Source organism: Corapipo altera, unplaced genomic scaffold (genome assembly GCF_003945725.1).
Source record: "Corapipo altera isolate COAL_440 unplaced genomic scaffold, ASM394572v1 1, whole genome shotgun sequence".
Classification (NCBI taxonomy): Eukaryota; Metazoa; Chordata; class Aves; order Passeriformes; family Pipridae; genus Corapipo; species Corapipo altera.
The window spans coordinates 8,112,688-8,184,776 of NW_020884873.1; the positions used below are offsets into that span (position 1 = coordinate 8,112,688).

The 72,089-nt window shown below is 39.4% G+C and overlaps 1 protein-coding gene across 1 annotated transcript; it reads right to left on the reverse strand.

The window, feature by feature from the left end:
- Positions 1 to 3,931: 3,931 nt before the first annotated feature.
- On the reverse strand, positions 3,932 to 44,063 carry PKP2 (plakophilin 2). Its single transcript, XM_027667315.1, has 13 exons — positions 43,807 to 44,063; positions 36,746 to 36,858; positions 33,641 to 34,335; positions 27,681 to 27,819; positions 24,632 to 24,839; positions 19,259 to 19,436; positions 11,922 to 12,039; positions 10,273 to 10,434; positions 9,234 to 9,407; positions 8,512 to 8,665; positions 6,572 to 6,761; positions 5,576 to 5,663; positions 3,932 to 4,071 (listed from the first exon to the last, which is right to left on the reverse strand). The coding sequence occupies exons 1-13, from the start codon at positions 44,018 to 44,020 to the stop codon at positions 4,003 to 4,005; spliced, it is 2,502 nt and encodes an 833-aa protein (XP_027523116.1). The 5' UTR covers positions 44,021 to 44,063; the 3' UTR covers positions 3,932 to 4,002.
- Positions 44,064 to 72,089: the final 28,026 nt, after the last annotated feature.

The window sequence follows — 72,089 nt, forward strand, 5'->3', positions numbered from 1 at the left end:
CCCTGCTGGGTTTTCAGTGGGCAGAGGTTGTGCAACATCTAAAACAATATGCCAGGTGTAACTCACATGGCTGTACAACATCTGATTCTTCAGGACTTGTCCTGGGTGCACGGTGATGTTGAGCTCAAACACAGCATTTCCTTCAGTTGATTTCTGCCGCTGTTTTCAGACCTTTGTATCGTATCAGATGATGCCTTAAGGTCATGTTATCTTCCCTTATGGGATGGGTCTGGAGTATGAGTCAGGAATGTAAACTGAGATGTTAATCAGTAGCAATTAAAGCAAAAGAATGGAAGAGCAGCTGCTGGAGTTGAAATAACTTAGGAAACATCAGTATCAACACTTTGCATGGCTTGTGCATGACTCACTGTGTGACTGTGCTCATCAGGCTGTCTCATGAACCCTCCCCCAGGAGAGCTGTGAAGTGATTCTGCCAGGCTTTTTGCTCCTGAAACCTAAAGGTGGGAAAAGGTTAATGCTTCTGGCAATGCTTCTGGAACCTAAGGGCTAACCCTGGTAAAAAGCAAACAGGTAGCCTGCCTACCATCAGCTGTAATGGATTGCCTTCTGAGGATGAGCTTCCAGGCTAAGCAGTGGCCAGTGAAAGAGTTGGGGTTCTTGTATGGCTTATGATGGTGCCACTTCATCTCACCTGCAGTTTTCTCTGGGCCCAGAAGTGAAGATAGAACCTTTCTTACAAGATAGTATGTTCCTACTCAAAAAGAAAACCTCACAAAAAGAGCCAAGTAACCTAAACCCTGTGTTCATGTATAATATAATGCAATATTTTACATAGTTTAATTCTATTTAGGAAGGGAGAGAGAAGAAAAAGCACTAATATTTAGATGCAATGACAGTAGGAAAAAAGGTAGGAGGATGAAATGAGGAAAGGGATGACTATTTGTCTGGTAATGAATTAATGTCTATATTCTTTAGTATCTACTACTGAATTATCCATCCTGTTTAAGGATTTCTACTAAACCATTTCAGTGAAAGATGGTTGTATTGGGTTGTTGTTAAGACACAAGACAAGAAGACCTGGGATCAGTTCCTTGTTCAGCCAAAGACACTCTGGGCACTGCTCAGTATATTTAAATTCAAGGTTTCTCAGGAAAAGAGAAAGTGGGAATGTTCTATTTCCCAAGTCCGAGACTATGGTGAGAATGATTCTAACTATTTTTGAGATCTTCAGTGGCCCATGATGAAGTTTACTGGCAAATACCAATTAAAGAGAGGTGAAAACAGAAGATGCTGGGTGGTTTGACAGGTCAGCAACACTGGACAAAGAAAGCCATAACATATCTTGTAAGTAAATACAAATTATTTGCGGGAGCACTCTGATGCCAACGGGAGCATTACACAGCTTGTCTTCAGCGATGCTGTCTTGCTGGTAGAAAAGTCCAAGTCTCTGAACACAGATTTAATTTAAAAATGAATTTGCCCTTTTAAAGGAAGGGCTAAGGCTTGAAAATATATTTTCTGCATCCCAGCAAGTAGGTTCACTAATAACAAAAAAACCAAAGACAGATTTTTTGCATTAGAGAGAGCACTTTATTATTTCTCTGACTAACATGCTTTGTTTTCTTTGGAGACCTGCTGAAATGTTTTTGATTGCATACAAGTAGGAGATCAGTTGTAATAAGGCGTGTCTCTGTTTCTTATGTTGTTGCCCGGTCTGAGATACTTTGTAACTTTGGAACTTGCTTTGATTTTAAAGGGACACTATCATAGAATCAGAGAATCATTTAGATTGAAAAAGACCTTTAAAATTACTGAATCAATAGAAACAACCCAAAAAGTTTGCATTCCTTTCATAAGGACATCTTATTGGGAAATAGTCGTACTAAACAGGGTATTTAAAAGAACCTGGCATTGTTTGTTTTGTTTCTTTTAAATACCTTGAGAGTTTCACAGAACTAAACCAGTGCTTGAGTAATTCTAAAAGCAGCTTTCCTGATCTTTAGACTGCAATTCTTCATTCCCATGCTACTCTGTATTCAGGTTTACTCTTTGTATATTAATTTTGCCTACCACTTCTTTTTGGGCAGCAAAAGTAGACTTGTCCAGGTTTCCTGGTGTTTATTCAGTTGTGGCACATGCAGTGTTACTTGGGTTAACAAGTTAGAAGAAAAACTTAGATTTTAATTGCCTGTTTTCTATCATATTTTAAAAAGTTATAAAAACAATTTCCTCAACATGAGGTGCTGTAAGTTCCCTTCCCCTGTGTTGTTTTTGGACCTGTAGTATTTTGAATATGACCTTTTACAAAAACCCAATATTATTTTTAAAACCTCCTTCTGGAATGCATTTGATTTGAGTTATTCAAAGCAAATGTGGAGGACTAACAGACCTATGAAAATGATCTGTGATGGGAAAACAGGGTTGTTTGCTTACCTCCCCAGGGCACATTCAGTTCTGCGTGCACGTGTGGGACTTTCTGGGAATCCTCTGAGAACAATGTGCATCTACCAGCAGAATTTAGCTCCCTGATATCCAGAAAAATGTTTGGACACAATGCAATGTCACAGAGTATTGTCTTAGTTTCTGGTAGGAGCTAGACCTTTAGCCAGGAGTGTTGAAATGAAGAGGCCTGATGGCCTCCTCTGCATCAAAGGATTGCACATCTCCTTCTGGATAAGAACAGCTGTAATAGCTCCTATGCCAGCAGTTCAGAATGAGGGCACAGGACAGGCTCTGTTCAAGCAGCAAGGCTTAAAAATACGTAAAAAAAATCTATATTGCCATAAAGGTAGTTCACCTCCCCTGATTTCAGAAGAGGAACGCCAGATAATGTCAGCTGATAACCCAATCCCCATCCTATTATATATTTATATATTAATTTCCTGTTGGTTTAATAGACAATTGAACTACTGGGGTTTTTTTGAGAAAAATCTGACATTGAAATCGCAAATGAGGGGTTTTTTTAGTGCTTTTTTAGAGTATCATATCATGGTAACAGTTTTTAGGTGCTTAGGATTTTTTTTTTCCTCCTGTTGCCTATTCCCACATGTGCAGACATAGTCCTAGTTATCACATTGCATGTAAGTGCTGTAGGGAGAATGATTATTTCATGTAAGAGAATATGAAGCAGGATCAGCATTCCTTAAGCAGCACAGAGCCTAACCTCTTGTGTGTGTGTGTATTACTTCAAAAACAAAGGCAAGATTCCACTCCCTTTACTATATACAATCAAAAGAATTTTTTTGATATTGCAATTTTTTTTAAAATAATCACTGAATCACCCGCAAATAACTTCCCCACCAACTAGTAAAGAATGATGGGCCCAAATTAAGCCTAAAGTTTCTGAAACACAGTGTCTTAAACCTAGTGGTTCTAGTCAAAACCCTTTCTGGACAAAATTGCAAGAGCCACGTGAGGGAGGATGAGAGGAGAAATTGATGATAAGATATATGTAACATCAGTTTTGTTGCTGATGAAATCTCAAATGAAAGGGGCTTAAGAACTAGTGTACCCATGAATACAAGCAATACAAAAATAATAATTTTAACTTCATTGGTGCTCTTATAAAGGAGGCAGCGAAACAGCTTCTTGTGCATACTCATGGAGTCTGGAGATTCTTATGTAGCTTGTGGGAAAAATTAGAGGGTGAAAGACTACTAAGTCCTGAGCAGTGCACTTGATGCTTATCCACTGTAGAAAACTATTTGTATAAAACAGTCTGAAAAGAATTTGCTGACAATCAGCATTTCAAACTTCTCTGCATAGATCAAAGGCAGTCATCTGGAGCTCTGACTAGTGGTAAACCTGGATGAAACTTCACCTCAGACATCCTGAAGAATCCATCTTTGGTTATTCTTATATTGATATATACAGTGACAACAAGGTGATTAGGACTAAAAACCAAAAAGCTACTCTCCGGTCACTCAAGTCTTTATATAAAATCACAATATCTTTTTTTCTGAGATACTTCCTGGTTCACAATGGCAACACCAACCATGTGAAGATGTATGATCTCGATTGTCTTCAGTGGTATGTTCTGATTCAATCTCTCAGCGAGTTATAGGCTTTTGTGGTCCGGGTGTTGACGAAATCTGCCTTCTTAAAGTCAGCCTTTGGAATGAAAGAAACAGAATAATCCATTATCTTCAGTGCTGATTCTGCAAGGAAAGGGTGGGTTCAGCTGTCTAAAAGCTAGATATGGAGCCATGGTAGGGGTCTAGGCAGAGTCCTCTACAGTCACAGAGACAGTCACATTTCCATTTAGTCTAAGACAAGTGAGATGAATAATTGGAGTTGCTTAACTCTCTCCACTGACTGTACCAGGAGCCTGTTCTTCTAGCTCAGCTCTACAGACTCTGAGCTCCTAGATGACTAATGCCAGCTGAGATTAACATTATCAGAACAAACAGTACAGGGCAATGCCAAAATTACTCAGGACTTTATCCATCCCATCGGATCAAGTAATTTCTGTTGATTATTAGCCTGACTTGTCAAAAATATCTAGGCATTAGGTGGTCTGCAGTTTTCAGTGCCATACCTGGTGTCTCTAGGGGACCTGATTTGCACAGGAAAACAAGTAATCTGAGTTTTGAAACTCAGATCTGACAAATGTGTCTTATAAACTACCAGTGACTTCAGAAAATTCATACCATATTGCTGTACAGTAAAGTCAGGAATGTAGTTGTAAAAAACCAGGGACAACAAAATGTAGTTAAGAATTTATATGGGTACAGTACCCTCATTCTTGAGCACAGATTTCTGGCTTGTGGGGAAGTAAACTGCTGAGTGTGATGCAACACTGTTAAAGTATACTATGTAAAGTAACTTTCTTAGAGCAAATTTCAACAGAAAATCTACAAAAAGAAACAGCCAACTAATAAATGTTGAAGGCTACCTTGAGAACATGGAATAGTTTTAGGTTACAGGGAATTTTAGGTGACAATTATGAACAGCAAACAAACAAGGATTGAAAACAGTTTGAAATGCAGGGTGAAGGTAGGTAGGTTGAATTCAACTCAGCTGTGTACTGAAAAAGTGGTCACAGAGCTTCAGGGGAAAGAAAAAAAAAAAAGGAAACTGGTTTGTTGCCTGACTCATGCTGGTCATTTCTTGTTTGATTTTGACTATGGCAGTAAATATTTGCCAACACCTTTCCCAGGCCGTAGCTTTTTGCCTACACGTGGGCCATCAGATCACACAAATAAGGAGAATAAAACTGCTCTGGTTTCAAAGCAGGAAGCTGCCTTGCCCTGCCTTTGCTTTTACTGGCACTTTATACCCTCTGTGCCAGGTTGGTCCAGCCAGTGGTGGATGATCACCTACTATGCATCACTTCTCACCATCTGACACTTCTGACAGGCAGCAGCAACAGTTTTCATAAACTTTGGCAGTGGATTTAAAACCACAGAGGTAGAGAACATGAATGCAGATGAGCAAAAATTAAGGCCATGCGTTACTTAGGCAGCATAAGGAATAGGAAAACCAAATTCAGAGACCACTTGAAATCCTATTGATTCTCAAATGTGTGGAATTGCTAAGGGCCCCAGAGGACAAATGAGAGAGTTCTAGGTCCAAAAGGACAGATTATGTGTTGTTGTTCTAACCCGGATCTTACCTTTTTGTAAGCGTTGTGGAGATCAGTATGTGACCACAGGGAGTAGAGGAGGACTGAAGCAGCCCTACTAGCTTTGCTGAACATGTTACTGCAATTTTGCAAAAAGAATGATAAAACATATTTCAATTTCCATGTCATAATCACAGTGCACGTACAGATGTCAGCAAATGTAACCTCGTAGCATTTGTCCTGTCTCTTTGCTCCTAAATGCTGTTTTCCTATTCTTTAGGCATAGTAGCATGTTTCATGCCATCCTGATTACTGAAACAAATGAAAGTACTTTGTAGGCTACATTTTTTAGAAGCTATCACACTATTAATTTTCAGTTGGGAAAATACACTCAGCATAACAAGCATTTGAAAGAATCTTTCCAGTAGGTAAAATGTCTGGTTAGTTAAACAGGATTTAAACTACTTGGGGCCTCATGAAGCCTCCTTTATTGAGATTAATTTCCTCTTTCATTTTGTAAAGAGAGAGGAAGGCAAACAGCATCATTATTCATATTCTTAAAGCATTAATTATCTTTTGAGAAAATATTGATTGCATATGATTACATATTAAAGAATGATTAAATTTTGAATCTATTCTCTAAAATGCTACCTTATAAATTATTTTTAAGTACAAGTCTATAAGTTTTATAAAATGTATCCATGCACTCCACTAAAGATTATCAGGACGGGAAAGACAGAAGACTTTTTGGGTACAGATAAGATCTGATGGCCAGTCACTATATGTACCAGAACATAGATAATGTTGTGCAGTTATCTTCTGAGGAGTTACTTAAAATTCTGGAACACGGTCAATTTAGCTGAGGATGGAACAGTTGCAAGAGATCTTTCTGTATTTCCCAACGTGTGCAATTCTATTCACATCGCTTGTTTAAGCTGTCCTGTACCTTGAGATGAAGTGGTTTTTCTCCCCAAGAGGCAGAGAGGTTGCAGCTTCTTTCTTGCCCAGGAAAAGAAGGAAGAGGGTAAGACTTCTCGACCACCTTACCTGTCATTCATGCTGATGGCAATAATCTTTGGCAGCCCATCAGCACTCAGGAGAAGCCGTGCATTGTGTGAGCTGCTCTGCGTCAGATTGTACAAGGTGTAGCAGACGGACGCTGTGGTTTCACAGGCAGTGTCAGACCCTGGGACAGACTCGGGAAGTACTGAGACCAAATCAGGCAAAACTTCTCTAGCTACAGGTTGGAAGAGAGAGAAGCAATTCCATCACCAACAGGTGCAGGTTTATGTAGGGGTCCTAACTTTTTCCCGCCATTCTCACCTAGCAGGGTGTTGTGTGCTCCCTCAAAAGTGATGGTTTTGTACCTGCATTACATCCCCACAATTTGGGGTAGGCTGCATCCACACTAACTCAGACACTATGCAATTTGCCTCATACACAATACATTAACACCTCGTGTGCTGTAGTGAGGTCACCAGGCATGTGCCAGCAGCAGGCTGCCCCTTCCCAGGGAATCCTCTGTGTCCCAGAGGTAATCAGGGGTATAGTGATGCACAGCAAACTGAGAAAGGGTGACTGCAGCACAACTTTCTGAACCAGTGTGTAAGCTGTTTATTTAAGAATAACATCATATTCTGAAGTCCATCCCTACTAAAGAAACACCTCATCATTTTGACCAGAGTGTTCATTCCTTCAGGTGGGTGACAGGGTTCCTGCATCAGGCAAAGCAATTATGTCAGACATGATAGTCCATTTTTTTCTCCATTAGTAAAACAAGAAAGGCAATTTTCAGAAAGCTTGATCAATTTAGACACATATCTAGAAAACAGTATGGCTTTCCAAATGTGCTTTGAACAAAGTTTTTTTAGGAATTTGGCCTGAATGCACATATGTTTTCAGTCAATCACAAAGAATACATTTTCATGGAGAAAAGGTTTGCCTGAAATTCCCCCAGTTCTCTCTACTATAGGTGAAGTAAGAAAACGACTGTGACTGTGCAAGATGAAGCTTCTGTCTCCAAAGCTTTGTGCTATTCTATCTTTCCCACACTCTTTCATAAATTATTTTTTCTGATGAAATCGCAGCTTCTCGTCAGTTTAATTTCTATTCTGTCTGGGAGATTCACTACTTGTAATTTTTAACACCATATGGATTATCCCTTTGAAATCAGCTCAACAACATGTTATAATGTTTTCATTAATAGGGAATGTTCTCTAAGGATTAAACAGTGCCCAGGAGACTGTTCTGCAGAATTCTGGAGGTTAATCTGCCCCATGAACCATCTGTATGCCTGTAATTTCTCCTTTTCCTTTGGTGAGAGCACAGAAGAGGACAACAAATTATGTGAATTCATTTTGTCCTATCAGTAGGAAAAAATTTCAAATACACATTAAATTGAAATGAGAATACTCAGAATAGAAACGGCTTCTATTTAGAAACAAGATCCTTTAAAAAGACTGAATTATTTTTTCTATAGCATTTTCTATCTTCCATTCTGAAAAACATTTTGCAGAAAAACTGTGTGAGCTGCAAGCTTCCAAAGTTTTGTGTCTAAATAGAAGGAAATATGACCTTTGCTAGAAGAATTAGAGATGCACTGTGATTTCTAGCAAAGCATTACATAGCTGTGGCAGCACAGAAGCTGGCACTCACCTTCCTTTACCCTATTTTAAGCAGAAGAAAAACTCCCTTTCCAAATCTGCATAGATTTTACTTCCATTATGTATTTTTAAAAATAGCACCAATGGAAGTACCTGATGAGGAATACACAATATAGAGAAAACTTGAGGTTAAAGTCCTCCTTAGGCAAAACTCTTTATTTTAAACCCTGCAAAATGACTTCAAGTATCTGGTGTAAAGATCTACTCAACTCACATGGATCAGGGGTTTTTTTTGGCATTTCTTTTTTTTTTTTTTTTAAGGAAGGAAACTTGAAGGTAAAGAGAGCAGAGAGCGCCCAAGAGACAATGCCGGTCTTTGCTCACCTATATCGTTCTGCAGAGAGGTGTTGCGAGACAAGTTCCTGAGCAGTGACACTGCTGTCTTCTTTACTGCAGGGTGACTTACATGCAGCATAGTTCGGATGCTTGGAAGGCCATTTGCCTTTTGAACAACAGTCCGGGCCACCGCAAACGGCATCTGTTAAAGGGCACGTGGCAACACTGTGTCATTACCGTGAATGTACGGCCTCATAAAAACCCCCACACAGAGGGTTCTCTACATCACGTTAAGCACGTTTAAAATAGTTTAAATTCAGAGCTACATATGAGCTGCAATGGAAAAGGAAAGTTTTGAGCCCTCTTTCTCCCACGTGCTCTTTGGCCAGTTCCTCAGAGTCATTATCTTCTTCACAAAAGTGATCTGCTGCTGTGTCAGAGCCTTCCGCTCCCCACGGGAGTACGTTCCACAAAATGACTTTTTTGGTGCTTTTAACATCTGCTCATCCCTCCCATTGTGCAATGAATTAGCAAATTTCACACATGGAGATGTGCACAGAGTGAGAAGAAGCAGGGCCCGTGTTTGCCAAGCAAGAAAACACTACAAAGCTGGTTGTGACTTTCCCTTCAATGTTCTTCAATTTCCTTGAAGATGTCATTGAGGCAGCGTTATTTGAGCTCAGGGCAGTGGGCATGTTGCACTGCAGCCCTGAACACTATGTTTTCACATTTAAGAACTAAATGATCAGAAAAATATAATGCTGACTTACTGGTCCGGTGCCAGCTGTGAGGTTCTGAAGAGCTCCCAGGGATGCTTCCTGGGTGTAGTTTCTGGTGCTCTTCGCTATTAAGGAGAGATATATCCTAATCAGCGTAGAATGCCAGAGCGATTCAACACCTTTGGGATTGCTCTTTTCCTCAGGTAGAGGGGTGTCCTGGTGCTTCTAAACATGTAAAAAGATCAAGCCTTTAGAAACAGCAACCTTATGTGACTTAATGCATCGCAAGCTAAACTAGCCATTTTGTAACTCTCTATGACCAGATTGTTTGCAGATTGTCAAGCTGTGAGCTCATATAATAATGTGTAAAATTTCAGTATTTAATCATATTGGCCACTCAATCCAAAAGAAAAAGGAGATAGGTATGGGGGAAGCTGTTTCTCATCTGTCGGCAACTGATGTTAGGGGCTGAGATCAAGGAGAAACAGAAATGGACAGCTAGTTGTACTGTGGATGGAGCAGGAGAAGGCACAACACACTCCAACAAAACCAAGGGATGGGGAAGGGTTATCAATCTTTTTTATGTTGCTTTTGCCATCCCCTAGCACTGTTTTCCCTCCAACTATTCCCAGTTGTCAGAATATTAGTGATCTGTACCACATGGCATTGAAAAGAAGAAGCCCTGAGATAGCCCAAACCCCAGCAAGTCATGGAAGTGGCAAGTCATTCTGTGCTGGTTTCACTGGTGAAAAAACCATCACAACACCCACTCACTGGGAGGGCACTTGCACAGTTGCTGTACATGGCACAGATACGACTTAGATCCATCCGAGGGGATGAAACCAAGTGGCAGTATTCCCCAGCTAATGGAACAGTGTTTTTTATATGTCTGTCACCAGCAGCAGCCAGAAGAGATAATTGGTGTCAATTATCAATATCAATGGTATCAATAAATTTGCATTTTTGGGGCAAGTAAGTGTAATACTATTGGACACATCAATAACAGACTGTTAGGTAGATTACAGTCTTATTCTCCAGAGGTTACTACAACTGATTAACCAAATGAGATGTAACTAAACATGCACTTTACCTCTTTTACTTTTCTGCTCCGTGTTCCAAAACAGCCTGGTGTTTTATCATTGCTAGAAATATTTCTTCTTTGCATATATATGCTCTGGGCATAGCTCTCAGGGAGCTCTATCTCTAGCTGGTAGGAAAGATTGTGAAGAATGCACACACAGTTTTCTGTGGCCTAAAATAACAAAAGAACAGAAACTGAAAGATTTGGCATGCATTGAAGGGACATGTATAGACATGGGAAGAGCTTTCATTTTTGGATCTTCAACAATTAACTGCAGAGCTTCTAATGCCTTATGGAAGAGCTGGGCTTCATGCCAGTGATCCACAAGACTGCATTTACGCTGATAAATTAAACATGCCCTGGGATGTTCCTGAGCACTGAGGCCAGCTGGCACACAGGGCTTGCATTCAGAGTGGGGTGCATGCCTGCTGGAAATGGTCCTGGGACATTATAATTCCTGAATTGTGCCTGAGAAGTGTTTGGGCGAGTGCTATTTGACACAGACCAGAAGTGTGCCAAGAAATGTTTAAGAGCTTAAGAGTAAAGATGATCATGTACAAACCCTGCTGTAGCATCAGCAAAAGGAAAGCTTTGTATCTTTCCCAAGGAGGAAGTTTTTTTTCTGTGGTAGAATGCCTTTTTAAATAAGATGTTCCTTTCTGAACACAGCTAAGGTCAGGTATACAATTTCTGAGTGATGAGTCTATGGCAAATGGCTTTATTACCAGCTCCTCCTTTTTTGAAGGTAAAAAAGGAATAAGTGGTTTTAAGACAGAATGCAACAAGGAGCTATTGGCACAAATGTAATGTGCTGGATTCTCCCTGAAGCTAATGGCACTGAATACAAGGAGATGCTCAAGCAACTAATCCTAGAATAGAGCTGTAAATGTGCAGTAATTACCACTACATGGCACAAGTTACAGCAGGCACACTAGAAGTGCCTCACAGGCTTCAGATAACTTTGTCATAAGGGAAGGTTGGTCTTCTTACCCAACTTTACCCAGCTAAAAGACAAGCATCTAGTCTAGGCTGTGTTCAGGGTTCACCTGCAGTCAGTGGTGGGAGGAAGAGAATGAGATAAACTGGCGTCTGGAGGTGCCAGTGTCCCTGTAGTTACTGGCTTAGGTGGCAAGTATAACTTCTAAAAAACACTTAGGAAAATTAATTCCATTCTAAATGATGCAAGCTCCTTAATTACACTGCCACCCAAAGGGATTTAGGTTCTTCATTTCCTAAGGGGTATTTAGCATTAAATATACAGGTGAGTAACCAGATTAATTTTTTAAGCTTCTAGCGAGCTAGCTCCCTGAGGCAACTGAAAAGGTAACATCTGACTCTTCTGTGTCTTAGTATCTCTGACAGCTGTGACTTTATCTCACTTTTTAAAAAAAACATAGAATTTTCTACCTTTCTCTCTGGTGATTCCAAAAATGCTTTCCCAGTGCTAAAGTACTATTCTTTTAGATAGCAGGATAAAAATACTTCAAAAAGCTTCTTACTGGACTTTCGCCTTTGGTAGCAATTTTAAAAGCCCTGGAAACAAGTTTGGCAGTTACATCACAACAGTTTCTGAACACTGATTTCTAAACAACAACAACAACAACAAATAATCACTTAGCAATTTCCCCCAGGAAAACACTTTTCATCTCGAAGAGTACCTTGTCATTAGGCTCATGGTCTGCAATAGCTCCTTGGATATAATACACAAGAGAATCAATCAAGCCATTACATTCTCTCATCTTTTTCCTTCCTTCTGGGCCGGCAGAGCTCATGTTTCTGTGCAGGAAGGAATATGTTGGGGAGAAGAGATTTAGTCAAAGATATTTTTTTGAGCTACTCTGACAAACTTTTCCAGCTAAATCTTAAAATCACTGAAGTTAAGGTTGACTGCTTCCTTTCTTCAGGGCTGTAAGACAATCTGAGCCTCTTCTAAATAAAACTTTCACTTCAGCATACTCCCAGACAAAAGAAAACACTCCAGGAAAACAAACCATGTGTTTGGATAGATAAGATCTGACTCCAATTTTCATCTCAAAGTTGAATTAAATATTTTTAAACAAACCCGAACAAAAAAACCTGGACTTTTTTTCATTATTCCATTTTAAGTTATATTTTTAATATTTAGGATGGTGCCTATGTCAAAATAACAGAGGAACAATAGCTGTAAAAATTTCCATGCACACAAATGTCCTTTAGCAATTTACCTACACCAAACCAGTTCTTGATCCAAGATAACTCATCAACAGGTACTTGTTCTGAGAGTTTTAGCAACATCTCTACATTAACATGTGAAGAAAACCGATGTCACTTACAGGGCTACATTCACATGGCAGTTCAGGTGCATATGGAAATGCTCCAGGGGGAAATGCTATTGGGTAGGAGGGGATTTGAATGCAGCCAGACTGGTAGGCTGGAGCAGCAGCCTGGCCCCACTGCTGGGCAAGAGGCTTCGGGGATGAATGGTGCCAGAGCAACAGTGGGAGACAGGGAAGAGAAGAAAGCTGTACTGTGCTCAGCTGATTCCCAGCTTCCCAGAGAAGCTGCTGGCATCTAAGCAGGTAAAAGCTGAAGCCAGCAGAAGCTGCTCAGTCCGAGAGGAAAATGCCAGATGTCTTCTGCAGATGCCTCGTGCTGTGCTACTGCAGTAGCTCAGACACTGTTCTGCAGGTTTTCTGCCTCCTCCACACCCAAAAGAAGTCACTGTTTGCCTGGCTTTCAAGTAACAGCTTCTGTGCTTTGTGGTAACCCAAGTGCACCTTGGAAATGAATTACAAAAGTGATTTAAAAACTCTTCAAAAACCAAACACACGCTTGCTGCTTGAAGCTTGGCTCTAAATAAGATACTGATTTCCAGGGAAGTAACAACACATTCTGTTGTTACATTCTGTGTAATTACTTTCACAACTCAACAAGGTCTGAATTATGGAATGCTGGAATTATAAACCTAGGCCTCATTATTTTGGACTCCTGCAGCTCCGCTGGCCAAAAGACTGCACATTCCAGCTTCTTTGTTTGAAACAGCATTAAATATAACCCAACCTTAGCATCCATCAAAACTGGAGAGGGACATGTTTCCCTAGATAGTTTCAGGTTGCTTATTTTGCATGCTTACTTTACCCACCAGAAATCATAGTGTTTATACTTCTAGTAATGACAAAGCCAGTAAGGTACAGCTTTAAACTTTCCTGTGGCTTATGACTGCAAAATGAATGTAGCGTTTTATACATTGTCATTTCACTTCTACTGTTTTTTCCCCCCTGGAAAGTACATGCTCAGATTAAATACTAGTGCACTGTAATTATAATTTAACTTTAGGTCATAATGTTAACAATGTCTCTATCTATGAGTTAGTTTATTCACTCATGAAATTATGTATCACAGAATCAATATTCAGATTCCTCAATATGGTCTACTATAGAAATCACTTTGGAATTTAATTTTACCTATATATGTCACATTTGAGGCATGTCACCCATTCATATGTTTATGGCTATGCTGACAGAAATGTACATGTTATAGCCCTTCTAGCACATAGCAAAAATAGTTCCTGAGGCACACAGACTAAAAATACTGCTAAAGATAAGTGTGGAATTTCCCTCACCAAAGACACTTCAGCTGATGCAGTATTTAGTTTTGTCCCAGTACATCATTCTAAACCCCCCTGAACTTTTTACAACTGATCATGCTGAATGCTTGTGTAAGGAGTGGCTATGCCCTGGACTTACTATCTTAGCATGAATATAGTGAAGGAAACAGCTTTTACAGCTCAGGAGGTGGAGAAGAATCTGAACTGAGGGCACTGTCCTGTTCCACAAAGGAAATTAATTACCAGACTGTTTCATTAAGAAGTTGATGCTCAGTTTTTCATCCAGCAGTAGATATCAGTGCATCTCTGTGTGCATGTCTGTACACACATGGCCACTCCATTCTCCACCTTTCCCTGTTTCCTTATCACCACAACGTGGGCCAGGAAGGGAAGAGTTCCTGCTCTCCCACTCACCCAAACACAGCTGTAACCACCTTACTCTAAATAGGGTCAGAGAAGAGCATTTCATCCAAAACCTCAGTTGATAGCTTCAGTTTGTTTGCTAATTGAAGCTTGAGAAATTCCAGGAAATAAAAATATTATTAGAAAAAAAATTTTTTTTTTAAACAATGGTGACATTTTACTTAGAAAATTTCAAAACTGACTTGGCTTCCCAAGATTCGAGGTTCCTGACAACTGGAACAGCTCCTTCTGAGCTCGAGAGCTGGACTTTATTACAGTGGAATTGCTGGAGGCCCTGAAATACTCAGTGCTTGGGCAATTGCCATAGTTGGGCTGGAAGGTTGGAAACCTTCGAGTCTGCCGTGCAAGTTTGTTTTATTTGCATTTTATCAAAAGTGCTCTGATATAAACAGATCCATGAAGCAAGGAACAGCTGGAGTAAAAATCAAGAGTCTTCTCATAGAAAAGCTCTTCTGCTACCCAATTTGTGATATTTCAACCCTGCTTTGGTATTCAAGGGCGGGGACAATTCAGCATGAGGAGAATACAGCCTTAGGGAGATTGGTGCTTGCAGGGATGGTCTCTTTAAATGACTCAGAACTTACACTTTGGCATCACCTAACTATCAAAAATCTCTGACTTCTGGCATGCTCAAATGTGGTAATCCTGGTGACATGCTCAAACTACACCACGTGCTTATGTGGATGCATTTTGTCTACCTATGTGCCTCATTTATCTCATCTTACATTTGCTGCTTCTGTTCTCTCTTGCACTCGCACATGGTGCAACTATATCTGTAATCAAAACAGCTGTTTGCCCATGTTCTTGTGGCATTTGGGGAGGATCAGCTAATTCCCTACTGGGAAATGTAATTTTGATCCAGAGATGTGAGGTAAATACAAAGAAATGTGACAGTAAAATCAAGCATGACTTTGAAAGAAACAGAATGATGGTAATATATGTTCAATTAGCTTGCAAATGGCACCAAATGAAAGGGATACTCCCTTTAAGCCAACACTGAGTCATACACCGACTGTTGGAAAAGGTTTTTGAACTGCTGTGAATGATCCACATAACTGATAAGAAGAGGGATTTTGCTCCCAGGACTCATTCAATTACCAGACAACGATTTCCTGGAGTAGTTTGGGAAATTCTATTCTCTGCATGCCTTACACAGTTCAAAAATCCATCAAGGAGGGAAAGGTATCTAGGATCTACTCAGTAACCAGAGGCGCCAAGCTGCAAGATGCTTGCTGGAAATAACAAAATTCCTTTCAGGAATTGGGGGAGCAGATAAACTGAAGAGGAGGCAAGAGAAGATAAGAATGGATGGAAATAAACTTCAAGGAGTAGCAATGCTATGCAAGAGGCCTTGGTTCAAAGACTTGTTATCATCAGTCATTTGTTTTACGTTCTCTCTTAGAAGCTTCCATTACAAGTTTGAGCTGCCATCACACTTTTCAACACACAGTGAGAGCTTTGGCTTCCCTTCTCTCTGGAGCAAATGGAAGAAGATGTTTATGCAGCCTCTTGGTTTAAAGTGTAACGATACTACTTCCTCCAAATACAGCTTTACACTGTCCTTGTGGGTCACTGTGTAATTCAAAACAAAAGCTGAAACAAGAGCTGGGATAGACAAAGCGTCAAAAATAATAATGAAAAAGGAAGCATTACTTTTATTTAACTGGTTGGGGAACCAGTAACAGAGAGGACAGCTGACTTTTCTGGAGATAGTTGTCTAGAAAGTTTTGAAGAATTAGAATACAAAGGGGCACCAGATGCTTCAGTTCCAGAGCAATTAAACAGGAGGGCTCTGCAATGAAGTACAGCAGTTGTGACTCCGAGCTCTAACACTGAAATGAAATGTTTTGCAGGAAGAAATGTGATGACTAAACATAAATTCGGGGAAGTTCAGCATTGCAGAACTTTTTGGTACAGGTATTTCAAGATAAAAATGGAACAAGATCATGTCTGTAATACTCCAGTAGACAGTTTTTTTGTTGTTGTTTTTTTTAACTGTTCAGCTTATTGTCAGGCAACCAGTGAAGTCTGTTCATTTGGTTTACTCTGCCTGTTCAGGGCAGAGTGCTTTTTATCATATTTCACAACTGAACGATACTATTTCTTATTCTAACTGCTAGTGTGGAATTCTGTGGCGTACGCAGCTTCTTTTTACTATGTTAAGTTTTGTGACCTGCGATTTCTGTGAAGCTTTGCTTCTGACATGGTTTTAAGACAAAACACAGACCAAGAGAAAGGGATTAACAAATCCTTCTAACGTCAGACTTCCTTATCAGTGACTGCAAACACTGATACAGGCAGCCAAGATTCAGGACTCCACAATACTTCTGGCAATAACCGGTTAGCAGGACAGGGATTGGTCTGCTCATTCACTCATTCCAGTGTTTGAAAGTATCTGCAATATCATCTGCTAGAGTGGATTCACTTCTCCTCCCGAACTTTTGTCAAGGAGGATGAAGAGAGCTGTGATTTATGAGTTGGTAGCTGTGTGGCACAGTGCACATGCCCACACCAGATGCCAGTGTTAGATTTGGACTGTGGGTGTCCCTTTCAGTCCATAGGTGTATGCAAATTTTTGAAAATAAGTTTTGGCGTTCTCCTATAGCTAAGTACTGTACTATGCATAATGTATTGCACTTCAAAGTACTATTTTTAACCTGTAATAGAAGCTGCAGGCTATAGACTTTATCAGCATGCACAACAAACATGTTAGTATTACAAAAGGGAAGACTAATTACAGATTTATATTCTGGCAAATAAATATGCTCTTCAAACATCTTCATTAGCAACATCATTCCCTCAGTGCACAGTTTTATTACTTTGTGTATGCTCTTTTTTTAGTTTTCAGCATTTATTCATGCAGACATTAATTTTTAATTAATACATAAGGAAGGAATACTTCTAGTGACCTAATCTGGGAGGGGCATCCATTTCCAATAAAGAGATGCAAACTGATTAATCTTAAAAATCTCAGCTATTTGGCCTGTACAAATATGATAAGCCTCATTAAAAACTCTTCTGTGCCAGAAACTAATTCTGTGCTGCAATCCTGCAGATCTCCTTTACCTGGGAATTTTTGAGCCCTTCTTGTTCTAATTATAATTTTCAGTGTTGAAGCTCTTAAAAATGAGGACTAGAATATGGACATCATATCTATAAGATGGGTAATTCATCTTTGAGCACCTAGATAAGGGCAGTTTAACAGAGTTTTCATTAAACCTGCAGAGCTCACTGCAGCTCTGGAGCAGCCCCAAGCACCGACTTTTCTGTACAGAGTAAGGTAAGCCCAGAATCTAATTTAAAAGAACTCAGCTACTGTTATGCCTTATTTGTCACATAACAACTTGTATCAAGCTGCTGAAACAATCTCAGACAAAGCAATACAGAGCTAAACCTGAGAATGATCCTTTGTCCACATCGGCTGGCTCATAAGGAAGAGACAGTTCCAGAGTCCAAACGCAGGACAGGAGCAGCCAGACTGTTTCTGTGTAAATGCATCCTGGGCTAAGCAATATGAAAAAAGACAACCTCTTCATTTCCTAAACACCACCAATGTTAGCTAGAGAGATTTTATTATGGGTGGTTAACGTTTCTTTTTATTTGCTTTTGAGCCATTGTAGTAAATAAAAGTTAATTATTACTTAGAGATGAACTTAATTAGTAGTTAGTGGGCTGACAGGAGTTCCTACAGGAAAAGGTGCCTTATTGTTGAATATTTTGTATAGCTAACAATTCATCTGTCTTCTGAAACCATGAGTCACGTACAGAACTGTTTACACAGTAAAAATTAATGTCATATATATACAACTACTATGCTATAGGACACGTTAGCATAGCAGGAATGTGTGAGGCAAAACTGGGCAGCTTCCCAAGCCTCTAAATTTCAAACTTAATTCCTTGTACTATACTAGAAGGTGTGTAAAACTCAGGCCATGCCTTTGCACTTGTACTTTACTCCTCTAAGCAGCTCAAACTGCCCTTTCATGCATTTTTGAAATGTGTAAACAAAAGACATGCATCTCTGATGCTCATGAGTGTACTTAACGTGCAATGACTTTGAACTCACAAACACAAAGAGCCCCAGTTCCATAGGCTGTTATTTTTAATGATGTTTTTATTGAACATGTGTTTTTTATCCTTCAGCCATTTAGGGGTGTGTTCACTGAGGCCTTTGGTGTTTCTCTGTAGTAACTGCTACTGTGTTCATAAGCCTATTAGCTGATTGCAGTAGTAAATATACAGCTTTAAATCTATTCATCCACTCCATGGCTGCAACTTGCTTGAACTTGTGCAAAAGGTTGGACAGGGTTTACCATGGTTTAACGAATGGCTTTTCCTTAATTTAAATAACTTTCTAGTCAGTTTAAGTATAGATTATGATATGTCAAAGTAAGCATCTTTGGCAGCAGCTGAAAACTGAAGACTTTTATGTGCTTCTAGGTACCATGTCTCTTTTCCAAGTCATCTGTTTAGATGAGAAGGGATCACGGCTTGAGAGGAACTCTGTGCATTTATCCAAAGGGTCCTTGGAGATGCTAATGAATGTAACTATTAGTCATGGTTTATATGCAGAGCAGAATAAAAGACTGACTTGGCCACTGCTGAGCATGTTCTGCTCACTACTCAAAGGAGTGCTCCCATGCCTGGTAGCATTTAGCAGGTATTGCAGCAGGTGAGCAGAACATACTCAGCAGAAATGTCAGAAAATAGTGGTCCCATTAATACCCAATATTGCTGTAGATGAGGATAAATTTCTCAGTCCCTCGAAAGAAAATTTCAGATACACAGGCACTTCAATTGTCCCACCAAAGATCTACGATATCAGAACTAATAATTCAAATATGTTAGTCTTTTGGTAGTCCGAATGGCACCTACAGGGCTATACAACAGTAAAGTGCATCAAAATTAAAAACAAGAAAAAAAATAAGTGTGCAGGCCTGTTTTATCATCACTATTGCTTTGGGTAGTTGTAGATTGAGTGCTCACCTCAAGCATCCTGTGGCATTGTAGAAGATATCAGGGTCAGGTAAAACACTTGATTTTGGGTAATCTCGATCTGGCCAGCCTGAGTAAGGGATGAGGACAGCTTCGGTCAACGTCTGCAGGGCTTCTCTAATCAACAGGTGCTTCAGCTGGTCATTAGAGGACAAATTCCACAACAAACCTGTAATATCCAAAATAAAATCAGAGAGGCAAAAAGACTCCACTGCAGTTTGAAAGACTTAATCTCAAAGTCCTTGAAGTTAAAGAGTGAAGAATGACACTTGATATCCCGAAGAGGAGCAGAATGAGTTGATAAGTGTTCACCAGGCCTGATCTGAGGACAGGGAAATGGGGCAAAAAAGGGGGCACAGTTATCCATGTGACTGAAGTAAAATCGCTGCACAGTCAGTCTGATGCCCAACCATCAAGTGCAGTTTCCCATGGCTCTGCATTGCTCATCTGCAGCAAATCATCTTTTCCATTACCAAAGCAGCACAAGCTAAACAGAGATAACAACACCAGCATCAGTGATCATCCTCCACAGTTCCAGGGAGGAACTTGTCCATTCTGGATGCCTGGTAGAACCAGTTGCACTTCCAAGTACCAAGTAAAGACCAATGAGTGGGAGAATAAACTCGCATGCAAAAGGGATTGCAATGGGAAATACAGAGATTGAGTTCATAGGTTGCTGGAAATCTGCTGGAAGACAGGAGATGCCCATTACCAAGTTTCTCCAACACTTGACAGCAAAATTTCTCACCAGTTGGCCGTTACTGTCCAGACATTAGTCACTAAGCAAATCATTAAGTAATGCTACAAACCTTGTCTATTCACAATCTCCAAAACAAATCTTAAATATGATCTTGCATAACTTACTAGGTTTGCTTACGTTCTATTCCAACAGATGACAATTCTTTTTAAAGTACTCTTCCCCTGGAAAACAACACGTATTTCTGCTTTTCACTACAAAGACATTCATTGTTTCCTCAGCCTGCTGCTCTAAGTTTCACAGACCTCCTTCTCCTCACACTCGGGTAGAGTATTAGTGAATGTTCCTTTCATCAATTCACAACAAAAAATGCTTCTTTTATATCTCCTTACATTTTGAATTTGATTTCAGGTATTGTGAGAAATAATAAAACCAAAACAAAAGCCAGCCAAAAGCAGCCCATTCCTTCTTTTGGGATCAGCTCTTCAACCTCTGAATTAAATGATAAAAGGAAGAATGCATTTTCCTGAAGGAAAATAAGGCTTATGGGAAATCAGACAAGCAGTCCAAAGAGCATTGGTGAGAGAAGCAGGTTAAAGATAGAATGGCAAAAATGCAAGGAACGGTACAAGGACAGAATATAATTTCAAAAAGAACAAATTCATTTTCAACTACAGATGGATACCTAGAATAGAATTGTTGGAACAGAATTTGAGATGTTGCTTACACTGTATATTTTCCAACAAAAATCCTACCTTTACCCACAGGCACTGTATCACTGGGCTGAGAAGGATTCTCTCAGTGGCATTCTGGGTGTGGATGAATTTGTTCACATTAGAAAATGTCTTTAGGAGTGGGCTCTTTCCTTGCACCTATGCTTCATGTACTCATAGGAGTATAGTTTTCCCTTAGATGGTTATTTAGAAAAATGGGTGGGGTCTGCTTTTAAATTTATATTTCTTTTAATGACAGTTCTGCTTGTGCTGTAATATTCCCTGCAGGAAAAATTTCCTTTCATTTCTTGTATTTATGCTTCATGATAACAAGATCAAGAGGTTAGCTACTCCCTGGAGGCTCATCTGGCTTACCTTCAAAAGCTAATATTTTTTTTTTCCATGCCATAGCCATTTTACTTTCTGTTCCTCAGTATGCTCTCCAAATACTATAAAATTCAATTCCTGTCTTGGCTCTTGTGCTGTCGTCAAGTGACATCCTCTCCTACTACTTACGAGTAACACCATTCCTTTCCTAAGTGACTTCTAAGTAGCTTGTCAAAAAGTCAAGAAGTCAAAAAAAGGACAAAGCCTACGTTTCCTTTACTTTACTTGTATCAAAAGTAGCTTGTCAAAAAGCCAAAAAGTCAAAAAAGAGACAAAGCCTATGTTTCCTTTACTTTACTTGTATCAATGATTTCATGAAGTCAATTCAGTCAGTGTGATCTTGAGGAGGACTCATTCACCCTATGAAGAGGCCATATAAGCACAGAAATTGCAGAGAAACCAGGCAGCTATTTTCTGCACAGGGGCCTTAATTAAACTGGTCCACAGCAGCTTTCAAACCACTTTCATAGGCACAAAGCCACTTTGGTGGGGGTTGTGGTTTGGTGCTTTTTGTGTGTTCTCCTGGGATGCACAGAGTGTGAGGCAGCACACAGCACTTGCTGTAATCAGCATTTATCTCCATACACTTTGATTGCTTTCAGTCTTTTCATAGGACAATTCAAGGCACACTGCCTGACTATGCTCAGTCTGTATTCCTCAGGTCTTGAAGAAAATACAGGCCATCAAAGTATTCTTTGAGAACATATGATGTAATATGGCTTAATGTTAGGCAAGTGCTTGTCTGTATTAACACTGCCAGTACTAATAAGCCAACGATCTTAAAAATAAGCTTTTAAGGCTGATATTTACTTATGTCATGTTATTTTCTGAGATATACAGTATGAGAAAACTTCTGTGTCTCTGAGTTTTAACTTCCTTCTCTCCAACAACTTCCTTATCTTCATATACTTTTGTCAGGTGGAGTGTTTTGGTACCATGCTTGCTACACAGCAACAGAAACAAAAAGCTTCCCTCTGCTGAGCTTAGATATCTTTAATAAAGAGTATTGCATGCTTTCAATCCTTGGCCAGGAGTCTTTCACCACAGCTCAATGAGGGATTATCAGGCACCAAGCTGATTTTACTCATCTTTTATGGGGAAAGACATTCAGCTAAAAATCATATCACACATTTGGAAGTCCCTAATTTACAGTCAAAGTAGGCAAGTAATATGTACGATGTGAAAAGACAAATGGACTTATGCTGACTGGGTGGAAGGCCAAATTTTCCACATTAATCTTTTCCCAGAAGTGTTACAATCCTGCAGAGAGATTGCATGCATAGCTGTGATATTCCACTAGTCCTGCAGGAAGCCAAAGGCAATGCAAGACGAGAAACAAAGCTTGTAGGTGAGCCATCAGTCAGACAGGAAAACTGTTGTTCAGCAGAATTTAACTATTTTGTTAGAAAGGCAGTCAAAGGTTTGCATTATCCTTGGAAGAGCCTTATGTTGCAGCCCTTCTCAGGCTATGCAGGAAATCTGACAGGACAGTAATTCCAGTGATTCCTAGATATCACTGTACATGCCAAGATCATCTGGAAGCAATGACCCAAGTTAGCATACTTTTAACACTGACTCTCGATCTCCTGTCTGCAGCTCACTCCTTGCCTGTCCAGGAAAGAAGGTGGCCAGAAGAATATTCTCATAGAAATTCATTCATCCAGACTGCCCTTTGCCCTGTAGGCTCCTTGCAGCTTATTAAGGAGATGAAGAATTGTTCAAGTGATGGCAAAAAGTATGCCCTAATGCCATTTTCACAAAGGGACTCAGTGTACTTCCTCCTAACTGCACATTTGGTCTTGAACAAAGCAAGAAATACTTCTCTCTTGGTGTATTTTTAAAGCCATCCTTTGCAAGAGAGAGGCACAAAAGCATATCACAATATTTTGCTTTACACAAGCTAGCTCATCTTGCTTGATATTGCTTAAATATTTTGTTGGTGTCTTCTTTGTTTTGTAAGTAAATATTCATGTTCAACAACAGGGGGAATTGCAGAATGAAGATGAGCCTTCATCCAATTCCACATTGAAGGGGAAGAAAGTACCATTCTCAGTATCCATGTGATCTATCCTGCATAGTCAACAGTTTTGTCAGAAATGATGAAATTGCTAGCAAGGAAAGAGCATTGGCTTTCTGGCCACTGTACCACCATTTTCACTGCTTACCTCACAGATCTGTAACAGCACAGAGAGATAACACACTATACAGTAAGTTACTAAGTGACCCCGTTGTGCAACTGATGAGTGTGAAAACCTTTAAAACATTTTAATGTTGCAGAGCTGTAGAACTGAGCCAAAAGAACCAACAATACAAAGCTTTGTTCTCCAGCTTAGGGAGCAGAGTATTTAAAATACTTAGAAGAATGCAGAATTACAGAAGGTCTCGACATGTCCTTGCTTCAAGGCAGGGCTGCTTGACACCTTCTGTATCTTTTCAAGCACAGTTCTCTTAATAGCTTTTGTTCTTGGTATCTTTAAAGTTCACTTGAAATAAACGTCCATTCATTTATTCATAATGTTTTCCATTTATAAAATATAAGCCTGCTCTTCCTTTGCATGCCAACAAGAATGAATGTGGGTCACAAGCAGATGAATTCCAACAGACACATTATGGCTACACAGGACTACAGGGATGAAGTGGTTGGCACTTCTTAAAGGGCTGCTGCAAAGCCAACAAGGCAGCAACCATAGGTTTCTTTTTGAGTAATGCTGGACTTTTCCTCCCACCATCCCTTCTGCTACACTGAAGTACAACAAGAAGTGTAATATGGGGTTTCTGATCCAAAGGGCTTTTCCTTCAAATTTGCAATGAGCCCTACTAATTAACAGTTCTTCCTCAAGGTCATTGGAAATAAAAGCATGAGAGCATGAGCCCTGCAAAAACAGAATCCAGAACGTCAGTCACTCCACTGATGATGCTGTGTGATCTTTGCAGTCAAATGGCTGCCTGGGAGGAATTCTCTCCCCTGTACACGAAAAAGAAACATGCTGTTGCTGTGGCAGAGCTTTCTGCTTGTCACAGATCCAAGAAGACAGACACGTGTGCAAACCACTGCAAGTGGGAGAGCTCAGAGCAGAAATTTGGGGCAGTAGAGTTTGTGGTGAACACAACAACCACTTTCTATCCATGGCACCTGACAGTTCTGGGTGACTGTCTTCAACAAGGAACACCCAGTAGGTGCTGTCAGCATAGAGTCAAATAACAAAGGCTGAGCTGCTGTGTAAATAGCAGCAGCATTAATTACAGTCCCAGGCTCCTTAAGGGACCCTCACTTTCTTTTCTGGAATATCTGGGACTTTAAGCTTCCCGCAAACAGACTCATATAATTTCTAAAGGAGCTTTAAGAGGGGAAGTTGCAGTTCCTCATCTCTTCTCATTGACTGAAAGACTGGCCTTGAGTAAGGACCTTGGAATTTTACCCTAAGTAAATTGCTTAGAATAGGTGACAATGTTCTTGTATTTAGTCACTAAGCACGGGCCTAAGTAAACAATCATGTGCCTCTCCCGGAAAGCTTGTGCATTACTTAAAGCACTTCATGCTTGACTGCACAGAAAACACTACCCTACCTGTGATTTGCTTCTTAGTCTCTACATCCCTGGTGTGTCGGAGTAGGCGGAGCAAGAGTGGGATCCCTTTCTGCTCTGACACTTCCAGTTTGTTGTCATTGTCCTCAAACACCAAGTTTCTCAGAGCACCACATGCTGCCCGCTGAATATCCTCATTCTGAACCTCCAGAAGCTGTAAAAGTTTGGGGATACCACCAAGTGAGAAAACCTGTGAAGGAAACAAAACACAGCAGAGAATAGTTAGATCCTGCAGAAAACAAACTCCACTCTCCCCCTACCCCAGCAAATATTTAAATAGTCGTAGGGACTTCTTTCATTTGCTCCTATTTGAAAGACTTGAAGCACAAATCATTAATCATTTGCACATGACTGCTAACTTCTGGTCTTTTATATGACTAATAGTTAAAATTAACTAAGGCAGGCATCATATTTTGATAATGTAAGAGAATGAAACTAAATCTTTTCCAGCTTTGCTGCAGATTTGTACTCTCTGACAAGACATTTAATCTCTCTGTATTTTAGCTTCCATGTTGGTGAAATGGGTACTTGAGATTTCATTCTGAACATGCCAAATTTGGTGTTTTTCCTCTTAGCAGACAGCCTGATGAAAAGACAGTATTTCTTCTCTATTAACTTCTTGCACTTAACAAATAAGTGACAGTGTATCAAATAAGAACACATTATACTTAGTACTTCTTATCTGTGGCATACTGAGAAAAAATACTAAATGGTAAAATCTAAACATTGTAAGTTAGCTATCTACTGAACCACCCTCATTTAACAAAGACTACTTTTCAGTGTCTAATTCTTTAGAAAATGAGGTTTTGATCATAAATGAAGACTTTAGAAGATCTTATTTTACCGTAGCTGTATGGAAAAATAAGTTTCCAAGTTCTACATGTAGTGGCAAATGAGGAATCCCAGTGATGTGCCATAAGCAAGCCTTGGCTCATTTAAGAACATGTTTAGTATGAAAAGTACCTTACATTCATGTACAATTGAGAAAGGCTTCCTCCAGCATCTCAAAATGCCATATGGTTTTGTGGACAAACTCACCCTTGTGTATAATCAACAGCATGTGAAAGACTAAGAAATCTGATACAACTGTTTTGAGCAGTCCAGAGTTTAATGATAAAAAGAACTGAATGCAACTGGCAGGTGTTGGCAACACAAAGAAATGGAACGTAACAAAGTCTTTTGCCCTTCATGTAGCAAACTACTCAGCCTGCCAGCCTTTCCTCTGATTCAGCTGTACAAAAGGCACAGTTTCTTGCTACTGCACTGCTGACCTGATTTCCTCTGCAATCATTCCATAATCATCTCAGTGCTAACAGAATGAAACACAGAAATACATATCTTGAGGGAAATGGAGCACAGAGGCACATCAACCCATTTTATTACAGTAGATCAGCCCTTTTGACACTGACACTGTAGTTGGTTGGGGTTTTTTAAACATTTATGCAGACTTTCTGTGGGTAATTTTAATGCATTTATAGCTCTTGGTGCTATTTTGACCTAATTTGCAAAGGATAATTTACAAAACCTATTGACTGGTCCTTCTAAATTTTCATTGGTAGACAGAATTCACCAAAATACTGTAAGAACACCAGTTCACAAGAAAAAGAAAAGCCACTAGACCCACAAACTATCAACTATCAGGGAACAAAGCATTGCAAGACAAAGGCTGAAAGGCTAAAAAGGGGACACAAAACAATGCCAATGTGAACAAGCCTGACAGGCACCAAACAGAAAAGCTCAGCTAGAATATGTGGGATAGACAGGAAAACAGGAGAAGGCTTTAAGCTGACTGCTCCAATTAGAACACTTTTACTCATGCACTTGTTTTCCTGGGAAGTTGCCTGAGAGAGGTCTGTATAATAAACCACCTTCAAACATTAAATTCTGAAGCTCGGTCCTCAGTCTGAAGTTAAGGATGCTACTTGTACGGGTGTTTTCTTCCAAAACAGTCTTTGACACACCATAAAGCAAGTTAAAAGGACTGAGTGATGTTTGGCTGTCACCAAACTGGACCGAATGTATATGAATATGGAGCTAAGGCTGAGGTGACATATGAATGATACTGAGCATATTACACCAAAGCAGGTGTAACACTGTTTTTCAATAGTTGAAATAAACTATCACCTTGCACATTCATGTAGAGAACTGAGAGACATATTTGTGTCCAATAGTGAAAGAAAAGGAAGAAGAGAATATTTTTAATATGTGCTTTCAAAGAACTTGTAAGCGACCTTACAAGTGTCTTGTAAGGGACTTAAAAAATTTGGTTAATCTAAACAATGCAGTCCCAGAGAGCCCTTAACGTTTTGGCTAATCCATGCACTGTATTAACACATGTGTGCACTCCTAGCAAATCCTAAAGATTGGATAAGTTTGTACTCTACTCCCAGAGTTTTCTTTTCTGGGATGTTTTTGTACTAATGGTATAAGTGTGCCAGTCAAAAATGAGAGACAAGAGCAATTACAATGACAAAAAGTTCAGAGTTTATTTATAAAGGTTGAAAGAACTATGTTTTTTTGGCCTGAAAAAGAGCAAATTAAGTGGGTTTTTCACTTAGCAGCCTCAACATTTATGAAAAACCACCCAGACAGGACAGAAACCAATCAAATCAGCTTGAAAAAGGGAGATTTAAGTTATGCTTTTAAAGTTATATCAGGAATAACTGGCAAAGGTAGTAAAGCTCTTTGACTGCCTACAGCAGCTTGTGGAATCCTAATCAATGGGTTGATCTGGAGGTTGGTCCTAAACATCTGTAATTACTGATGGTTTGAGTGAATTTTTAGCCTACATTTCTATGTCTCCTATCACAAAATGCTAAAGCCCAAATTTTTGCAAGCATAGACCCAGTCCCGTTCCATGGATTTAAAAGGATCTGCAGCATAAAGCATCAGTGTATTTTAGGGAAAATAACATTAGTATCCTATAAGGTTTCTTGGGTGCCTTTTTTCTCTTCATGCTGACATAGTGCCATACAGTACAGAAAGCTATTTTCTCTATCTGACTGTAACTGGCATAAAAATAATTACTTACTTTTCTTCTGGCATCTGCTTTCTGGAAGCACTCGTGCTGTATGAAAGTTACTGCAGCAAGAATCCTAGGTGTGGACTGTGTATTTTCACTCTTCAGTATGTTCACTGCACGCTCCAGTGTCATCTCCACTTCTGGGCTCCTTAAAAGTATAGACAGAGGAAATAGGGTGAAGTAAGAGTGCAGAAAAATTATCTTTGTTGTAATACAAGGATTTTTGTATTTTTCAAGTAACTTTAGATTGTCTTAGAACTTTTTTTTCCTTTTCAGTAGCAGAAAGTATTAAAAAAGCTGGGGAAGAGAAAATCATAAATGAAATTGTGGCAACAATGAGAAGTTCTGGAGAAAGTAAGTCATGTTTCAAATTATAAAAAACAAATGGAAACATTAGTGGATGTTTTTATCAGTGTTTCCATTAGTTTCCATCCTCTCATCACTGGATGAAGGACAGGATGTGGAAGGAAAGATGAAGGAAGCGGATGAAGATCCAAAGAAGGCTATAACCAAAGTAGAGCGAAGATCATGAAGATACCTTGATGTTTTCCTCAGTAATGTGATGATTGCTTTTTTACATTTGTTTTCATGCATTCTATCCATTTCTTAGTTCCCAGAATACATATATGCAGGACTGCATTTTTCAAACTATAGAAGTTGTTCTAGTTTGAAATAGATGGGCAAAGCCTTTTTTTCAGAATAAAAATAGCACTCATTAAACTGAGTATGTACATTGACTGTGGGAGGATTGAAAATAAGCATGGCTATTTTCCTCTCGACTTCCAGCATGTTTGCTTAAATGATGATTGTGTTAGACAACCATATAAAAAAATGGAAAGGGAGGTCACCAGACACATTTTTTCCCAACTAAATGGAACATAAAACAATTCATGGCACATTCAGGTGCATTACCCATGGGGCAGGTGGTTATGCTCCCCAGACTTTTATTTACTTTTTGTTTCAAGTATGTTTCACCTAGAGAAAAAAAAAAGGGGGAGGGAGAAGGGGAAGTGGACAAGAATATGAGCATTTTTTTTTTAAACCAGATAGTTTTGTAATACCAGATCCTCTGCTGCCCAGACAGGGACAAGAGGGCAGTCTGTGAACTCCAGTGAAGCAAGCAGTCATTGGCAATAACTCCCTACTTCAGAGCTACCAGAATGAGAATGATTTACTTGATAATCATCCCAGTAAATGAACCCAAAGTTAGAAATATTAACACAATTACCATTTATGTTAAAATAGGAACCTGGGAAATAAATTGGCTTAAATTGAAATTTTAATTTTTTTTTTCAATTAACTAAGTAGAAATATTAAATAATAAACAATGTTCAGGAAAGTGAAATACCACATGTTTTGATACTGAGAAGAGAATCAGTCCTAAAGAGTGTGCTTGTGGACTGCACCAGGTGTCACCCAGTTCTTCAGTTCTGAGACTGGCTCCATAATGGACCTGCAGGGTCCTGGGCCTGGAATTCCAGACTTGCCCAGAATAGGCTGCAGGAGAGCAAGGCAGACAAACCAGGCAGAAATCAGGCAGATTTCTCACAGGGAATGTTGCTATAAATGCACTGAAATACAACTGTTTTCCCCAAAATATTTATGATGTACTCATGAGCTCTGAGACAAAAACAGATTTTGCTGGAATTTTTCTTGCAGCTACACTGTAATTCGACATCTGCTGCTTGGTTTTGCCAAGGCAAAACCAATTAGTATGGCTGTAAGGACAGCAAAGAAATGGAGAATTTTGATTCATTGCACCTGTTGCAAATGAAATTATACACCCATACCCTGAGGTTTCTACCTGCCTTTATATTTCTCTTTGGTATAAATATGTTATTTCTTGTCTTCTCCTCTGAGTTAGTGTTTTGAGCAAATACACTGTATCTGTAAGTGCTGAGGATGCTTGTGCAAGAGAAAGATGAAATGAAGGGGACAGCATGTTGAGGATGTCAATGGAGAGGTTAAATCAAAGAGAAATTAGACAGAACTTTGGTTAGTATCTCTCCTGCCTGGCGTGCTTACAGCTTCCAGATTTTCAGGGTTTACTTCTGGCCAGATTTAAAACAAGATAGTTACTAAGTTACTCTAAGTTGTAAGTAAGGTGAACTGATCAGAAACCTACTTAAAGATCTCAAACAATGAGTGACGAAAAAAAGCTAGATCATATTTCTCCTTCTTACTCTCTATAGTGGAACCAAAAAGCAGGCTTTTCAACCTTGGGTTTTAGTCACTTTTCTTAAATCAATAAAGATTTCGTGACCTTGTTATACCTGTGCACATATGAGCATGTCTACCTGACTGCTAGTCACCACAATAATTTTGGAGCCCTTTGCCCAAATTCAGTCACCTGTGAGCAGCAGACATCTCCAATGTATTAAATTGTGAGTCACTTCACTGACTAAGAACTGAGGAGGACTATAAACATCTGCCTTTCAAGGTCAAAATTGCTGCATGAGCTGATCCCTCATGGGATACCAGAGAATCTATGTGGAAACTCAACCTCAGGATGCCAAGGGTGTCCCAGAGTAGTTAAGGTCCATCAGCAGTGCCTGCCAGGCTGAGATGAACACAGGGACAGCCAGACTGCATTTCAAAGTGCTGGGGGTGTAGATCTGCATTGAGACTGACAGTAGCTCACTGTTCACTGGTTATCCCTTCATGGCTGATACTCCTTCATGCAGCAGGCAAAAATATTTCTCTCCTGTTGTGCACTGCCATACTAGGCTCGTTCTTCACTGGATTAAAAATAATATTCCCTAATGTTTTCTCTGGCAGCAATAAAGGGTGCAATACAATCTTTGACCCTCAGTGGTATTCATAAAGTTACAGCACCCTAACTCTTGTCAAAATAGAATTTGATGCAATGATTCTATCCTGCCCTCAGAACATTTACAGGCAAACTTAATAGCAATTGGCTGATTGGCACGTGTCATGACACTGCAAACAGTCAGTCAGGAAATGGTTGTTAAAAAGAACAATGATTTGACAAGTTGTGACTTCACCTTAATTGCCAGAATATACCATTTTTGAGATATATACATACATAATAATTTTGTGACAGCTCTCAGCACATTTAAAAGTCAGATTCTGTAAGCAGCTGTTTGTCAGACAGCTTTAGGTTGAATCTCTTTCTTTCCTAAGCTCTTCATCATGAGGATGCTTTTAACTGATTCACTTCACCAGAAGATACACAGATAACATCTCTATACTCTGATTTTTTCTGCTTTTCTTGCATAGCATGAGCTAATTGTTTTACAGAAAGTTTGAAAATGCTTTTATATAAATTTTAATGCTGTACACAGCTACTCCACTACTTCTCTTTAACCTTGCACAACTATTTTACATTCTCTTAATTCACCTTAGAAATCCCAAAATTGTGATTTGCATAAAGAAAGTATAAATTTCAGGAAAAATTAATTTACTCCAAAGCCAAGCTTATCTTTTTTCCCCCCTTTACATTACTAAGGGAGCAACAGGTAATATGTCAGATAATGCAGATTTAAAATCAGAGAGAATGGGAAATGGTAAGAAATCTGGAAGTGTCTACAAACTTCTTTACCTGAGAAACCTTATCAGAAGAAACTATTGTACTACTGGTGGGATGATGGACTTGAGTGAAATACCTCTGACTTGACAGTGGTGTATGCTGCACAGCAAAATGTTGTCTAGTGTGGTTTAAACAGTAAACTGTGTGGTGGCTAGATGAGGTTGAACCAGAATGTACTACAAACAAAATAGGGCTTCTGCAACCCGTCCTTCCAGTGGTGAGACTCACAAGAGGACTTATTAAATGTGTAATATAGGTGTTGACAACAGTAATAATGTAGGTGGATATCACACATTATTGCATAAACATGTAACAAATGCTGTCTTCAGTCAGCTAAAATGGCTACAGTTTCTTCCTTATAATTTAAGAATGGTGTAAAAATGGTGAAAGTGGTGCAAGACTTCTGCAGAATTTTAACTTACATGCTGCTTTCCACCAACCTCTTTATTAATATAAGCTATTACATTTTACAGAGACTTTTTAATACTTTGGGTAAAGAGCCCTTCACTCCCCCAAAAACCTAGCTATGAAACTAAAGTAGATTCTAGGACATTTGAAAATCTAAGCAAGATATGTAGAAGTAAATGAAATGGAAGTACTGAGATAAACAAGATCTGTAAACAGCTGCAAAGGGAACTTTAGAAGCTTTCAGAGCACTTCCAGTTGTTTTCCTCCAGCAAAAGCTGAACCTAAAAAGTGGCACTTAAAAAATTGTGCTGTCAAAAGATTTCCAATAGGCCACAAATCTCCCAGCTGAGTTCAACATGGTCTCAATCAAGCCACTTGCACAATGACTGAAGAGAGATTTTTACATCTGCAGGTATGAAAAATACTTTGGTTGATGTTTGTACAGGCAGACAACCAGACTCCAGTGTCTGCACCTGCAAAAGAAAAACCAAAATTGCTCCTAAATGTAATTAAAGACAAAAATTGCTGGTTGTTGCTCAAAAATGCATTCAAGAACGTGCCAAAAATTAAGTAAATTATTATCAATGGGATACATGCCTGTCTGTAAATTGTCTTACTGAGAAATGAAGTCCTCCCAGGTACCTATTTTCAACAATACTACTCTCAAATCTTTAGCTGTTGTGAGCTCTCAGATGTTTTTTCTGGACTTACTTGCTGTAAAGATTGAATAGCTATGAGTCACATCATTAATATCAGATCTCTTAACTCTTGCATTTCCCATCAGTGAAAATTTCAATCCAGGCCAGAAGTGGGCACGATACTATGTATGTTTGTAAATCTTATCATGACACATAACATGTAGTTGTCAACAGAAAATACCTCAGCAATGATACCAGATGATGCCTCATCTCACACAGTAACAAATTTAGAAAAAGAAGAAAGGTACTCTTCCGAAAAATGAGCTTAACCACTATGCAGTTATGGGAAAAGAGCCATTTCTTAATAACACTGTTGTAAACTACACTATGATTAACTTAAATAAGAGATGTTAGGATCTCATTTGGATTATGAAACAACAATAGAAACCAGAATAGACAGTGTAAGTAACCATCTACTGTATATCAAGTGGCTTGTTCTGTCTATTTAACCTTAACAGCTCTGGAAACATTCAGAATTATTCTAAAACGAAAAAATATTCACCTCTGAGTGGAATTTAAGAACTGATAAACTTTCTTTTTTGAAAATGAAACTGATTTTAGAGATTCTGAAATCTTCTCTGGAAAGGAATTTCAGTGGGGGTAGGGGGAGTGATGTTGGCAGAAAAAGTATTCCAGAACTTCAAACAATTTTCCTGAAGTCTGGGGGCAGACTTTTGACTTTCTGGCATGGATCTAACAGGGCTTTGAATCAAGATAGTGCCCTCAGAGCATGTAGGATCTCATGGTTGTGAGAAGCTCTGGGGTATTATTCTAGGGATGGATGGTGCTACAGAGCTCAGAGAAATTTCTGCTTATGTTTTAATTGAAGTTAATACCGAAAAGGATCCTTGAAACCATGAAGGATTTTTAACCAGAAACTGTCAATCTGCCAAAAGCTGCTTCACTGGTAGATTTCTGACCTATTCTTGTGAGAACCACGATATACTCTGGTCTTCTATGAGCACAAAATTTGCCAATACTATACTGTGTACTGTGACTTGGGTTGTAAATTACTTAGTGACTACTTACAGTGTCATAAAATTGATTAACTCTTTGCAAAAGGGGTTCCCAAACCTAAGCAGGAGGTGTGGATCCTGCAATATGTACATACTTACACATTTTTTCTCCCTTTCCTCTGTTGCTCTAGAAGAGGATTTTTAAAAACAAATCTTTCTGCATCCCCTGCACTGATATTCTGTACACTGTGTCGGCTGCTGAACCATAAGCTGTCAGTTTACTTTCTCTTTTTAAACAAACACGTTCCTTTCAGCTGTGACACCCCAGAACCAAGGCAGGTCCTGCATCATGCTTACCCTAGCTGAGATCCATTGATGGTGACTTGTTCACTCTGCAGGAAACCATTTCTCCCAGCCGCAGCCACAGCAGCTGTCAATGGCATCCTCTTCCCATCTGTTTCTGCAGTGACACTGGCTACTGAAGCTGGCTGCGAAACTTCCCTCCTGGTCTGTGCATTTCTGAAAGTGGTTTGGTAGAAGCTGGACCTTACAGACTGCCTGTTCTGAGACCCCAGACGGGCAGCAGTTGGTGATCTCACTTGTCCCATGGCGCTGCCTGAGGTCAGGTAGTTTTCTTTCTCCAAAAGGTTGGTCATACTGCGACTGTTGCCTGCTTGGTGGTACAGAGGTACAGTGGGGTTGGGGTAGACACTATCCAGGGCAACATCATTAACAGCCCCCATGCGGGAGTGTCTCTTAAAAGAGCGTCCCCTGTTCACTGAATCACGAAGAGTGTAACCAACAATCTCAGACCGAGCGTATCTCGGTGGGACAGTCCCGCTTGATCTCCCAATATCTCCATGCCTCATAGAGAATCCAGGTGCAATCCCTCCATCATAGTGAAAATCATTGGACACATATGCCAGTCTTTCCGGATTTCGTTGGGGTGAAACCTCCAGTCTCTTCAGAGGTTGCCTTTGAGCTCCCTCTTCCATTGTCCTGTAAGCAATCCTCGTCCCCCAGCCATTTGTATAAGAGGACGGTGAGGCAACCTGCTCAAGCGTGCACAAAAGAACAGGAGTCACAGTAAGATCACAGCACTTAGGATTGATAGCAAAGAAGCCAAAACAAAAAAATAAAGATAAAAATTTTACACTCTGCTTTCAGAATTGGAAAACAAAATGTGAACATCACTGAAGTTGTGTGTTAAATGGGATTCTGCAACACTTCTTTTACCTGCCTCATGAAGGCAGGAAGAAGTACAGTCTAAGGCACCTAATCTTCAGTTATGAACTCAAAATAGTTGCATAAGCCAATTATTCCTGGCAGTGAACAGTTTGATTATTAATGGAGATTTTTCAGTTTGAAACTCCTTGGGTATTAACACCAACATCTGCTACTAAAACTAAATTCAAGGCTGTCCAACATACAAAAGAAAATGAATCAGTCAGATATTAAAAATATACTAAAGTGTCTGCATACCGATATCAACCTTATTAATATAAGGTTATTTAGCACTCCTGTTCACTTTGTGGTACGGTCTAGTAAAAAGAGATAGTCCTTTCCCTGTTTGTTTAGCCTCTTAAAAATGGAGGAGATTATATAACATTTCAAGAAAACCAAAATGACCATTTCACCATTTCAATGATTTCCCCAATTCTACAGTTGCAATTTTAGATGATTTTTCTCTTCCTGTGCCTAATGGGCATAGACTGTAACAGAACATCATCTTGCTTTATAATTTTCTCTTTTCTAAAGTCAAGAAATCCACTTCCTCCAGCCTTTCTTTGTAGGATGTATCTTCAAGATTTTTACTGTTTAGATGCCATTTGAGGTATCTCCAAATTTTCTACGTTTTTCTTGTGCTCCATATTGGACACCATACTCGATTCAAACCTTCCACAAGTAGATCAACTTGGAACACTATCTGGCTTTGAAATAGAGAAATCATGTTTTTTTTAAAAATCAAAGCCCCATATATTCCATTTTCATGTTGTAATAAAGTTTTGCAATATTAAAGGCATTTTTTTAAGGTAAACTGAGGAGTTTATACAAACTACTAATTGAAGGAACAGTGCTCAGCAGATAGCTGCCAGACTGAAATCCCCTAATTTCACTGTTGAGGAGATCCTGAGGATGATAATTGACTCACAAAAGGAGTAAAGGTTACAGGAACTGGTAGGTTGAGGCAAGAATCATTGGCTATATCTGTTTATTCTACAGAAGTTTTGCAAGCATATCTTTAACTTTTGTTTGGGAATAAGGAGATTAATGCTTTTGTGAAATACTAGACCTTGTGGCTTTTTCCAGCTTTTACACATGACAAATAGTCTCTCTCTTCCCCCCCATCCCCTGTTCCCCCCTCAGGAAAACTGTATTATTTTCTTCTGATTCCTATGTCACCTCCAGTTTTCCTCTTGTTGCTCTCTTTAAAAAGGAATGAATTCACATAAAATATTATGGACTGGAGAGTAAGTGAGAAGAGCAGAGAGGAGGACACAGAAAGAAATATGTTTAAGTAAATAGTTCTAACTCTCCCCAAACAGAGCCAGGGCTGCTTCATTGGCTGTTCAGAAGCTGGGCTATTTCTTTTGACTACAATAAGCTATTCTTAGTAATCTAAAATTAAGAAAGAATTGCCCTCTCCATATACAGTTATTTATTAAATAAATATTTCTGTTCTCAAGCTGAATTGCTTTCAGTTGACTAATGTTGATCATGCAGCAGCGATGCTATTGAGCTGTGTTGATTTCCCAGTCACATGGTTGCTCCCTCAAATAGGTTCATACCAGTTATAAGCTTTGTCACAAACCCTGCAGAAAACCAATTATTTGTTCATTCAGGCCATGAACCCAAGAAAAGCTGGTCAAAACAATAGGAGAACTTGTGATTAGATGGTTTAGAAACACCATTGTATTGCAAGGACTGTAGTGCTGAAATTCTTGTAATGCTAAAAGGGGTTACAACAATAGTATTTTAAATTATAAGGAACACTCTACCTGTCTTTGTGAAACTAAAGCAACCTGTTTTCCTTTGGGTTTGGATGCTTAATTCTGTTCAACAGGGCAGCATGGCCTCTAGCTGCTCTGAGTTACGGATGTGCTGATTGAACTGCTGCCTGGTGGGATGGATAAACTTGTCACAGCCTTTGCCTTAGTGGAGTGTTAATATGATTTTTCATTTTCTAACCTGATGCCCATTCTCACAAAACCAACAGGGTTGCAAACAGCCTGTCTGTACAACTGAGTTTAATCTGGCCACTAGGCTCCAAAGTCACTGGAAGTGGGGTAAAACATTAGGAGATTTCAGTTGTAAAAACCTCATTTTCTAGAAATCAGGCTTCAAAAAGAAAACAAATAAGGAACCAAACCTTGTAACACCATCTAAATGCTACTATTTGTGGTAACAAACTGAATAAACTGTGCACATGATATATTTCTTTCCATTCATTATCTTCCTCACCTGGCTTGACTGGTAATATGAGAAACTATAGGGAGTTCTTGGTGCAAAATCATTTTCAGTAATCCCCATGTTATAGACACGCTCTGGAACACTGGATGCACGGTGCAAGCTGCCTGTAACCAAAGACTGATATTAGTAAGATTTTAACAAAACATGGTATTGTCACAGAGGAGGAGATACAGTACTAGGGAAATGCAGCAGTGTGCACTGCCATTGATATATATAAACTGGACATTGAACAGGGAAACAACGGGAAGGTGTTTGCATTTGGTGTATCACATTCAAAACATGGCTAAGCAAAGCTTCCTGTCTTCTCAGTGCTTCATCCAAAGAGGACAAAGAGTCCACTAACAAATTCTATGGCCTATGGAGGCACGTGGCATATGATGCTGTAAAGTTGGGTTGTTCATTGATGCTTCAAATCTGCAACTGAAAGGTTCACTAAGCTTCCGAATAATGTAGAAGATCCACAGTGTATCTGCTCTGATTCTTTTCTTCCATGACCCAGCTTTGAAAATAGAGCAGCACATGGGGATTATTTCTTTCATTAAAACCGCAAACAAACCAACCAAAAACTTCAGGCTGTTTCTTTTTTTCACTAATACAATGCATTTTCAAAGAACAAGTGCTCCTATTAAAGAAAACTTTTAAAGTAGCAGATAGTGATGATATAATTATCCATGAGATTTCCATGCTACTGTGAGAAACTGCATGTAGGAATATAATTAACACAGATTTAAAGCGGTGAAACCAAAGTTGAAAGCAAGACATACCTCAAATCAGTCATAAATGGGGCCAGTGTGTGCTGCAGAATCTTGGGCTGAACAGATAGCAGTGGTCAATAAAGAAGTTAACTGGCCATCAATTTTCAAAATAGCAGGTATTACCTGAGATACTGCAGAAAAGAAATCTAAGGAATGAATCATTAACTGGACCAAACAGCTGAAGTCTCTGCTTCTTTTAAATAGCAGGAGACCTCTGCCTATGGGAATTCAGGTGCCAAAAACCCACCAGCAAGTGGCTTTTGAGGTGTTTGAAAGCACCTGGTGTATGTGTGCCAGAGCTGAGGCCTCCAATGCGTGCAGTTAGATTCTGGGCTTCTTTAGGTGCACAACCCCAGGAAGTTCAGCACATCTGTACTGTATCCTTAGTGTCTGCAGTTAGTAAAGGACTCAACAAGGATGAAAATAAACTCAGGCAACCATAATAACTTATGAATAATTCTCCCTAGCACGTAGCTACCTGGGCAAGTCCAAATTTGTGTATCCTATAATATAGTATAATACAATACAATATAATGGCAGACTGCAATAATTTGAGGCCTAATTCAATCATACTTTGCAGTTATTTTGCTTATTTAATCATACTTTCCAATTTTTTCATTTTGGCCACACGAGGCAGATTTAAACACGTATTAGGTGATTTGTTAAGACACATTCACAGCAACTTTGCGTCATGAGAGTGGAATGATGCAGCTTGGTCAAACTCATGATTTGGATTGTAATAATTCCTTTGTGACATTACAAGGTCACCAGAGCCCAAGGGTTACCCGAGTACATGAGAAATCAGTAAGAGGAAACTGTTCTCTTATACTGTAAAAAATTTTGTCTGATGTACACTAACATCCAAAATCTACATATTTCTATAAATCTCTAATTTGTGTCATGTGAGACACAATGTACCATTTCAAGTGTCCAGTAAGAGTCTATCTTAGCCTACCTCCTGTGCCTGCTTTTTTAAAGATTCACTTTCTCCATTGCTGCATAATAAAATACTTCCATGAAATAAATAATATAAGTTTCTGTTTCTTTACAGTTAGCATTTTTTGTCCTGTTTACTACACTTAGTGAGAAAGTACTCCCAGTTATTTATCTAGTTAGGGCACAATGACCCTTTGAACAAGTAATTTTTGTATATTTTAGGCAACTCTAAACTTGTCTTTACTAATAATACAAAAAAGAGGAGAAGATAAAAATAACAAGGCCATCCATGAACTAGCTGGGATAAATTACACATCTAACAGTTCCCTCTTTGCAAAAGCAAAATGCAGTCAAATAGAAATTGTAACATGCAGTTATCTTCAACCAGTCCTCTTTTTTAACCTTCAGTCTCCCTGTGAAACTATCCATCAGTAAAAATTTTTCTCTTTCACAGATAAACACAGTATATGTCAATTTATGGAATTTCACATCGCATTTGCAGTTATCTCTTGCTTGCTTTTACCACAGTGGTAAATTATTTTGCCAGACTTTTACCTGTAGATTTACTAGGCAGACATAAAATGCATGTCTTTTTACTGTGAGCTCTTTACTTGTGCCACAAGTCAGTGTGTTAAAGGAAAAAGTGGTAACAGAAATGCTGTGTCTTTCCATGAGGTGCAGAATAAGTGACCTGATCAAAACTTGCTTCTGCCAGGAAGGATTCCTTCAGATTATTTTCACCACACTACAAAAACCTACATGTATTTCCCACCTTGCAGGGTTGCTCAGTATTACATATATTCAGAAATCACTATGCTGTCCTTACATACTCTATGTACTGTTTTTATTTTTTTTTCTTACATACTGTAAGAATTAGTATTTTCTAGTTGTTATAAAGTGTTTTAAGTCTCACAAAAACTCGCTCCAGAAAATATGCACACCATGCTCATCCACAGGGGACAATCACTATTTGAGAGGCCATAGGATACCACACTTGATTTCCAGCAGCCAGTCAAGAAAAAAATGGGTTTCCTACAGGCCCTGCATCATGTCTGTCAACCCATAAGGATATTTTAGAAAACTCAGGCATCTCAGACAACACCAGACACCCATGTGTGGGCAACTGAGTGGAACTGTTTATCACAGTCTCCCCTCTCCCCTGTCAATAGGAACTGAAATAGCCCAGGAGCACTTTGGATGTGGTCAGTGGAGGAGGAAACCTAAACCCCTTTGCTCTTCTCCAAGGCTAAAATAAAAGCTGTACAAAAATCACCTGATATCACAACAGTTATGACAAAATTTTAAGATTGCAAAAAATAATTACACTATCAGGAGGGAGACAGTACAGATGACTGAGCAAAAATCCCATCTGTCTTCACAGAGGCTCTTCTCGAGGTCCCTTTGTCACCCCGAATCCCAACAACTCCAAAGGCCTTGGAAATTTGTCCCCAGCAATCACTGCCTATGGTTGCTGTCAACCTGCTGTTTGCTCTGCTTTCAAAAACAATTTTGACAAGAGGCATCTCTAAGATATATGATATATGAACAAGACAATTATCCTCCATTAAGAAGCTCAGTGTATCAAATTCCCCTGAAATCATGTACAGTGGTAACTCTCAGCTGTGAGTCTTTTTCAGCGCTTTTGTGTTCGAATGGTTACCATCAAAGTCAAATTTTGGCTTCAAACCTCCCACTGCAGTCATCAGTGTAGCTGTACCCTGGACACACAAGTCTATTAAGGACTGTGATACTTTCATGCACCCAAGGGCCCACCTGCTGTGTGTTCACTGTCCACTCTTGCCCAGGGCAGGTGGTTGATCATATCCCCAGCAGACACTCCTCAGTGCTTCTGGACTGTCACCTTTTAATCCTTTTTTATACTTCAGCACTCATTGATAGACTAAGATGGTGACATTTAACAATGGCACATCAAAAAATTCATTGAATCACTCCATCTAGAGATCACAGAGCCCTCTTTTTTGATTGTGCTTCTTCATCACTCTGCCAACACATGACTGGTCCCAGAGGAGTTTTTCTAACATTTTGTGCTGGTCAGTACATTTACACAAATGCTCAAATTTAAGAAAAAGATATCTTCTGGCTCAGGAAGCAGAGGCAAGGAATTTAATAAAACCAACAAAAATTGAAAGTCATCAACGAGGAATTTTCTTCTATGTCCTTAACCCACAAAGATATAAACAGAAAATTGCTACAAAGTAGTCATCACAGACAGCTTTCTGCAAAATAGAAGCCTAAGGACAAAAAAGTGCCCCAGCCCCCTAAAAGCAGGTCTAACAAGAAACTCAGAATTTTAGAAATTAAGAACTGTGAGGAATAAATAAGGGTCTGATTTTAACAGTCTTGCATCTGATGTTTTTTATTGGGAAATCTCATAAATCTGAATTCTGGTTTGAGCTTTTTTTTTTTTTTTTTATAAACACACTGTGTTTATAAAACTGTGTTAAGGGAAAGAATCACAACACGGCCACCAGTTCATCAGGACATTTGATTTTGTATGATATATTACTCAATTCTGCCCTCATTTTTTAGAGTGAGGAACTAACTAGGATGGTTTAAAAAGCCTATCCAAATCCAAATGGAACAAGATCAGAGGCAAGTGGACTCATAAACAGAAAAAAGTCTAATAGATTCCTAAAATGTACATAAAATAGTCAAGTGCTGCATCATAGGCAAGCTGAAAAACACCAATCATCAAAGTATATGATTCTGAATGCCATTTTTCTTTGATAAGGCAGAACTACCTAGCAGTCCATTTCTATCCTTAAATAGCACCCAGAAATTTGATATGACTGCTTTAGTTATTCAAAACTTCTAAGGGCAGCATAATCTTTAATTTATAAAGGTTCGGGAATGGATGAATCAGAAAAGTTGCAGCTGTTGTTAAACTGCTTGAAAAGCTGTTAACAATGTTTGACAATGTCTTGAAATGAGCTGAGGTCATATGTAACTTCAATCATTTGGCAGCAGGTGGAATCCTCAAATCCAAGGATGACTGAATTTCTATTACAAAAAAGAAATACACACTCCAAAAGGGGGAAAAGGGCATGAAACAGCAAACAATACGAGGGTAGGAGGCAAAAAGATGTTTTTTTCACTTAAAGGTAAAGCTGAAGGCTAATAAGACACCTGTAAGTTGAAATTCTAAGGAGAAACTATGCTGCCTGGCAAACTACTTCTTGTGGCTTCAAAGTTTCCAGTACAATCAGTAGAAAATGGGTGTGCACAGATGATACTGGGCAAGACCTTTTCTACAACTGATTTTTCATACCCACTGGTTATGTGCTTGTCTAATTTTAGGCATGTATGTGAATACTGTGGTTAGGTATGCACTAAGTACCTTGCTGAACAGAGTCTGAAATACTCCTGCAGATAGGACAATTATATCACAGGGACCTGCTCCTGCTCCCTCTAACCCTTTGTAAGTCTTCCCTGAAAGTGCAAACAATACGGGGCCCTTGGTGAATGCATCCAGAGAAAGGTTATAATTCAGAGAAAGTGATGCTTTTGCATGTAAAAGAGGTCATATTTTTTTTAAAAAGAATTTAAAAGTACCCTACATATAAGAATTGAAATGTTTCTCAAAGCATAGCCGATTTTTGAGCAAGTCTATACAGAAAGCACATTGGGACACGTATGCACATATATGTATATTTTTCAGGAAAGTAAACATATTAAATTCAAGATAGGCATTTGATTCACATATATATTTAAAATATACATAAAGGTACATATATTATATATATATAAATTCATGGAAGGCATTCCAGTTTCATTTACTTTTTCTGAGTTTTGCAGTAGGACTAAAAAGTGTACAGTGAGTTGGGCACAAGAATATATTTGAAATATGAAAAGTTCATTTTATGCATGAACAAAACATGTTACAAACATGGCATTTGCCACTCCTGATCCTAAAGTTTGAAAGTTTTGGTGCCTCAGAAATGCAAGGGGCTCAAATACTTGACCTTTAGAAAAACAAAGCAAACCAGGATAACTATCCCCAAATACATCAGGTCTGTTAATGTATTCTAGAGAAGTCAAGATGACTTGGGAGGATGGGAACTCTGTCTTCATAGTTTTATGCATGGTTTAGAGACATGAGCTCAGTTTCGTGACACCATATCATTTATAAACTAGTGCTTAAAAAGCAGGCTCTCTGTTGAGAGGAAAAGAAATTAAGTTACTCTAAGAGCATTTAGAAAACATATTTAAATGAAAGCAGCCAAGCTAGGGACTTGGACGTGTATTGCACATTGCACAGCTGTGTGTCTCTGTTTATGTGAGTTGTATACCTGATTTTTATGAGCAGACTATGTCCCCATCTGCACTGTGTGCTTTTTTTGCCATGAGGAGTTTTTTAGATAGAGGCCAGACAAAGAACAAGAAAACATTGCTCTGCCTGACAGGAATAGATGAGTGAAATAAAGTCTTTTGTCTCACAGCTTTTAGCAAATGAAAGGTGACAGCTTCTTTGAGGATAACTGAGAAACAGGGTATGTAGCCTGTAAGTCAGTCATATCTTCATATTTTAAAAACAAGATTAAGGTTTCATAGTATAAAAAGTTGTCATTAATAGTTAAGACTAAGCCCATTGGGCAGCTTGCCTTTAACCCTCAGCACCTGAGAGTCACCCTGTAGGTGCCTGATGCTGTGATCGGGCCCTGGATGGGGCACAAGGTGTGACTGCAGACTTTATTGATTGGGTCTGGCCTTCTGCCTACAAAATCTTAGAAGCACGGAGTGATTGACGTCAATTTGTATCAGGCATGTCAAAGAACTGGGTAAATAATGTCTGATAGCACTACTGCTCTGTGTTTCCCATTCATGCCTTTCTCAAAGCTACTTTTCCAAACTTCCTTTTAGTTTTGTTTGTTTGTTTGAATTTCACGCTTAAACAAGGCAAAACATTTCCTATATTTCTCCCTACTTTATTTAGCAAACAGGACGGGTGGGTAAAGATAAAAGCATTAAAATAAGCACATTAAGCGGTCGCTGGATTAGAAGAATTTCCCCTCAATTCCTCCCCCTCCTGGGCAGCGGAGAGCCGAGAGTGGCCCCACCACGCACCGAGTTACAGCGAGAGTTTGGGAGGGAGAAACTTCTGACTCACTGGGGTGGGAAAAGAGAACGGGAAGAGGAGACAGATTCGCTTTTTTCTGCATACCCGGTCAAGGCCTGTGACCGGCACCGGCTGTCCCGAGCAGTCCGCACCTCCCGGGGGCGGGAAGCAGCTGCGGCCGCCCGCGGACATCCCGGGTCCCACCCCGGACTCCCGGGACCCCTTCCCGTGCTCCCGCCGCCGCTCCCACCGGAGAGCCCCGAGGGGCCGGGGCGGGCACTCACCATTGTACAGCGAGCCCCGGCTCTTCCTGGCCAGCGTCTGCTGGACCTGCCGGTGGATCCGCAGCGCCTTCTCCTCCCCGGCGCGGTCGCCCGAGAGCTTGAGCCGGTCCTCGGAGGGCAGCGCCAGGCTGGAGCTGTCCAGCTCCCCCAGGATCTGCTGGCCCAGCACGGTGCGGATGTAGCCCTGCTCGGCGGCGTGGCCGCGGCCGGCCATGGGCACCGCCGGGCTCCGATGGGCTCCGATCCCGCTCCGCTCCGATAACCTGTTGCGCGGCCGCCGCTCCCGCAGCGCCGGGGCCCCGCCGCACCCAGAGCCGCCCGGGGCTGCCCCGCCCGCCGCACAGGTGCCAGGCACGGCCCGCGCCCCGCTCCGCCCCTTCCCTCCCTTTCCCCGTCCCCTCTCCGCTATTCCCCTCCCCTCCCCTGCCCTGCCCGCCGGGGTGAAAGGGTCCGGCGTGGCCGCTCAGCCCAGCCCAGCCCAGCCCAGCGGGGCGCGGCCGCCGCCTCCAGCAATAGCTGCCTGTCCTTGTCCTTGCCCTGGGGGAGTCCCGGAGAGGCCGGGTCTGTGTGCGTGTGTGTGTGTGAGTCTGTGTGTGTGTGTGAGTCTGTGTGTGTGTGTGAATCTCTGTGTGTGTGTGTGTGAATCTGTGTGTGTGTGTGAGTCTGTGTGTGTGTGTCTGTATGTGTGTCTGTGTGTCTGTATGTGTGTCTGTGTGTGTGTGTGTGTGAGTCTGTGTGTGTGTGTGAGTCTATGTGTGTGTGTGTGTGTGAGTCTATGTGTGTGTCTGTGTGTCTGTGTGTCTGTGTGTGTGTGTGTGAATCTATGTGTGAGAGTCTGTGTGTGTGTGTGTATGTGGCTCTGACACCACGTCCCGCTCTCGCAGGGGAATCGGCGACCTTCCCCCCTCCCCACGCCCCCCGCCGAGAACAAACACATGCAGGTGTTTTAAACATATTAAATATGCACTGTCTTCATGTTCCGTCCCTCATAGATGCCCTGTGTTATGTTGTATATTTAAGATGCTTCTATGTTTTTACACATTTATACATTTTGTGCATGTGTACATAAGTTTCAACCTGGAAATCGAAGATGCTTTAAGTGCAGCGGCCCATGCTGTGCAGATCAAACTTTCAGGCAGGACTGTGATGCGAGAGTGGGTATAGGGATGCTGGTTTGGGAAGTTTTCCTGCTCTGTGGGTTTTTTTTCAGTCTACCTTGAGGGATTGCAGAGAGATGAGTCGAAACCGCCTTCTCTCCGCTGTAAAGAGGTGATGAGGGAATTGCTCAATTAAAGGTTGGAAAACCCCCGACTGGCGCTGCCCCTGCCCTCACGAGCGGGTTCTTACCCACTGAAGTACAACGGGGGGAGTGCGAGCCGGGGGAAGGCTGAAGTTCTCTATCACAGGACACAGCTTGGAGTCACTGTTTAAACAAACACTCTACTCACGATGGGCTGAAAGGAGGAGGAACAAGAGAACATACAATGTCTTGGGCAAAGGGAAGTGCAGGCTTTAGAAAAAGAAGCAGGCAATCCAATTTGCACGATTCCAAAAAAAAAAAAAAAAAATCTCCACCAAACTGAGTGTAGGTATTTTGATGGAAACCCCGATGTTTCTTAAAAACAAATGAAAATTAATGTGGCTTTTAACTTCACGTGTTGCTATTTCAGAGACATGCTACGACTCAAAACGAGCTGTTGAATCTTGTTTTTTACCAAACTTCAGACAGCAGTGAGGGTACAGGACGGCTGGGGAGAAACTGGGGTGATCCTTGCCTTGGGTTAGACTGTAACAAGAAACTGGGCACCTTCTCAGAAAACACAGGATGGGGATGGGGATGAGGAACCAGCTCTACACTTAGGAGTTCAGAATCCTTTTGCTTCTGATTTTTAATCGTTGCCTCTCTTCCAATTTTTTGTCTACGAGGGAGAAGCAGCTCTGGCTGTTCTCATCACTTGGATTGACTAATGTCATTCCCTTTTGTTCTAATGTGGTGTTCCACAGGAGAGGTCATGTTAGTGATACATGAGAATAGTTTCACTGGTTAAGAGAAATTGAGTGACACGCTCCTTCTCCCTTATAAATGGGGAAAGGTTATATATTGGAGCAGAAAGGTTAGAGATGAGCTATGGGGGCACCAGCTGGAAAAGAGAAGCAGCAATTTGTGTAGAGGAAATTGGAGGTATGTGGCAGAAGTGCAGATAGCAGTGGTTCCTCAGGCATGTGGCTTTTTTGTTGCGTATTAGGACAGGACTAACTTTCATCCTGATCTGGGTTATAAAGCTGTGTTCATTTCATCAGTCATTCATACAGTCTTGATGAATACTGGCAGAACTATGATGGGCAGGAAAAAGTTGTAACTGAAAAGTGTAAGGATAAAAAAAATGAAAGCATGGACAGGATAAGGCAGGAAAAACAATGGGGAAGACACATCACAGCTAGAAAGGAATGTTAACTATGTCAGAAACTCTGTTAGACCCTTTTGCTGACATACAGATGGTCACAAAAGCATTTCCAGTAAACAATAGATACTACATTCTCAGGCAGTATGAGTGAGGAGATTAGAAAACAGTCTAAAAAATGTGAAACATTTCCTCCCCTCCTCCTTTTCCCTACTCTCTTCTCTGTTGCCGAACTCCAGCACAAACATGAATTCTGGATAGTTTTTATAGTCAAGACCAATTTGGTTTCACACAAAAAATACACTTGAAATGGATTAAAGATTTAGAAAATACTCTTGTAGAGGGTATCACCAAATGTCACTGACACCACGTAGAGGTTTACAAGCTCTTGGCACATCAGCATTGCCTCTGTTGGAAGAACTCTTGAATTGTTATTGACTTAATTTTGCAAGTATATACATTTATTTGTGCTTGTGATGTCTGTGGCAAAAGAAATGGCAGTTTTCTCTGGACTTTAAAATCTTTAATTCGATTTTTTAGTTGGGTTTCTCTTCTTGTGACTAGGAATGCTTACTGGAAAGTTGGGGGCTTGGGGGGGAGAGAGGAGAAAGAAAGAATTTTGCTTGCACAGCAATTCAGAAAATGCTTAGCCAACATCTGAAATAGAAATGAATTAAGTTTTTCTTCAGTTTTTCTTAACTGAAGAAAATAAATAAATACCACGTAACTGATTGCCCCATCAATAGCAATTCCTTGAAGTTGATTTATGTTGGATTAACACCCCTTCTTGACTGAATTACAAACAAAACAAAACAAAAAGCCCCAAGTCTTTTGAGAGGGAAATACTTTAGCAGTGCCATTTGCAGATGACAACATATTTGGGATTATCCTTGAAAAGATTGCAGCTTGTGATGGATGTTTGCTCATTAGATTTTTGAAAAAGAGAATTAATTATGATGCATATGGTGATTAAGGGATGAGGAACCACATACAAAAATATTTGCTTTCAGCTCAGTGTCTGATGGAGTCAAACAGATCAGAAAAACAGATATTTCTCTATAAGACTAATTTCTTATTCTTACCAGATGTGCTTGGCCTAAACCATGCAACCTTTCTCCATCAGAAGTTTCCCACAAATAATATTTATATTAAAGTTATGGTAGTTGTTCCTTTAGCTTGTTTTTCCCTCCTCCTCTTGCCCCATTACCGTGTTAGGACTTAAGTAAACAACTGAGTTCGTACGCTGGAAACAGATTATTTTCAGTTGCAGGAACCTTAGAGGAAATGAGGTGTTCAGTTTAAAAGTGAAACAGCATCTTAAATACACACAGAAATAATGTGTACTAATCTCTAGGATCACACCGAAAATGAAGTGCCATTTACTCAGAATTTGGTCCCCCCCCCCCCTTTTTCATTTGGATCCTAGGGTTGTGGGCGTTATATGTAAGTGCAGGTTAGTCAAGAACAGCAGGATTGTTTCTACACGTGTCCTCTTCCCTCTGGTTCGATTTGACCCCGCCGAGGGAATGGGAACCGACTCCTCTCCGCCAGGAAAACCCCTGCGAGGACCGAGAGGACACAGTGCCACCGCGTGTTCCCTTCCTGGAACGGCACGGCCGGGCCTGCTCCCATTCCCTGCTCCTGGGAAGGGAAAACTTGCAAAGCAGACTTGGAGAACACACAGGAAAGAGTTAACTCTGTGCTTTGAAACCTGAGATCGGTATCTGTTGCAATTTCGTTTGTCATAGGAGACAGAAGTGAAGCTCAGTCCTTCTGTCTTTTGCACCAGGCATTGGTATCCTGTATTTTCTCCCAGTAACATAAATTTCTTTCATCCTAGTGTAATTTTTGGAAACAGAGAAACAGAAGATCATCTGTTTGGTCCTGTAGGATAATTTAAAGTAAAGATTTTTTTCAGAGACACCTGGAGGAAAAGGACTATTTTTTCCATTGGTGAAATGAGTGTGATAGCAATTCTCTGCCTGAAAGAGATATGATAATAATAGCAATAGGATCTGTGATTGAGACTCTCTCCGTGACCTAGACAGAGTTCAAGGGAGCAGCAAATTGCCTGAGGAAATTAAAAACACAATCACAGTCTCACACACACACACACACACACACACACACACACACACACACACACACACACACGATGACAATGATCCTCATTGAAACATGACAAACCTTCACTCATTTTGATAAGCTGGGTGTGGAACTGTTGGCTTTGAAAGTCCAGGCTATAGCCTGGAGCTGACTAAATGTTCTGACTCGAGAAATGCCATATCAAAACTGTCCCATGGCCATGGGCTTTGCTTTTTGTCTCAGGAGACCAAGGACTGCAGATAACAGTGGCTCCTCAGGCATATGGCTTTTTTTGTTGTGTAGTAGGACAGGACTAACGTGCATCCTGACCTTATTAATAAAGCCATGTCCATTCCAGCAGTCTTGCCTCAATTTGTTTCTTCCTGCAGCTGGAGGTGTTGGTTATCGAGCTGACCTGTAGCAGGGTGGCAGCTCACGTTGGCCAATATTGTAGCCCTTGGGTAAAATCTCTGCTCAAGTCACAGTCTGTTGAGCAGTTTTGCTTGGTGTCACTGCCACACAGCGCTTGATCTGATGCAAAGGGGATGAACCTGTTAGAGATCTGCACTGGGATGCATTCAACCAAGGGATGTTTTTGAGTGCTATGCCCAGCACAAGTTGTGGGGTTAGGTTGTCCTCTGATACTATAGAGCAGTCTCCAAGAGAAAGGAGGAGGTGTTGGTGTGACTACCCTCATGTACAATGACATCTGTGATGCTGTAAAGAGATTTTGGTGCAGTGGATGAGACAGCAGGAACAGAGGGAATGGAGATAAAGTTTTTAACACACCTGACTATGAGTCATCTCTGTGGAGATTCCCCAGCTGGATCATGGGGAATGTTTTACTTGTTAGTGGGCTCCTCTTCACACTGTGGGTAGGGGACAGTCTGGTTGCACAGCTCCACCAGGAAGATATTTTCAGTGAGTAAGAATGGAGGAGACAGAATTAGTCTAAATTTTCCGTGTCCCTACAGATCCTTTGTGTGTGACAGGACCAGCTGCACACTGTGAACTGGAGGTGAGGTGGTCAGCAAGTTCTGGGGGAAGGTAGTAAAGCCCATTCTGTCCTAGCCAGCCAATATCTTGTGGATAACATTCCCTTGACTGCTATCTTCTTATCCAGTTTATCACAGCAGGCTCAAGGCTTGCTAGCAAAGCAGACAAAACTGAGCGGTAGGGAAACGTGGCCAAAGCTGGTAATGCTGCATTTAAGCATCGATAAAATAACAGCATGGCCCTGTCTGTGTGTTGGACTGTTTGCTGCCTGATTATCTGCTGACACAGGCAATTCCCTGCGCCTAAGACTTGTTCTCTTGTCCTCGTTTCTTTTCTTTCCAAGTCCCTGTGCTCAGTTTTATCCTACCATTTCTAGTCTCTCACTTTAGTAATCAAGTGTAATACTTTAAAAGTGTGATTTTTTTTCTTTCTTCTTTTTTCAGTCTCAGAAATGCAGTCAACCAGTTATTGGAACAAAGGTTATGCTCTGCCTCTGTCAGTTCTTGAGTCATCTGGGCGCTGGGAAGACAGCCAAGAAAGATCTAGGAAGGCATATTCAAATGGTCTTATCAGATGCTTTGCTATAAAGAACAACAATTTAATGTGACTTGCTTGCTAGATTTGGAATGAAAGGAATGAAGTGGAGCTAATTTCAGTAATCTGTGATCACTGCTTTGAGTAACACACTTTTTCAGTTGTCTCAGGTGTGAATGTTTTTCCATGCTTTAGAATTTTTGTCACTGTAGTAAAAGGACATGATGTATTTGTAGGTGGAAGTATAAATATTTTTAAAGTGAGAACAGAGGATTGAAACATCAGTGTTTATTTGAGCTGTTGTTGCATGCAGTATCATCTAGAGGCTCTGAATTTTGTTGGGGCTCTCTTTCATTAGGGGCTGCATGTGTGAGGGAGTTTTGACTTCACCTTATGGTACAAGTAAATGATACATCCAAATGACTGATATCTCATCTTTATATACAAATCAGGGGTGGAGGAATTAAATGTTATTCCTTAAGAAATGTGGTATCCCAGAAACTGAAAACCATTTTTTATTTGTTGGCTTCTAATTTTGTAATGCATGAGATGTGGGTATTGAGGACAGTATTAGAGCAACATTTTAAAACATTCTCTTTTTTCCCTAGTGTTAGTAGAAGCGTTTTTATTGGTCATATTTACCCCATCAAAGTAGTATTTGAAATATAACTAAAATATTTTTTCAAATAAGAGCTGTCAACACCCCTCCTCCAGGCAAATTGAAATTATTTGTTTCATTAAAATATCCTAATTTCTTTTCTTCAGTGAAGTTGTAGAAAACACTGCCAAAGGGACTTGAGGAGAAAATCTACTCATTTTCTGCTGTAAAGTAGGATTAACTGAATTTAAAATAACACAGTTATCTTCCTAATCTGCTTTTAATATATAATTTAATAATGCATGATGGGAGGCTATTTCTGCATCACACTGTTTTTCCACAACCTGAGAATGCACACATGAACAGTCTGTTATAATAGACACTCATCTGCATAATGCCAGATTAATGCATCCAAACCAGTCACTGTAAGAGAATGACAGAATGCACTAAAACACACAGGAGGTTAAGCTGGAAGAAAACTGAAGAATACATGCATATTCATTTTGGTTTGGATTCTTAACTAAACAAAGCAGTCACAAAGCTGGCTGGCCTGTTTCCTTGGGAAAGGAAAATCTAGGGTAGACTCCAGTTGCCAGAATAGTTTATAAACAATCTGTGGGTAAGAGCAGCGGGTCCAGTTGGCCAGCAAGAACTGCTGTAGAGAGATGCTCTATGAACACAATGATTTCCCAACAGGTTGGGGGTTTTTTGGATTTTCTTTAGGTAAGTCAGACTAATTAACTTTTTATGAGCACATTTTTTGTAAGTTCGGTCCAGTCTGATCCTGGCTCAAAATACATGCAGCCAGGTTTGCAGTATAAAAAGCTGCCTTGTTTCCTACACTTTTTAATTTTTATAACTCTTTTTCAGGTTTTGTTGTTAGCATAGACAGTGGTGGGTATAATACAATGAAAAAGTTAATATTCTAATATGAGCACAGTTTGGGGAGTGCATAAGAACAGAAACAAGTTAGCCTTGGATCAGATCAAAGATCTGAGGTAGCCTACCATGCTGACATGGTGGCCAACAGTGGATGCCTAGTGTAAAATGAGCACAGAGGTGGAATAGTACTCCCTTAGTATCCTTCTGCAGCCTACAGCAATTTGCAGCTCAGTGATCTCTTCAGCCAGAGGTAGTATCCCTGCGTTTAATCATCTTTAATGATTTTCCCCCAATAACTTGAATGATGTATTTTTGTATCACTATTGCCCTTCTTTAATAGGTTATACAGCTTAATTATAGGATATGAGAAGACATATTTCCTTTTGTGTTGTTAGAAAATGCTAGATGACAATTTCACTTGATGTAATCTATTTCTGGTATTACAAAAAAACCCCAGGAATAAGAGTTTCTTATTCATCTTCTCTGTGCTGCTGATTATACCGTTCACTATCATGTTCCTCTAAAATTGGTTTCCCAGGCTGAAAAGTCCTAACCTTTTAATCTCTCTTTGCATGCAAATTGTTTCAGACTGTAGGTCATCTTTATCAGCCTTCATTTTTCTGGCTCAACTCTACAATTTTTAAGATGAGATGCCAGAACTGCACACAGTATTTAAGGTGCCGAGACACCTTGGACTTAGACAGTGATATATTCATCATTTTCTTTTTTTCTTTCTTATTCTGTACCTAATAATTCCTTTATGTTAACCTTTTTGACTGCTTCTAAGCTGACATTTTGAAGTCAAACACTAGTGCAGAGGATTCTTTGTTTGGCCTTCATGCTTTCTGAAAGGATGTTGAATATAAACATATTTTAGTGGCTATTACAGAGTTAGTCCTTGATAGTGACATTGTGATACAAGCCAAAAATACCTCTGGGAAGAGAGTCAGACCCAGACACTCCCTCTTGAGCTGCCTGGCTAGCTTATCCATGAAACATTCCTGTACAATGTCTAAAAATACCACAGTGTGACATTTAAATCTACATGAGTAATTAAATTCTCCTGTTATTATGGAATTTCCAGTCCTGGCAGACTCTCTGAATCTGAATTCCCTAGTTTGTTGCTATGGTTAACTGTCCTGATCTTGACCTGATTGGTGGTAATGTCTATACTTTGACTTAAGAGTTGTTTTAAAATACTTTACCTGACACATCTGTATGAGATTCGAGATTTGCAACCGGACATTGAACTACTGCTGTAGTTTTAGTGGTCTTTCAAGGTGTCCCCAGGGCTGTGGAATACACATCATCTTTAATGATGAAAGTCAAGTGTGTAAACACACACACAAACACATAGTTTAAATTTGTGGAAAAGAGCCATAGGTCTAAAGGGAAGTAAAACATAATATTCATTAGAAACACATTTCTTTCCTGTAAGGAGTAAGCGATGGAAGAAATCAAAATTTAAATTGCATGCTTTGTTCCAAAGACTGCAAAATGTTTTACATTTTACACTCATGAACCAAACTCGACAACATCACCAGAACAGAATATTTGGCAACTATTTCCCTACAGCCATCTGCAAAATGAAATGAAATGAAACCTGGGGGTTTTCCTACAGACTTTCTATGGCTGTGGCTTGATCAATATACTCAGACACTTTCATGTCCTCCCTACCCTTTGCTCCTTTGTTGTATAGTAAATTCATGTATATTTATCCATACTGCAGCATCTGTTGTCTGTTAATCCAGATGATGGATCTAAAGTGGAAGTTCTCTGTGCCAGTCAACTGTTCCTTGCTATGTGCTGTGTCTCTGAAGTTAACTATCATTTTAGTATGAACAGGAAATTTGGATGTTGTTGCCACTTTTACCAGTTTGTGGAATCTTTTAGATAAATTACAGGAATATATGCAGTCCCTGCGTGGTCTCCGTAGTATCCTGTTTCATTTTTAGTTTAATGAAAGTTGTAACTAGGAATTTCTTTCCCTTGCATACTTTACTGTGATATACTGTGCCAGCAGACACTGGATTTCACTCCTCTTCTTCAACTCCAGACAGTAATTCCAAATGGGATAATGGGATAAAGCACTTCCTGAAAATCTGAAGTAATCCTTCCAAATATTTCCCTGATGTGAAACCACTGGCAGTAATGCAGATACAGAAAGAATGAATATTGCCTTGGCATCCACTGAATCTGTTTCATTTGGGTTTGGCACACACTTATGACTTTTTTTTAATGAATCAGTCAGCCTCTCCATAATCTGAATCCAGTCTGGCTGTTCTTATTCAAGTTGCACTTTTTTTTGGCATTGATGAAAATTAATTGATCCCCAGACATACTCTGGATGATAATTTATTTCCTGCAGCTGCAAAAAGCCCATATCTCAACAGGAAATTTAAACTGGAATATTCAACTGAAAAGCAGTCTAAGCAGACAAGGACACTTTTTTTGTGTGTGTCTAGATCTTATCTGGAAGAAGGGACAACATGCAGTGGCCTACTGGTCAGATTTAACTGGAAAGATCACTGTGGACATCTTCTGTTACTGACAGGCTTCCTTCCAGCCTCTCAAAAAGCCCTGCTGAAAGTTTTCTTCACTAGACCTGGGATCACATGCTAAGAAGGATTGGAATTTCTTCCCCAGACTCTGTTTTTTTGGCATGGAAAGGACACTAAAGGCTTCCAGTTGTTAAATCAATGTTTCATTTAGAATATAAAGTAATGAATTAGGGCATCACAGTTATTTAAGACATTTTTATAGTTAAAATGTATGAAATATAATAAATCTCCTTCCTGACCACTTTGATCCTTGCAGGTCTTTTTGTTTCTCCTTGTCCATCAGCTGTTATTGAACAAACTCCTGTGGCCTCTTCTGGATTGCTAAGGAAGTGCCTGTCAGGGATACCATTTCATGTCACCTTTCATATAGGTTGCTGATGAAATGACTGTTCACACTTCTTCCTTTGCTCTTTCAATTAAATCCTTCTGCTCTTTCCTTTGTGTTGGGTGTAAGCAGTAGTTTGGCCACAGGATAAGAAGGCTTACCTTGGTGCTGCTGCAAAACTAGAAATCTCTTTTTTTGTTGGGTTTTCTGTGAGATTGGCAGATGAAGGAGCAGCATCAAATCTTCTGGCAGTAGCAGGCAGGTAACTTAAATAGCTATGGATCTGTTCTCTCTTGTAGGCTGACCCTCATTTTCTTGAGGGTCTCTCAGTCCGTTACTGCTTCATGCCTTTTTTCCCTCTCCTTCTCTCTCTCTCCAAAGAGTTCAGTACAACTCAAAGTACAGTAGCCCGAGACAGACATTGCCCTCTTCTTGTGAGATACCAAATATAAGAGAATGCACAGTATGGGAAGGAAATTAAGTAGTTTTATAAAAAATATATAGCCAAACATACATGTAAAATGTGTACATCCAATTTTATGTATTTTAGATGAAAAAGTAGATGAAAATTTGTGTGTAGGGAAACTGCAGTCAGTTGGAAAACATGCATGAGTTACTTTTCATTAGCTTTCCTCTCACTACTGGGATCTCTCAGTAACAGCTTGTTTATTCCCTCATGGACTGAGTAATTCAGCTCCTCTTTTCTCCATCATAGGAACATAGTTGAAAAAAGGTTGTCTTTTATGCTATATTCCACAAATCTGAAACAAGATCCTGGCAATATTTCAGATCAAGAAAGTTGAGTGCTATTAATACAGATCTCTTGTGTTGTACCAGCTTTCTAGGATTGCTTTTTTTTTCCTTCAACTTCCTCTCCTACCTCACTGTGAAAGCTGCTCTGAGCTTTTTGAACTTCTATTCAGTGCTGGGCTGTGTTCTGCTGTGAGGTATGGCACTGTATTAGCAATGGGTGATGTGACTCTTTTTTTGTGTATGAGTACACACAGAGGAATGCACAGACAAGCACAGACTAATGCTGTTATATCCAGGGGAGATCACTGGAGAGGAAGAAACTCTGGATTTCTTGTCTACTCACAGCTATGGAATAGGACTGCAAATAGTTTTCTAGGGATGTCGAGGTTTTAATCAGTTGCAATTCCACATAGGTAAAAACACAAAGTACAAATTATTTATGAGGCGAAGAGCATGGATTTGTGCATTCATTGGTTGTATGTGGGACCAGGGAATGAATGTTTTATCCAAACCAGAATAGAAGTTTGATCCCTTTTTGTTAACTTATTCCCTAAACTGTAGCAGCACAGTTTAGATACATTGTTGTATCTTTTTATGGATTGCTGTTTGCAGTGGGAATGGGGGACAAAAAAGTCTTGGGCTTCTGCCTGGTGTCCTGATCATTTGATATGGAATTTGGCAACAAAATAAGATTATTGCACCATATAATGTTTAGCTTTGTGTGGCCACACTTCTTTCCTCTGAAAGCCAAGGTGTGAGAAGGGGGAGTGAAAAGGTGGGGCTACAATGCCTTACATCCTTGTACAAGCCGGGATTTGGGCGGATCACTGTCTGTGTCCACCTCAGAAACCCTCTGAAGTCCATCAGTTTAAAAATAATGACAATAATTCAGTCTAACAGATAGGGCAGAAAAAAGTTGTATGACAAATCTGAGCTTGCCAATTAGAAAATGGAGAGAATAGAAAACTCTAGATCTCCTACTTTGCTTTGTCTGAAGTCATACAGATCTTGAATCCTGAGCTCCAGTTCAGGACTTTAACCCTTCTGCTGGCAATTTGTTTGTTCTAATTATGAATTTCTTTGATTGTTTGAGTCATTTTTCTTGTATTAATCATCAAATGGCTATAATGCTGTTCAGGTAGTTGAGTATTCTATACCTATTTTTGTCTCTTCCAGAACAAGAAGTACTCAAGAAGACAAGTAGTATTTTCTCTTTTATAAAATATAGCTATATATATTATTATGTGCTTCAGTGTGAAATAAATGTGATAAGAAAAAGAAAGAATCTTTGCATCAAACACTGACTATTTTATTCAAACATAACAACAATTGTCAAACAGAAGGTCTTGTCTTTGTTCTTTTCAAAAGCTGGTTTTTAATTGCTACCATTACTTCTTGGTGGTTATTGTACATGAAGAAAAGTGTGACTGCACTTGTCAGCCACTTTTCCTACACAGTGTTATTCTTTTTCAGAAATTATATAATCTTGTAGCCTACTGAGAAGTAAATTAGAAAGCACTGAGGTTTAGTCCTTGACTTGAATCTCCAATTAAAGTTACAATTGCTCAAAGTTTTGTTTATTTTCCTTTTTCAAACTTAGTAAAAGGTTATTTGGAATATGGTACATGACAATTTTGATGGAGTTCTATGAAGATGTGCTTATATAATATTTGACTTCCAAATCACATGAAAAGATTGCAATTAAGTTCTCTGAGACTCACTGTACTCTTTGGTTCTTGTTTTTCTTTATAGATTAGAGACCTTACTCTCTTTCCCCACTTACATATAATTCCACTCAGGCATTTGGAGCTGCACTGCTGTAATACTGTAGTCAAACAAAACAGCAACAAAATGCAAGTGCAGATTGAATACTAGGCAAAATTTTTGCTGCTGCTAAAGTAGAATTCTGCTGCAGGAACAGACACCAGCATAAGCAATCATCAGACATGGCAGTCATGGCAGGAGGAAGGACTGACACATAGACAGCACTGGATATTCTTTGTACCAACAGCGGCTGTCGTGCTCTTGATGAGTTGGAAGTGAACCAGATTGAGTAGAGCACAGCTGAGGGTTAAAAGTCATCACCAAAGGATAGTCAATAGGAATTTATTGCTTTGTTGTTTCCTGATATCTGAAGCTTCAGCTGAAGAAAGTGCAGGAGGCGATACAAGGCTACCAGAGTAAAAGTAAGAGCCAAGGTAAGTGCAAGGGATAACTTTCAAATTACTGTGTGGAATACACACCAAAAAAGCTGATTGAAGCAAAAAAAAGTTCTGTATATTTAAGGATATCCTAGTAGATGCCCGCTGAGAACTAAAGACAAGAGCTGTTGAGGTAGTTCTCAGGAAGGAAAAAAAAAATTATAAACATCATTGGAACTATCAGGGTTCAAGGGATTTTGGGGTTCCATATATTCTGGAAGGGCAGAGTTTTACTTTGATGTCCTCTTTTTAGCTGATACTCATGTCAGCTTCTTAATTTCAAACAGGCAGTGTTTGTTAGGCAAGAGCAAAGATAGAGAGGCAATGAGAGGAGGAGCTATGGCTTACTTTGAGCAAGGTGAAATCTGCTTCCAGCATAGAGATGGGGAGAGAGGGACATTTACTGTTCTCATTAAGAGGAAAGAATCAAGGAAAACATGAAGAAAGAATAATAAATAGAGATGGGAAATGGTGTTAATATTTATTCACACTGAAAATAGGGCCTTTATGAATAGATTCATAACAGCAAGAAAATATTTGAACTTGGTGTTGAGTCAATCTGATCCAAACTTTAATGAACTTTGAATTGCTCCTCTGTGTTTTTATTGTCATTTTAATGGAAAATAATAAAAGATTGGAAACATGGGCAAGTTACATGTTACAATAAGCATAGTAATGAGACCATAAATATACTAAACTGTTGTAATAAACATAAATCTGAAAGTGTAAAATAAGGTTTTGAAATCAGCATGGGTTGGGATATCATAAAATGTCTCATTAAAAATGTGGATACTTTATTTTCAAATTTCTACTTCTAAACTTTTTAATGAGACAAATAATAAAGCAAAATGACAATCTCTATTTGGTCACAGAGGGCAGTAAAAGTTTTAAGAAAGAATCAAAGGTGGGTTAAAGCTATCACATTATAAACCAAAATGGAGATTCATAAAGTGCTAATGAATCTGCATGTTTCATATCCATCATATTACATTCTTCAGAAACTGAAGGCTATATTGTGGGATCTTCTCTCCTGCTAAAACCAAATGGACACAGACACAATTTCTATAAGGAATTGCAGGTTTACCTGTTGATATACACTGTGAGTTAGGCCTAAAGAACATAGAGAATGTGGTATCTTTTTGAGATGACATGGAAATAAAAAAAGATAATTACACTCAGAGGTATTACAAGCTAACCAGGACCTTAGAGCTTTAAAAAGAATTTTTTCAGAAGTACAACACTTTGGTAGAAACAAGGATAAAATATGATGGCTATTAAGTAATGACAGGGTAGTGTGATTCGGAGGCCACTGAAGGTGGAAAGATTGCTGCATGATTTATTTTGAGCAGCAATGCCATCTTTTCTTTTTCTTTTTCTTTTTTTTTTTTTTTTAATTTACACTGATGTAGCAGTGATAAGTCATGGCTGAAACACAATTCTTGCATGTCAAACAAAATGATGGATTGAAAGGTGTGAGCTTTAACTATGACTATCAGGAGGGCTTTTAGCTTTAAATTTAGACTCCATGAGATGCATACAAGATATCATAATCATTAATGGTTTAAAAATCTCTCACAAAAGTAGATGACTTCTACAGAGAAAAACAGAAGGGCTACCTTGGGCATGCATCTGTTAGAGATGCTTCAGTTCACACAGATAACCTGTATTGTGCCAGAGGGAAGCTAAATTGAGGTAAGTCAGTGGTACATTTCAAGATTGAAAGATTTTCATGAAATATTAATGGGAAATATAGAAAATCCCAATTCAAATAATTGAATAAATCTCTAAAAATAATAATAGAGTAATAGAATAATACAATAATAGAATAATTTGTGTTGCGAATGACATTTAAAGGCTATCTAGTTCAACACCCCTGCAATGATCCGGGAACATCTTCAACTACATCAGGTTGCTCTCCAACCTGATCTTGAATGTTTCCAGGAATCCACCACCTTTCTCTCTGTGCAGCCTGTGCCAGTGTTTTGCCACACTCACTGTAAAAAACTTCTCTGTTATATCCAATCTAAATTGACCCTCTTTTAGTTTAAAACCATTACCCCTTGTCCTATTGCCACAGACCCTGCTAAAATATCTATCTCCAATCTTTTATATAAGCTCCTGTTAAGAACTGAAAGACCCCAATGAAACCTCCATGGAGTCCTTTCTTCTCTGAGCTAAACAATCCGAACTCTCTCAGCCCATCTTCAGAGGAGAGGTGCTCTATCCCTCTAACCACCTCTGTGGCCTTCCTGTGGACTTGCTCCAACGGGCTCACATTCTTCTTATGTTGGGGGCCCCCGAGCTGGGTGTGGTACTCACAAGAGTGGGGTCTCACAAGAGTGGAGTAGAGGGGGAGAATCACCTTCCTTGACCTGTTGGTCACACTGCTTAGGATGCAGCACAGGATACAATTGGCTTGCTGGGTCATGTCCAGCCTCTGGTCCACCAGCACCCCTAGGTCCTTCCCAGCAGGGCTACTCCTCAAGTAGGCATCTATTTGATGCAAACACTAGATCATAAAGATATATAAGAATATGTAGAGATTAGCAACATTATCCTTACCAAGTACCTGCTTGTGTTATAGTGCTGGCAGCAGGTTAAAATGATATCAAGGTATGGGGTCATTCTTTCTTCAAATCAGTTCAGGTTAGGAGTCACTGAAGCCCTGGAAAACAGAGGAAATACTGCATTATTGTCAAGCACATTTAAGAGGAATGAGGCTAAACCATTGCACAGAGATTTCAAATCTGTACTGGTAAGCATTATATACACAGATCTTCCCCATGGCTGTCTGGTCTGCTGCTCTTTGTGCTTCCTGTGCTGCTGCTCAGTGCCTGAGCGATTTTCCCCACTCTCTTGGATCTTTATGAAACATGAGATATCTTCCCTGGGAGCTGCTGACTAGCTAGCTTTCATCAGATTTTACCCCTCTCTAGTCTGTACAAAGTTTACAACAGGATGACATTCCCCTGAACTTCCCAGGAAAGCAACATAGCAAAGCAAGTTCTTGCAGGTTGTTGAGTGTTTAATTATTTTCTTTTTTCTGTGTACAATGCAGTTCACAAGAATATTGTGTAGTTTTCATGTGACTCTTCCATCTTTGGAGGTCTGCTTAATCCACAAGGCCAGGATGCAGTGATTTTAGTGGCTTTATTGTGTAGGAGGAAGACCAGCAGGAAGAGAAGCATCAAAGGGAGCAGCAGAGCAACAGGAACTGTGAGGAATAGCTGGTTAGGCACATGTGTTAGTGTTTATTAGCCATGCATATGCCATCTGCTGAAGGAAAGGAGCAGCAGGAGACTAGTCATGCTGGGCAGAAAAGATGTGAGAGCAGTGCTGTGACTGGCCTAGATGGGCCAGCCAAAAGACAAAGAGACAATCAAGGAGAAAGAGCAGAGGGAGAGGAGGAGGCAACCCAGCTCTGTGAACATAAAAATACTTATTAGCTTCTAGTGTCTGTTTTTTTTGTTTGCTGAGGGCTAACTGCTGAATAAGGCAAGAGTGCACACAGTATTAGGACTGGAGACAGTGCTGACTGGATTTTGCTTCTCCCCTCTTTAGAGACATTGCTGTGAATCTATCAGGGGAGAGGGGACCTGAAATTGCTATATCTAATCACATGAGGCAGTTAACATCATTGAAAGGTTCCTTCCTTGGGAATTAGTACCTGACATAAAAGACAATATAGATTAAAGCTTGCAGCTTTAATTAAGAGGACTACTGGAAAAGAACACCAAGGGCATAAATTCAAGGATCTGGACTTAAGAAAATGTCAGAATTAAGACACACATAGAATATAAGACACACAGTTCTAGACTGGCCAACACAAATCTGGTAATAAATAACTTACAGGAAAATTTGCAGTGGAAAGAGGCAAAATAAACAAATAAGGGCAGAGATATTCTTCAGCTGTAAGAGGCAAGAAAGCAAACAATGGAAAGAGAAACATCATAGGGCAGTGAAGGACTATATCAAAATACTGTTTTTTAAATGCCTATTGATATGATAAAAACTTCAGATTATGATCAGCAAATACACTGAAGGAACTTTATGTGAACCTGACTGCATTAAACTGAATTTTCAAACTGACTCAAATGAAGGATTGGACAATCTCAGCAATAAACTTCAGCTTCTTTTGGAAATAAGACTTTAATGATGTGACATTAATCTTGTAAGTACATTTTTATTCTCCAAATAAAATTGGAAAGAAGGGAAAGAAACAACAATATGAAGAAACTGGAACTGAAGAATTAAATGGTTTTGCCAAAAAAGGCTGAGTATGAACATTCTGTGTGTATTTTCTATGACAGCTGAAGGTAACCGAGCACCCAAGGGGGTTTTCTCAGTATCTCCCTTGGCCATCAACTAGAAAGTATAAATCACAAAAATATTCCTATGGATAAAAACTGACCCATAGTATTACTTTGTAATCTTGCAACATTATTTTGAGAGTGAAATATAAAATGGAGCTACAATTCTGTATTCTCACATGTGTAAAATTCTAAAGAAAATCTTTCAAACCAGTGTGCATAAAAATTTCAATATTGTATGTAACATTTCCTAGAAGCAGTGCTAAAAGGAAGTGATTTTATTACATTCTTTCTGTCTAACTCTGTGCTAGCAGCATTCTTAGAACAACTCTTTCATTCTGCTATTCTATATAGTTCTGCTTTGGATGGATAATAATATTAGCTGAAATAACACCTCTTATCTCCAGCCACTCTTGTGTTGTCAGATATGCTTTCATATTCTGATTTATAGTGCTTTAGACTGACTTCTGTCTGATGCCTGCTTTAGCTGATTTTTCAGTAGTATAACCCTCAGTAACATCAGGAGTGTCTGAAGAAATGTTAATATTTTTTGCAAATAAAGAGGGAGAGCAGGGTACTTTAACTACTTGGTGATAGAAAAACATGCAGCATATTTAATTTCAGTAGATCCATAGGGCTTAAAATATTGATTATTTTGGACTTTCTTTTGATATCAAATTATTGCTTGCTTGTTTTTCCAACAAGACACCCTATAGTTTTGAATGATAATTGAATCCTTTATTCTTTGAAAGACAGCAAGAGAAATACATTATGCCTCTTTCAGATTCATTTTGTTGATAAAGGCATGGAAAGACATCTCTTTGCAGGGAACAGACTAAAAAACTAAGGGACTGCTACAGCTACCTTTTTATTTTTTCTCTTTCTCTTTCTCTTTCTCTTTCTCTTTCTCTTTCTCTTTCTCTTCTTCTTTCTTTCTCTTTTCTCTCCTTCTCCTTCTTTTTCTTTAATAGCTGCCTTGAATATGAGGAGTGGTGTATACTCTGCCAGAGCTTTTATGCTCATAAAACAGGGAATGTGTTTTGTCCCAGGGCTGAATTACATACCTAAGTGATGAGCATAAAAAACTTGAGAAGGCAGAAAATCATAACATCAGGTTTTTCTTACCGTACACTTTTTTTTTTTTTTGGTGTGTGTGTGGAATTAACTCTAAATCTCATTTCCTAGGTTAAATTAGGTCTTTCTGAAGCCATCATTGTATTGTTTTTTGGGGTTTATTTGGTTTAAGTATTTCAAACCTACACAGGAAATTTTTTGTTGAGAAAGCTAAATTGTACTGTATTAAAAAACAAACCAAAACATAAGACTGATTTAAACACCAATTCCATCTCATGCTTAAAGATTTTTAAGCTATCATCTGATAATGAAAATACACTAACTGCCCTACAGCTGACAAACAAAAAGGCATTTTACAAGTATTGTATGGGATGTACAAGCTAATATCAATTCATATGTTGCCTAGTTATAATTTTAATTGTGTTCAGAATTATTTAATTAACTTCATAATTGTCAAGTAAAAAAGAACTGAAGCATACAATCCAAAATCATGCAAATCGAAAATCTCAATTAGCTGTTACAGAGTTTGGATCACATGTGTAGTTCTGTGGTTGTCAACAAAACTGTAGTTAAAAAATAAAAGATTAAAATTAGAAGGAGTTCAAAGAAGGATTCTGGATGAACTTGTTGGGAGAGGGAGGAAAACATGGACCTGTTTGAATGAGTCCTGAGAGCCACCAAGTTGATCAGAGGGCTAGAGCACCTCTCCTACGACGACAGGCTGAGAGAGCTGGGATTGTTCTGCCTAGAGAAGAGAAGGCTCTGGGGAGACCTTTGAGCACCTTTCTGTACCTAAAGGTGCTACAAGAGAGCTGGAGAGGGTCTTTTCACAAGGTCAGAGAGTGATAGGACAAGGGGCGATGGCTTTAAACTGAAAGAGCATGGGTTTAGATTAGATATTAATAAGAAATTCTTTACTGGTGGTGAGGCACTGTAACAGGTTGCCCAGAGAAGCTGTGGACATCCCAACCTGGAAGGACAGGTTGGATGGGGCTCTGAGCAATCTGGTCGAGTAGGAAGGTGTCCCTGACAGGGCACTTGGACCTAGATAAGCTTTAAGATCCCTTCCAACCCAAGCCATTCTATGATCCTGTGTTAAGACTGCCAGGTGCTCTAGTGACAACTGATGTCACTAGAGTTGCAAATGCTTATGTCAAAAGTATAATTCAACATGTGTCATATAGAAGAAAACCCAATGAACTCCAAAGCAAAGGAAAACAGCTTTTCAAGTGAGTACTGGTCTGGATAGCGAACATGACACAAAAAGTGCTCCGGAAGAAGTATGATCATGGGTCATCATCCCTCTGTACAACTCTTTTTTTTCTTCTCCTTTTCTGTGAAAGGTTTAAGATCAGTTAAATATTGTTGTTTCCTATCCAAGGGTATGGTAAAAAAAGATAAAACAGAGTTAAGAAAGGTGATATGGATATTACTGAAGTTCAAAAGCCAGTCAGAGCTCTTCTATCATAGACATTCCAAAAAGGGTACAGCAGAAGTTCCATCTTATATCTGAGGTAAAGCCAGGAGATGGCCAAGTCTGAGGAAAGGACCTTCACTTTTGTTGTTATAGATGCTGAGCCAAGAGTTGGAGATCTTTGTGTCCTCCAAGCTGTGGTGACTTTCATGAGGCAAGAGAAGGGGGAAATCAAAACTGTCTAGGGCCAACAATTTGAGGAATTTATAACATCAGTTAAAGTCCAAGTGGACTCTCAGGGACTGCAATTTATTACTCTGTTGTATTAGGCTGTTTGTGTGAGATAAGATGAGGCCACAAGGCCAATATTTAATTGACCAGGATAATTTTCACAAATCATTAGAAGTGACCTTTATTTTCAGCCTCAGCAGATACTAAAAATGCAATGGACCATCACAGTTTTATTTACACTTCTCTTTTTGGAACCAAAATCCTCTAGACTTTGGTTAAGACAGATAATAAAATTGTAAGGTTGGACTATCTTGCACTTCAGTTCCATCTGCCACACCATTTCTGTGATAACAGGGGTCCTGATCTTAAGAGCACCTAATTATGTCACTATCATGAGTAATTAGAAAAATTAAAAATATAAAATTTCAATAATAAAATGAATCCAGCTTCACATTGTCTCAGAGTGTTAGCTAATACCAGGATTGATAAATTTTCTCAAATTCACTTATCCTCACCTTAGTAAGAAGAGTAGAGCTGAACAAATCTCCCTGGGATTCAAAAGTGCGACTTCCAAATTGGCCTAGCACTCATTTGTAAATAAATGAGTACAGTGTGGGTAGATATTTTCCTTTCATTTTATCAAGCCTTCCTTAGGTTTGTGCCAAGCCAGTCTGAATATGGTCTTTCGTTATATTACTGAACTACTCCTATCCTTCATTTCACTATGGGTTTTATTTTCCAAGAGTGACCTACTTTTGGAGCACAAGTAGCCCTCTGCTCCACCAGCAAGATGCAGGCTAATATGAAGTAAAGGAAGAAAGAATCCCTGGATTGGTCATCCTCATACAACACTCTTCCAGCTGGGAATATTGAGAATGGCGCATCCTCACACTGCACACTTGGAAGTGCTGGTTTGGGATGTCCATGAGGCAGCAGAAATACCTGCTTCAGTCCTCGACAGAAGGAGAATCCCCCAGGTGAGCACATTTTTGTACTGGAAGGGGCTCATGGAGCAATACAGCTTGCATGGATGTGTGTATGTGCGGGGAATGCTTCGATGTATGTCCAGTGCTGAGGAGACTTGGCAGTGAGGCCAGAGCTCAGGTGAGGCAGCAATGTGGCAAAGCCACGTAGGTGTTGCACACTTTACCAAAACATAATTTCTACTAAAATAACAGACTGAGATTGCATCCAGGCCGTTACCTTTTGTACCAGGAAAGAGGCAAGGGGGCCAGAACAGCTTTGCACAATGAAGTTTGCCGTATACAGCTGGGAGGGTGTCCTTTCTCAAGGACAGCCTCAAGTTGAAAATGTCTGTGTGGGACCCACCGGATTCTGGGGACTGCTGAGGGTCTGGAAACCAAAACACTGGCAAAGAACCACCACCTGCGCTCCAGGCCAAAATGTAGTGAAATCCTCCCCACCCCTCTGGATAAGTAAGGAAATGGTGCCATCACAAATCCATTTGGTTTTCACAGGGCCTGTGCCAAGAATCACTGACACAAAGCCGATGCTGCCACTTTTATCACTCAATGGAATCTCAGTGGTATCCAGTCAAAGAATGATGTGAGGGTGATCATCTACTGAAACAGGCTGCCCAGAGATATTGTGGGACTTTCATCTTTTGCAATATGGAAAACCTGGCTTGACGCAGCCCCGAGCAACCTGCTCTGGCCAACCTTGCCCTGAGCAGTGGATTGGACCAGATGGTCTCCCAAGATCCCTTCCAATCTCAACTATTCTGTGAGACTGTCCAGGTCAAGTTCCAAAATGTAATTAGAATAATATTGTCTAATTCAGGATATAATTTGCATATAATTTAATTTCTGATCCACCCATTTAAGACATGGGCAAATTCACATAGTAATTGTAATTGAAAAAAGTTTTGTCTTTAACACAAATCACATATTACAAAATACCTTTTCTTGCAGAAATTCAATTAAATACATGTTTTGAGAAACACAGATGAATGTAAGCAACTAGTAGCAGAAAAGAAAGTGTTATCAGGAGATTTCGCTGCACTGCCATTCTTGATTATGTTTATTAAGATTTGTTTACTAAACTGATCTACCTATTTTCATCTAATTAAAATTAATTACAAGAGGAGTAATTACGCTTGCAGTCAGACTTGCTACACTGAGCAGATTATTTACTTGAGTGCTAATTTTACAGCTGCATCTGATTTTGCAGTGTTGGATTTTAATATGTGGATGCTCATCTTTCTTCTTGCATAGTTTCTAAAATGAAATTACTTGTGTGTAATTACTGAGACTTTCAAGAGCCATCTTGATCAGGAGTGAGATAACTTGCCACTTTACCATGGAAAGATGGAATTTAAGCTGAGGAGCTAGCTGTGTTGTAAACATATGCTGAGCTTATGTTACTGTCCTTTCTCTGAATAGTATTAGAAGATTCATTTTATTAACATATATATGTACCCCTGGTTTATGCTGAACACACAGAGAAATATCTGTTCATTTAAGAAACAGGACATTTAGCAAATGCCAGAGTATGGAAATCAGTGGGCATGGGTTCAGTATTCTTTGTACTAATACTACAGTGTATTTATGTCTATTTATAAATTAATAATATATATTTCATTAAAATATTAATGGTTTAAAATATGGTGTGATTTGCCTAAATGGTTCAGTACTGTATCTGGAAGATAAACATAGGTGTTTCTATCTCAGTAAAATATAAATTTTCTTGATAGGATCAGAGGTGATACACAGAAATTAAAAGCTCCAAAAGTTGCAAAAAAGTCTGTTAATTTACACATCAGCCTCAATCTGCAATATGAGACTGGCATCAAAGTGGATGGAGTTATGTTTTGATAAAATTGCAGAGGTGAAAAGGAAAAAAACAATGTAAGTGTTGGATCAGCTGCTTAGGGCTGGCAGCACAGAGGCTGGCAGGCCAGGGGAAGCTACATTTCTCACTCATTCTAGTTAAGAGGTAAAATGTACACTATGATTACTTTATTAAGAAGTAATACACTAGTTTGAAGAATAAATTGGCCAGTGCCTACTGTGCACCAGTGATGAAATTAATGGAACATAACCACTGAGAACAGAAACTGAACTTACTGTCCAGGGGGTATTTGCTTTATAAACCAATAACACCTGAACACAACTAACTTATTCAGAAACAGCAACTGGGCTGAGAATGAAAGCAATTAATGAATTTTCAAAAGCAAGATTCAGTTTAGTATATTTATCAAATTGTTAAACCAATTTTTTAAAAGAGTTCTGTATCTGAAATATCTGTTGTCTATAATTATTGATAAATTATATTTCTGCAAATCTGATAGATATGCATGCTTTGCTTATCTTCATTGTGGTAGCTCCTATTTAGCTAAGAAAAAATGCACAGAAGTTTACTCATGTATGCTGAAATAGGTTGTTAAGAATTGAAACAAGGTAAGGGATGTACCTTCTTGTTTATTTGTTGTTTTGGTTGTTTGTGGTTTTTTTTTTTCTATTTTAATATCTAGGTAATGTTGCAGTGCAACATAAAAAAAGGCTAATGAGACTAATCAAAATCTCAGACAAATATTTCTCCATGATTGAATTTTCTGATTATTTATATAACCAGAACACACTAGGCTCTTTAAAAATGTGATGCACAGTAATAAATGGACCACTGGAAATGTAGCAATGATATTACATATATACCATTCATTAAAAGGACCAAAAAAGGACCCAAAGGCAAGTGTATATAAAAATGCATTTTTAGTGGTATTCCAACAACACCATTTTCTTTTACTCAGTGAATGTCCTACTACCCTGAGAATGCTCCAAACATTTTAAAAGCATTTAAGGGCAGAAGGAGAAAATTAAGACACTATGTTGAATAAGAATTTCAATCTATAAAATCTTGATAATAATGTTTAAAATCCCTTTAATATAAGTCTTGAGATATATACCTGAGAACTACTACTTATTCAGTATTTTAGCAGAAGTCCTTTTCCCTGAGAAAAAATGGGACAGTATTATTTAAAATAAACAACAGCCATCTGCAAATCACTTTTGTGGATCCCCAAATACAAAAAGTCTATTGCTTTTCTTTAAACACAGGAGTAGAACAAAGAGAGGATGCTATCAGGGGACCTTTCTGATTATTCTTGAGTTATCTTGCTTCATAACTATTGAATGGTGCTCTTCTTAAATGGAAGTTCCTGCATTACTCTGTTTTTTCCAGAGTTTTTTCGAATCTCCCTAGATTTCTAGACCAACCCTTTCAAATAAAGTGAGAAATTTCAGTTCTGTGGGAATAAATTCAGCAAGATGTTCTGCTGAGATTTCACTGAGAGTTTAATGCCCAGATCTTTAAATTAAAAAAAAAATAATCGATAATAGCTTTTTGTCTGACTATTCTGTTCTCTCTCTTGATTACCTCAGAAATTTTTAACTAAATAAAACGTGGCTTACTTCCTTAAGGGATTTTTAATGTGCAGGTGAAACGTTATGGAGACCTCACATGCCACAGGAGGGAGCCTCTCTCCCGCTGAGCTTGAAGCAGGACTTCGGTATAGGTTATTTTTCTCTTTTGAAACCTGTACAAAAAGAGAGTGACACGTACAGAGAGTTAGAGCATGTTGGAGTAACTCCTACAAACAAAAAAAAAGACTCCCCCCCCTTCCCTCCGCGTTTTAATTATGAATGAAACTTTAGGATAAACAAAACATGCACCATTGAAATATTTGCAATATTTATAACAAACCACTGATGTAATTTTCAAAGATACCATCCAAATTTGAATCCTCCAGTAATTTTTGCACTGAAAACCTTTTTTTTTCTTCATAAATTAATAGTTTTATAAGAAGTTGGAATAGGTTTAGAATAAATGTTTTTACAAAAAAGAAGCTGTTTTGGAACACTGTAAAATGGAAGGGTCTTCAAAATTCTTCATGAGTGGCTTTTACAGAGTAATTTTCAAATACATTAACCAGCCTTGCTGAAAAGGGTCGATTTTCAGTTGTACACATTAAAGTAGTATTGTCTGAGGTAAGCGTTCTAAAAGCACACAGGATGTGTTTGTTGTGCTGGCAGAGATTGTGGCAGCCCTGGAAAGCTCATGTGCATTTGGAAGGATGAACCTAAATGGACTTCTTGTCCTTCAGGCTGTTCAGGAAATTAAACTTACAAAGGATGGAGGCTAACTAGTTAGGGCACTCAGGAAACAGGGAGAAGATTAAACTAAATCTTAATGAAGACAAGTGGCAGCAGCCTCCACACCACACTAAAAGCTGCGCTCAGTTCTTCCCACAGGACAGGATTCCAGACTTTGGGTGGCTGGTTCTGGCAACCACAACTCAGACTCCAGTGCTTTCTCTAATGCTGAACTTTCTCTAATGCTTTACACTTCCTTCACCAACAAACTTCTAGGGAAATTCAAATGCAGCAAACATATTTTGGATTACCCCTTGGGGACGCTTCAGGGCTCAGACAGACTTGTGGATTTTTAAGAGCAGATTGAACTGCTGTTGTCTCCAATAATTTCCCCCTCTCTTTTATTATGTCTTGCACCTCCTGGGTCCTGATATCAGCTTGCAGGTGATCTCAGCACAGCCACCCCTGTAGAATGGTAAATAGGATTTATGTTCTCACCTGGCACCCACCTGAATGAGGCCTTGGCTGTGTAAGAGGGTGTTTGTGAATGAAATATCAATCTCTGATTGTGTGAGTTTTTGCTAATCACAAATGCAAGTTAATAAACACCATCACTGACCACAGTGGCCAAATGTATGCCATCTGCATCTTCTACAATGCTAGACAGTTTAAGCACAGATAGCAAACAATATCTTTCTCCATCCTGTTGTCTCAAGTCACATATTTTACCAGAATAATTATGGATTACTGGGTCATCCAGCCGGACACTGTGTTTCTGACAGGTAGCAGTGACACAGTGTGATGCTGAGCTAACTACAAGAGTCCTCACTTAAAGGATTGACTTCTCATCAGTATTTCAATGTAGTCTGAATAATCACAGCTTGCTGAGTGTTCCTAAAACTCCAAGGAGCCATTAGGGAGCTGATCCACCCAGACAAGGTGCAACAGTACGGAGATCAACTGTGCCACCTTTTTGTAACCTGAAACAGGCACAGATCATGGGATCAGCTGGAGTGAAGAAAGACTGGTCTGGAAGTCATCTTCCCCTGTAAAACAGGATGGCTGTGTTTGTGTTACCAGTATGTCCAAACATCTGTGCCAGCATGGCCACAAATATCTTCCTCAGATGCATGAAGTTACTCCTTGTCCTATCACTACTCTTTGTCAGGAACGGTAGTGATAGGACAAGGAGTAATGGGTACAAACTGAAAGAGGGGAAATTTAGGTTAGATATTAGGAAGAAATTTTTTACTGTGAGGGTGGTGAGAACTGGAACAGGTTTCCCAGGGAAGTTGTGGATACCCTAACCCTGGCAGTGTTCAAAGCCAGGATGGATAGGACCTGTTCTAGTGGGAGGTGTCCCTGCCCATGGAAACAGGGATTGGGACTAGATGATCTTTAAGGTCTGTTCTAACCTCTCAACATTGTATGATTCTATGATGCTAAGTACTGCCTTGTCTGCCTCATTTCTTAGTAATCTGCTCTGCTCTTCTGCCTGCTGGGACTTTAACTGATAGCACCACCAAGACAGTCTGAGACTGATGTCAAAACCATTACCAAACCTGTTTTTCTTTCTCCTGGCTGCTTTTCACACAGTTATGGCCAGTGTCTCTGTGGCATGGCCTGTCTTAACCTGAGATTTGTTTTTTCCAGAACTATGTTCCTCAAGAAATTCTTCACAGTCCCTGCTGCAATGCTGTGGAACTCTGTTCCCACCAGGAGCACTGGAAGGCTCTAAGTCTCCTCACACTGAAGCAAAAAGTCAACTTTCTCAGGGCTTCTTAGCACGTGCAGACACTATGAAATGTGAAAGGAGTATACATGACTAAAGACATCTGCATCTCAGGGTCTCAAGCTCTCTAAGTTAAATATCTTGTTCATCTAGTATATTGATGGATTATTGCATGTGAAATCTTACAGGGGGATGATGAAATCTGATCACTTTTTGCATAATCTGAGAATTCTCAGTGCTAAGTAAATCCTAATTCAATGGCCAAGTGTTGGCCAAAATACAAAGGGTTGCTTTCATCACATGATGGGGCGGTAAAAAATCTTGCAAAGTCCTTATTATTGATATTATTAATCAATATTAATAATATTATCATTATAACAGCAATTATTATCGTATATATTGTAATAATTACAAAATATATGGTAATATTGTATCGCTGTAACCATAACAAAACCAATAGTAAGACTTTGGAAAAAATTTTTTTCATGTTTTCTTTGCAAAGTTATTTCCCAGGAAAAAACAACTCAGAAAGGAAATATCTTTCAAAATCTATGAACGAGTTGAAAAAGGTTTCTTGTAATGATAATCCCATCATAACTTCAATTTTTCCAGGCTCAAAATACTTACTCTTTTACGTTATGCACACAAATGCCATGTATGAAAGTTTGATACTTTGGAAACTTTGCACTCCTACAAGTATCTCTGGGATTTAATGAGCTCCCAGTTCCTTTCCTGTTGTAATGCACTAACACAAAATAATCCTTATAGAGATTACTTAAAATGTCTCACTGGAGCAGGAAGCCCTAAGTGAGAAACTCTGACACCTGAAAAATGATAAGTAAAATGTCACATTATTTTGCAGGCATTATTAATTTTTTTTATGAATTCCAGTAAACTTTGGGAAACACAAACCACTTAAGACAAACCAGTAAACAAGCACCAGATCCAAAATACTCTGAATTGTTCCAAATATTTTGTCTGGATGGTCTGGTGGATTGTGGACATCCTGTTCTGTGCAGCAGTACACAGCACCTCAAAATGGAAGCTGTGGGAGAGAGACAAAGGTGGAGCCAT

What these genes read in the sequence shown, in the direction of transcription:
- PKP2 (XM_027667315.1), bottom strand. Translation starts at nt 44,020, where the DNA reads ATGGCCGGCCGCGGCCACGCCGCCGAGCAGGGCTACATCCGCACCGTG. An exon ending in GACTAAGAAGCAAATCACAG is followed by an intron (nt 19,437 to 24,631) that starts GTAGGGTAGTGT and finishes TGGATATTACAG; the next exon opens with GTTTGTTGTGGAATTTGTCC. An exon ending in TCACAGCTGGCACCGGACCA is followed by an intron (nt 8,666 to 9,233) that starts GTAAGTCAGCAT and finishes GCCCTTTAACAG; the next exon opens with ATGCCGTTTGCGGTGGCCCG.